This window comes from Melanotaenia boesemani, chromosome 20 (genome assembly GCF_017639745.1).
Source record: "Melanotaenia boesemani isolate fMelBoe1 chromosome 20, fMelBoe1.pri, whole genome shotgun sequence".
Taxonomy (NCBI): Eukaryota; Metazoa; Chordata; class Actinopteri; order Atheriniformes; family Melanotaeniidae; genus Melanotaenia; species Melanotaenia boesemani.
The window spans coordinates 2228345-2300433 of NC_055701.1; the positions used below are offsets into that span (position 1 = coordinate 2228345).

Consider the following 72089-nt stretch of genomic DNA (forward strand, 5'->3'; position numbering starts at 1 on the left):
TCATACCTTGTTTTTTTGGAGAAATTAGCAGAAGCTCTAAAGTGGACAGAGATGTTCTCATGGTTTTCTACATTCAAACATAACTTCTGGGGTTTGAACTGTTTGGTTTGGATGCCGATGCTTGGTGGAGTCTTTTAGCTGAGTTTCTCGCAGTCATGTCGCTGTGCTACATGTTAGCATTGCTGCTTCCTGCTAGTCATGTTGCTATGCTACATGTTAGCATTGCTGCTTCCTGCTAGTCATGTTGCTATGCTACATGTTAGCATTGCTGCTTCCTGCTAGTCATGTTGCTATGCTACATGTTAGCATTGCTGCTTCCTGCTAGTCATGTTGCTATGCTACATGTTAGCATTTCTGCTTCCTGCTAGTCATGTTGCTATGCTACATGTTAGCATTGCTGCTTCCTGCTAGTCATGTTGCTATGCTACATGTTAGCATTTCTGCTTCCTGCTAGTCATGTTGCTATGCTACACGTTAGCATTGCTGCTTTCTGCTAGTCATGTTGCTATGCTACACGTTAGCATAGCTGCTTCCTGCTAGTCATGTTGCTATGCTACACGTTAGCATAGCTGCTTCCTGCTAGTCATGTTGCTATGCTACATGTTAGCATTGCTGCTTCCTGCTAGTCATGTTGCTCTGCTGCATGTTAGCATTGCTGCTTCCTGCTAGTCATGTTGCTATGCTACATGTTAGCATTGCTGCTTCCTGCTAGTCATGTTGCTATGGTACATGTTAGCATTTCTGCTTCCTGCTAGTCATGTTGCTATGCTACACGTTAGCATTGCTGCTTTCTGCTAGTCATGTTGCTATGCTACACGTTAGCATAGCTGCTTCCTGCTAGTCATGTTGCTATGCTACATGTTAGCATTGCTGCTTCCTGCTAGTCATGTTGCTCTGCTGCATGTTAGCATTGCTGCTTCCTGCTAGTCATGTTGCTATGCTACATGTTAGCATTGCTGCTTCCTGCTCGTCATGTTGCTATGCTACATGTTAGCATTGCTGCTTCCTGCGGTCTGCTAACAGCTTCTGGACTGTATGGATCTCATGCTGCCTCCTTTACAGGGTCTGTGATGAAGAGGTTAAGAAAAGGTTGGTAGGTGTGTGTGCTTGTGCGCGTGTGTGTGCGCGTGTGTGTGTGTGTTTGATTGACTTTGCAAGGTTGTGGGTCAAATGTACTTCGACCCAAATGCTAATGCTCCTGCAAGTGTGTGTGTGAAAGAGATAATTGGTGGGACAGAGAACACACTTATTGATCCAGAGGTTGAGTGTTTCCTTTCATCCACCAGAGTGTGTGTGTGTGTTTGTTACAGCACACACACATACACACACAGAGGAAAACTCATTATTGAGGTTTGATTCTTGTCTTTAATGCATTCTGTAAAATTTTTCTTATAAATCTTTGTTTTATTAAACATATAAATAATTTCTCTTTTTCTTTTTCGTCCTTGGTCACAATATAATTATTTTCATGTAATATTTGTTTAAAAATATGACCTTTTTCCAAAACTTGTGTTATTGTTTACAACATTTCACAAAAAAGTAAAAATTGTTTTTCCAGTCCAGGATTTGTTGTTGCGTTCCATTTTTTTTTTATTTACAATCCAAAAGGTTTCAGGTTTAAACATTTTTAGATGATTACCTCCGATATCTCAACGACTTCTTGGCTCAAGTTCTTGCATCATCATCATCATGCTGCCGTGGGACCACATTACTTTCAAATATGTATATTAAGTCTAATATCTGCAGATCACGTGGATTATGACTGTGGTGAGTATGGATTTCCAAAGCCACTTGGTTTTGTGGGAGAAGAGGAAAGGTTTTGTTTGGTTTTTGACTGAAATAAATTTCATCACTCGGTAAATCTGAGCTTCTTTTCTGCTGGTTTTCTCATCATGTTTGTGATGAAAATGTTTTATCTGAGTGGAGGAATGTTTCTACTCCAGCTGTTGGTGGAGATGGGAACAAGAATCCAGCTTGAGCCTTTCAGAACGGTTTCATGAGGAGTAATAAAATAAAGATATGAGCACAGTTTCTTGCGTATTTGTGGTGCAGACGGTGTTTTTCTATGTTAATGATTGATGAGGGGAATAAAAACTGATGCTTGTGTGATGAATTTAAGATGAAGTTTTAGGAGCAAACACATATGGACTCGTAAATCTGATGAAAACGTCTGCAAACATTTCTGCTCGTGAGCAAACACACACAGTTTGAAACATCTGCATTTGTCAAGATTCACAGGATTTAATAACACACACACACATCTGGTTAAAAGACTGAAACCAGAACACGAGTCTGAAGACGGAGACAGATTTTTTTTTGTTTGTTTCTTATTTATTTAGTTTGGTTAAGTCAACTTTATTTCACCCATAATCCTGATTGGTCCTCTTAAAAGCAGGAAAGATGACATCTATCTATCTATCTATCTATCTATCTATCTATCTATCTATCTATCTATCTAGTCCAGTGACAACCCTATAGCTCAGAGTTTAGACCCTAATGTTGACAAAATAGGACTGAAATTGTGTTTTATGTTCATCATGTTGCTGAAGGTGATCAATACCGTGTCTGGACCTCATTCACCAGCTGTTCTCCCAATCAAATTTATTCCTGAACTTTTCACAAAAAGGAGTATTCATGAAAAACTTTGTATGCTTCTATCTATCTGTCTGTCTGTCTGTCTGTCTGTCGGACCTGTATGGGTCTTGTAACAATGGTGAAAAACATTTATCCTCCAAACATGCTTCATCTCTGAGGCCTGAGGTCTTCATCCTCCTCACCCTCCTCAGTTTGAGCAACAGACAGCTGCTCTGATAGTTGTCATGTCTCATTTCCTCTAAGAGTTTATTTGTTTATTGTTAGTCAGCCATGGTTTTTGTGCTGTGGCACAACAACACAGTACAAAGGTGCGTTTGACAAATGGTAAACAGCTGATGTCAAGTAGGGAAGCACAGCGTGAAAACATGGATCCATCCTGACTTGGATCAACGGATCTCCTTCCCCTTCAGGCTGAGTATTGTTGCTGACCATGTCCATCCCTTTATGACCACAGTGGAGCATCTTCTGATGCTACTTCCAGCAGGATAATGCACCATGTCACAAAGCTCAGATCATCTCCAGCTGCTTTCTAGAACATGACGATGAGTTCACTGGACTCCAACGGCCTCCACAGCCACCAGATCTCAGTCCAGTAGAGCAGCTTTGGGATGTGGTGGAACGGGAGATTCTCATCATGGATGCAGCCGACAAACCTGCAGCAACTGTGTGATGCTGTCATGTTAATATGGAGAAAACCTCTGAGGAAGGTTTCCACCACCTGCTTCATCTATCACACCAGGGTTAAAAAGGTCCAACCCAGTACTAGAAGGTGGACCTGATGAAGAGGATGATGGGTGTACAAACAGAAACCAAACAAACAGAAACCCGATGCTAACGGCTCCTCCTGGATGAGATCAGGAGGTCTGGGTCCACCAAGCACTCCTGAAGTCCTGGAGTAAAGGGAAACACTTCAGGGCTGAGCAGGACTCCTGTTTTATGCTAATCTTCTTCCTCCTGCTGCAGCATTTTAAGGATTATCAGCTTTACTCCACCTCAGTGAAAATCTGCCCCCACATGGTTTCTGTTTTACTGCCGCTGCAGCAGCAACAAGACGCCGTCTGTGAGCCAGAAGCCATCTTCACGCTGTTCACTTCCTCCGTCCTGTCTGCATGATGGATCTCAGGGGCTCTGAAATCTGGCTTCTGCTTCAAAGCTGAATGTGGTCCTGCGAGCTGACGGAGCTGTTTAATCACAGCTCGCTGTCAGACCTTTTCAGCTCTGACATGGTCCTTCCCATCATCAGAACTGAAGCAGTGTTTACGTCTCAGGTGAGTTATTTCTTTATTAACACAGAGGCTGATCCTCTGCTGAGGCTGTTTGCATTATCATTCATGTAAGTGTGCAGAGGACACGCACACACTTGTTTGTGACCTTTCTTCTGTTGGGAGGTGTGTGTTTACTCCATGAGTATCCCGTGAGGAGGCGCTTTGAATAATGATTTGTGCTGGCTGTCCTGCTGCTGAGTGGCGCTTTCAGCTGCTGTAACTTCAGCCGGCGAGGCCGAGTGGATGTCAGAAGCAACACAGCGGCAGACAGACGAGCTGTCTGGAGCCTGCGGTCACCGGCCTCATCGATCCAGACAGATGCTCTGCTGAGCTGAGGGACGCCCTGGAAAACAGAGGCTGAAATCCACAGAAGCCTCTGCAGCTCGCAGGGTGGCTCGTTTCTGTGGTCTCATCAGCTCTGCTGTCCCACTGATGGACTGGTGGAGGGGAAGGGGTGTGATGAGATATTTCTGTCAAAGCCTGTCCTCAGCTCAGACTTTCAGGGGTTTGAACTTGTAAATTGACTTTAAAGCTGCAGATCCTCAGAGTTCCTGCTCTGATCGGCTCCGTGTGATGATCTAAAGACGTTTTCTGACGATGTTGTGCATCTGAGTTGTGGGAGTTGTCCTTAACTGAACACAGACTGCTGTGATCCAAAAAGGAAAGTCCCACAACTTCAGTGTTGCTTTTCCTCTCTGTTCTTATTCTGTAATTGTATGTATGAGCCATTAAACCCAACAAAGAACACTTGTTGTTTCACACAAATGTGTTTTTAAAGAATGACAGTTATGTTTGTGTATTGCAGGGGTGCAGCCATGGTGGCACTGGCCACCTCTGAGATACGATTGGACACCCCAGGTGCCACGTCAGGTAATTGACAGGTCACTGGAGGGGGAGGACGGAAACATCTTTCCAGACATGCATGCATCATCAGTATTGCTACACCAGTTTGAATTAAATGTTAAAGTAGTTTCCAAATTAAAAAAATATTGACATGTGGCTGCACATTTCTTCCTGTGCCGGTAGTAATGTTATGTAAGGCTGCTCACTTCACTCTATTAAAGACACATGTAGATATTGGAAAAGAAAACGGGTAAAACAAATCCAGTGGAACCTGACTGAACTGCAGGCCTGTTAGCAATATGACAACATTACCAGCGAAGACGCTAGCACCAGCAAACAACTTGCACCAGCTTATCTCAGCATCCTCCGTCCATCTTTATATCCCACTGCTTTGCTCATAGCGCCTCCAAAGTTGGGCTGCATCCAGAGGGCCATGGTATGTTTTTAAAAGTGCAACCTTCACTGCACTATTAACCTGGTGTTAGCATGATGTTAGTAATGCTAATCTAGTTCTATGTAGGGTTGCCAACTGTCCCGTATTAGCCGGGGCATCCCGTTTATTTATCTAAATTAGACTGTTGCATACAGGATGTCTCTTGTCCCTTATTTTGAGTGCTGCTTGTCGTGTTTGTCCTCTGGCAGATGTTACGCTGCTGTTACATTTCTACCACTAGATGGAAGTCAGATATCATGCTTCAGGTGACTAACAGGTACCAATCCAATCACATCAACTAATGACATCAAATCGAGACTTAGGAGGCAAAAAAGCTGCAGGTAAATCCTGTCAGTGGTGAAGCTTTATGCCAGCCATGGAGGTGTATCCAAAATGTATCCATGGAAAGCGTAGACATGGTGAGTCATGATATATAATTCCTCTTTTGCATTTGCAATCTGCTTGTTAACTTCTAAACGTCCAAACGATAATTTATTTTGAGGTTTATTCATACATGAAGTTGCATAATAATATACTGCCTAGTATTAAGTGTTGAAATGTATACATGATTTTAATCATATTTGAAACCGTCTCACCAACACACTGTATCAATGTGTCCAGGGGAGCTGCATATTTAGATTAAAAAAGTCTGAGATTATACGCTTTTAATATTGGGTTTATTAGGGTTTTTGTATTAGTCTTTTTCAAAATGCAAAAAAAAAAGTCCCTTATTTGCTAGCACTGGAATAGTTTTAAGATAATGTGAGGAGATCATGTCATATTAGGATTCATTGGGTGTATTTAGCGACTACACATCAGCTCCATTTATCAAGATTTTCACATTGGAGCTGAAAATAAACTATAAATGATAATGAAGAAATCTGCAAAGACATCAGCTGGAAAGGATTATTGGAGACATCTTCAACAGAAACATTAAGTGTCTGCGGCTCATAAACTTGGTATTGAGCCTTTAAGCAGACGTCAGGGAGCCTGAGTGTTGGAGCAGAACTCATCACCGTGGCCTCTGATAATAAAATCTGAACAGTTCTGGGATCCCCCGAGAGGTGAAGATTACACCACTGTGAGCAGAGTCTTGTAACCACAGAGATACGAGGGCAGCGTCGGTGTCGGCTTATCTAATGTGGGCCACAGAGCGCGACAGATTCTCCACCAATCAGCTGATTTCAGAGTGAATGTGGAGCTTTCTCTGACCTGCAGAGAAATTGGCCAACATGTCTCACCTGTAAACAGGTTTGTTCATGTTTTAGAGGTTGATTTAATCATTTAACCTGCAGAAACGTCCAGCTTTTCATCAGTTTTCTATGCTCACTTTACAGGATTCAGGTTCGCAGGTCAACCAGAAAAAAGCATGAAGTGATGTTTGATAACTGTGTCTGAGAGAAGTTCTGCTCAGAGGGAGATGAAGACGAAGAAGTGGAAGTTTGAGGGAAAACTTTTGAGAACTCGTTCAGAATTATTACATACGTAAGGAGCAGAGAAAATATGAAGAGAAGAATTCAGAGTGGATAAGACAGAAAACATCAGTTTTTCAGATGTGATGCAGAACTGATGTTTCTTCTCTGACACGTCATGTCACCTGCTGACGGTGGACGGCTGCTGAGCTGGTTTTTATCTCCATCGTTACCACCAGATAGTTCACGCTGTTACTTTGAAAGGCTGCAGATCAAACTCTGACCCACAGATAAAGCATCAAACTGAAAACATCACTGCATGAATAGAGGGATGGAAGAGGTTTTGTTTTTTTTATGATAAATGAGGACATCTTTTTCACTGCAATAGTTATGACATATCACACAGTAATAAATGGTACACAAAAGCAAATTATATTTATAAATTTATCTTTACATTGTGTTAAACAGGTCAAATAAACACTTTAGATTAAAGAAAAAAAATCAGCCCATTACCTTTTGTGTCAGGCATTCAATTCAGTTCTATTCAATTCAACTTCATTTATACCTGGTTCCTCCATAAAAAAAAAGTTATAATAATAAAAACAATAACCTTTATTTATTTAGAATAATCAGGTCAAAATAGAGGAAAACAGCACACAGAAAAAGACTGGAATAAAATCAAATTAAGTACTAAATAAATTAATAAAATAAATAACCACAAATTAAAAAATAATCTTAAAGTGAATAAATTATTGTAAATAAATAAAATTTATTATTTAGAGATAAAAACAAAATAAAGACCAGAAGTGGTTTGTCACAAATGTGCATCATGGCATGAAATTGTGTATTTAATTACAAACTGATAAGAATAAGATAATAAGTCAGCAGTCAGATGGAATAAACATGGGACAAGAAGCTCTGTGAAAATAAAACATCTGTACTGCCGTCTGTGGGCTCGCTGGTTTCTGTACTGGGTGGAGATGATCAGCTGTGTTTCCTCTCGCATCACTTTTAACTTTACCATTAAAAATGTTCGTGTAAACATCAGCTGCTCATCTGGACCTGGAAGTGAAATCTGTCTGAAAACAGAAGGAATGGAAATCGTCCACCTGATGATTGAAGAGTCTGATGAGAGGAAATGATCCAGAATCTTCCCTCTGACCTGTGCTAGCATATTTTCCTCCGCTCAGCCCGGCTGCTATGGTTACCTTCACCATACTCTTCATCACTGTGAGCAAATCTAATCTGCACATGAAGAAAATGGCAGTTACAGTTATCTTCCCACAGCTGTGCAGCGACGCCTCAAACTCATTAAAGTCTCCTGCGCTAATAAAAGCTTGTTGAATTATTGTCTCCATCTCTAATAAAACAGGACGAACTTCCTCCCGCCTCGCCCTGCAGACGTTAGCAGCTGCATGTGTAGGTGGACATGGAAGCATCCAAACTGACACCTGGGCTCATGTGATGGAAGGTGACTCCAAGGTTCCCAGACCACCCGTGTAATCAGACTGCCACTTCTGATTAGTAAACCCACCAATCACAGAGCCCGGTTGGTGTACCTCTGTAGCTATGCAGGGCCACACCGACCAATCAGGTTCCCTTTGGGGCATTCAAAGACTTGTGAGCCCTAACCCAGACAGGAATAGTAAATCATACAACTAGGTTTACAATTAAACGTTTTATCAGATCCGAAGCAGAGTGGTTCTGTTTGGGACCACGGATCTGCAGCTGATGGATGGTTCTGCTCTGACTCAGGTGGGTGGTGCATCTGCATGGAGGTAGAAGCATTTACAGCTACTTTCTGTGTTGTGGAGGTTCCTGATGGGATTTCTTTCTTTGAAACAGCTCTATATCACCTCACGCCTTCGTTCTGAACAGAATTCTGATGGTTAGCTGACCTCTTGTCCCACAGGGGGGTCAACACACAGCAGTGTGAGACAAGCCCTGAGATGCTCAAACTCCTCCACTTATTACAGGATCTTGTTTCTGACCCAGAGGACACCACCCTTTTCCAGCTGAGGACCATGGACTCAGTTTGGAAAAAGGTGGATTTGTACAAATTGTTTTTGGTGCAAATGTGTTCATGCGTTGAAAGTGAAAGAATATATTCCGAAGATGAATCGCTCTGCATTGACACGGAAACTTTGAAAGCTTGACCCTATGAAAAAGTATCAACGATACCAGCACTTTACTTGGTATCAGATCGATACCAAACCTTACCATATCGCACACCTACATCTCGCTCCAGTGAGAGATGGAGATCACGGACCGATGAAGCAAACACAACCACAATCCTGAAGCTACCAGACCCGAGCCCCTCAACCCTCCGGCTGAGCATAGAAATTCTTTCCATAAAAGACATGAACAGATTGGTGACAAAGAGCAGCCTTGGTGGAGTCCGGGCTGTGAAGACTTGGAGCACTACCTACAGGAATCTGAACCCCTTCCCCAAATCCACAAAGCACAAGAAAAGAAAAGTGTATACCATTAGGAAACTAATGATATTTAAAACTTATTGTTGAATTTTGAGAGTAGAAAACTAAACTCAGATGACTCCAGATATGTTTATTTTGAGAAGAGTTCTTGTTCCCAAGATGCATTGTGCAAATTAAAGAAATGTAAAAAGTTAAAATGGAGAATTCCTTCACTGTCGGAACCAGACCAGCAACATCCCCCCAGAGTTTCTCACTTTATCACATTCATGTGTTCTTGGAACATTTGGCCGTATTTTTATGGACTTTTCTTGGAGCGTGTAGACGGGTTGGATGAACTCACGTGGACCCTCCTGCTGAGTGTAGAGCTGGTCCACTGTTCCACACTCAGGTCAAAAACCCCACCTGAATCTGAGGTCCAACTATCCAACAGACCCTTCCCCTCTCCAGGACCCCTGATTAGACCTTACTAGAGAGAGACCTTCTTCCAAACCATTGTCCATATGCATTAACAGCCAAAACTGTGATCAGATGGACAACGGTGTCTACAATAATTCCTGAGGGTTGAAGTTGTAGCACTGATCTGAGACCAGGTTAACAGTAAATACAATGTAAGAAGGAATGTGAGGAAGGTGATGTTGACATCACTTCAGCCTAAACATGGCTGAGCTGAGCTGCTGGTGGATGCGAAACATTCGGCCACTTTCTTATCACCGTGGTATGAGAGTGTAGTTAAAGCTCCTGCTGCACCTCACGCCACGCTCCCTCATCCCTGGCCCACATCCAGCCTCGTACACAAGTTATTTGATCCCAGCTCAGGCGTGATGGAAGCACCGCATGCTCCGAGGCCAAGACAGCAATCAGCTGGCTCCAAAACGTCCCACTGGAGTCCTCCATAACCTCTGAGGAAGACTTCTATCAGCCATAAAATCTTAATAGCTTCTAAAAATCATCAGTGTGACCTTCTCTTCCACTTCACATGGGCTCCTGTTTGTTCTGCCCACTTTCCCTGAAAGGAAAAAAGAAGGATTATCCTGATGTGAATCAGCTGTGGTTTTGGTTTAATCCTAAAAAAAAGTTCTGGTTGTGAGGATGTGCGTAGATGCCTGAGATAAGGTGTGGAGCTCAGCTGTTTGTGTTTGTTCATATTTCTGTCTGATCTGCTCCTGGAAGATAAATGTGGACACAGATGTGCTGCTTTGTGTCGGTGCGTCAGCAGGAAAGATTAACGCTGAAGATTAAAAAGAAGGGAGTGAAAGAAAATGGGACCAAAAGGCTGTTACGTTCGTAAATGTGGCCTTATTACTTCCAGGGGAAATTAGTGAGCTGTTTGATGGATGGCGTGACAGGAAGGTTTCTACGCAGACGAGGCATAAAGCGGAACGTCGCTGGTCTCAGTGGGTTTGACATGCAGCAGCATGGTCATCCTTCAGCCTGAGGAGCTGCAAACGCAGAACTTCTGCATGAGACCTTTCCAAAAATGCAACGCAGAAGAGGATAAACCCAAACGTGACCTCTGCATGGCTTCATTTCTCACTGCACATTATAGCATCAGATGAGGGCCACCTCTATCAAAAGGACATGAATTATTAATGGTGCCATATGGCTCTCCTTTCCCTTTTCAACCTTCTAATTATGTGAAAGTCAAGAAAAATCCAATTTGCTGTTCTACATTATTAAAGAACACAGAGCCAGCACCAACAGTCTACAATCAAGTTTAACTCTGCACCCCTTCTCAGACTGTATAATCCTGTCTGAATAAATATGTTTAAGTAGCATCAGCTGATCAGGAGTTTCCATCAACATGTTTCATCTGGTTCATTCTGACCTCAGTTTGCTGAAATCTAAAGAATCCTCATCCAGATGGAAAAAACACAACATCCATAGAAACTGAACAACAGTTCAGAGATCAGTTCTGAAAGGAGATTTTTCTCACCTTTTCTGTTGTTGGACCAATATCTGACAGCACTTTTCTCCCAAACACATAACCTCAGCCTTCTAGATCAAAGTGGAGATGTTTGGTCAGAATGCATCAAAAACCAAACACCTCATAGCAGCTGCCAGCACGGTGGTGGAGGGGTAATGATCTGGGCTTGTTCTGCAGTCATTGATGGACTATGAACTCCTCTGGATACCAAAGTCCATCTGGATATGAGTCCATCTGTCCAACAGCTAAGGCTTGACGGAAACTGTCTCATGCAGCAGGACAAAGATCCCAAACACTAGAACCAGGTATTGACCTGGTCCACTCAAAGTCTGGAACCATCTGGACCTCCAGCCTGGTTCTGGTTCAGTCTTGCTAGCTGCTTCTTCAACTGACTGCAGGATCCAGACAGACTGGAGGGGGACAAGGTCTCAGTGTGGTCCAATCAGAGTGTAGACCTCACCCTGACTGAGATGCAGTGGTGGGACCTTCAGACATCTGCAAACCTCACACACTGATTCTGACTTGATATTTTAAACTTTGGGACTAAACTCAGGAGGACTTTAATCTCCTCCTTGTGATGGTTCCTCCCAGCATCTGCTTCCTTGTGGTTCTGGTTCCCTCGTCAGCTGAGATAATTACCATCTCCCGACACAACATGCAGGATTTAACTTCCAGATCAAGTGAGCCTCGTCTCTTTGAGGCTGCAAATATTAATATGTACATTAAACATCTCGGCGGCCTCAACTGCAGATTAAACTTCCTCCATCAGATCTCATCATATTGATAAGATGTCGAATCTGTAAATTAAGGGTTGTTTAGCTGTGTGTTTCACTGAGGAAGATCCTGAATCAGTGTTTGTAAATCTGTCCAGCTGTCCTCTGCTTTGGTTATTCATGTCACTCCAATGAGGAACAGAAGGGGTTAAAAACAGCGGAAGAGGAAGGAAAAGACTGTGGTTTGAAGGAAAAGACTGTGGTTTGAAGGAAAAGACTGTGGTTTGAAGGAAAAGACTGTGGTTTGAAGGAAAAGACTGTGGTTTGAAGGAAAATGTCCTGATTCTTTCATGTTTTTTAAGATGTTGTTGCTTTTGTTTCCTGAGGGTTCATATTTAGACAGAAAAAAAGTTAGATTTGGGACAACATTTCTAACAACCTGATGTCACCTGATAACAAAAAAGGATGAATACTGACCTTTACAGGACCGGTTACCATGGTAACCCTGCAGCCAGTGGAGGAGAAGCCTGTTGTTTTAATACAAAACATTATTTTTACCTCAATCACTGTTTACCTGGAAAATCTGTGAAACTTAGCTTTTTTGTTTTCATGTCCTTTTTCCTCCCTGGTCACCTGACTGAACTCACTTACACCTGATTGTGCTCATCTTACCTGTAATCTGCTAATGCTAATGCTAGCAGCTTCAATTAAGGTACAGTAAGATAAGAGAAACATCATTAATCCCAGAAGAAATTTTTGACACTGGCTGCTAACACCATAAAAAAAACTTTTAAACTGATGAAAACTTCAATCCAGTTGCATCTTGTAAAAAAAAGGATGTTAATAAACTTCATCAGATTCACTTATTCAACTTTCTTATAGAACAAATACCCAACCAGCCAATCACATGGCAGCATGTAGTCATGTAGGCGTTGTGAAGACGACTTGCTGGAGATCAAACTGAGCATCAGAATGAGGAAGGAAGAGGATTTAGGAGACTTTGAACGTGGCATGGTTGTTGGTCTGAGTATTTACTGGGATTTTCACACACAACCATCTCCAGGGTTTCCAGAGATGGTCTGAAGAAGAGAAAATATCCAGAGCAGCAGTTTTCTGGACCAGGATGCAGCAGAAGACACACCGGGTGCCTCCTGCCAGCTAAGAACATCATGAAAACATGGATCCATCCTGCCTTGGATCAACGCTTCAGGCTGCTGCTGGTGTAATGGTGGGGGGAGATTTTCTTGGTCCACTTTGGGCTCCTTAGTACCAACGTGGCCTGGTTTAACCACCACAGCCTACCTGAGTATTGTTGCTGACCATGTCCATCCCTTTATGACCACAGTGGAGCATCTTCTGATGCTACTTCCAGCAGGATAATGCACCATGTCACAAAGCTCAGATCATCTCCACCTGCTTTCTAGAACATGACGATGAGTTCACTGGACTCCAACGGCCTCCACAGCCACCAGATCTCAGTCCAGTAGAGCAGCTTTGGGATGTGGTGGAACGGGAGATTCTCATCATGGATGCAGCCGACAAACCTGCAGCAACTGTGTGATGCTGTCATGTCAATATGGAGAAAACCTCTGAGGAAGGTTTCCACCACCTGCTTCATCTATCACACCAGGGTTAAGGCAGTTCTGGAGGAAGAAGAGGATTCAGACCAGTACAGCAAGATGGTTCTGATGAAGTGGGTGATAGGTGTGGATCATAGATATAAACAGAAGATGTTTATATGTTGATATTTCGATTATTCGCTGCTTTCTTTTAATATCGGTCCCTGTGTGTCTGAACTGTTTTTTTCTCCTGCCTCCTCCTCAGCTGGTCTGTTCTTCCTGTTGTGTTTTTTTGCTCTACTTTGGGTGGTTTTGGGCTTCCTGCCCTTCGAATCAGCTTTTTTCCTTCATCCTTCCTCTCTCCATGTTCCACTTCTTTAAGGGCACAACTGTAAAAAGTTAGAGAAGCTTCTTCCAACCTACTTCCCATGCAGAGTTTCATAAATAATTCACAGCATGTAGAGTTGGTTTACTCTGTACTCCAGGAAGGATTGTGTGGGGGTGTCAGCTGTAAATATCTGTGTAAACGAGACAGCAGTTAGTCAGTGTGGAGGCGCTACAGGTCGCAGCTCTGCAGACGTCCTAGTCTCCTGCAGCTTCATCAGCTTTGATTACTGCAAATTTTACCTCACCTCCTGAAAATATGAACATAATAACGACAAATTGCTGTGAGACCACAAAGCAATAAACAAAGATGCAGCGAAACACTTGTTCCCAATTGGAAAATAATGAGGAGGACGTACTGCTCCTCAGACATCGTGCCTCTGCACGCCTCTTGGAAGTTGCTGCCAAACATATTTCCAAGACCACAGCTATTACCTCTGCTCAGTGGCGTGCAATTTATACGGTGCTCCCCGGGGAAATTAACTGTGTGGTGACAACTCACAAGATCAACAATTCAGAGAGGAATTCAGCCCGTTCCTCTGCAGAAAGGAGGAGTGTAATTACAGGCCGTGAACTTCAGAACTGCACACTTTTCTCTCTCTGGACTATTTACATCGTTTTATTTGTACAAGTGTTTTTTCCCCTCATGAAAATTGATGGTGAGGATTTTGATTTACGTGTCAAATTGAAAGTTTTGACACCAGAATCTGGAAGTTTCACAGCTTTTTAAAGAGTTGTAAATTTTATGTTGTCCAGATGCAGCAGAGCCAGGATTTTGACATCTTTAGAAGGAAAATTTAGGAGACGACTGCACGCTGATCTTCTGATCCGATCGGGTCAAGCAGGAGGAAAAGCCAATCAGCTGCTCGCTGCTGCATGTTTATACGTGGTTTAATGACCCGTGTCACAGGTCATGTGAGCACTCTTTCAAGATGGATGGATGGATTGGTGGATGAATGGGTGGATGGATGAATGGGTCGATGAATGGGTGGATGGATTGGTGGATGGATGGGTGGATGGATGGATGGATGGGTGGATGGATTGGTGGATGGATGGGTGGATGGATGGATGAATGGATGGATGGGTGGATGGGTGGATGGATGGATGGATGGGTGGATGGGTGGATGGATGGGTGGATGGGTGGATGGATGGATGGATGAATGGATGGATGGATGAATAGATGGATGGGTGGATGGGTGGATGGATTGGTGGATGGATGGGTGGATGGATGGATGGGTGGATGGGTGGATGGATGGGTGAATGGATGGATGGATGGGTGGATGGATGGGTGGATGGGTGGATGGATGGATGGATGGATGGATGAATGGGTGGATGGATTGGTGGATGGATGGGTGGATGGATGGATTGGTGGATGGATGGGTGGATGGGTGGATGGATTGGTGGATGGATGGGTGGGTGGATGGATGGGTGGGTGGATGGGTGGATGGATGGATGAATGGGTGGATGGATTGGTGGATGGATGGGTGGATGGATGGATGGATGAATAGATGGATGGGTGGATGGATGGATGGATGGGTGGATGGGTGGATGGATGGATGAATGGGTGGATGGATGGATGGGTGGATGGGTGGGTGGATAGATGATGAATCAAATACTATCCTTACAAAACAGGACAGAACTTTTCTGTCTCTTCACATTAATAAATAAACTAGTCTAAAATAAATGGTTGTTAAATCCAGAATAGAATTTAAAATTCTTCTCCTCACATATAAAGACCTATCTAAGGAACCGGCTCCCAGTTTGCCCAGTTCCTTCCAGCCCCTTCACGTAGGGCTCTGCATCTTCACTGTTCTCACGATTTGATTCCATTCGATCAAATTATGATTTTCTTGTCAATTTGATTCGATTCAGCGATGCATCACTATGTGTTGCATCCTCAGTTTTCTGCACTGCACACTGCTACTCTCTTCATTAATGAATACAAGCAGATAATTATGAACTCCCTGTTTATTATCATTAGAAATCAGGCTGAATGTCCTGATATTGACAAACGTCATAAACATGTAAACAATGATCTAATTTTCTTATTGAACTTTATTTTCCTATGCCACAAAATCAAGAAACATTATTATACTGTGACCTTCTGGTTAACCAGCCCTCAAGTGACGAGATTTCAGTAAAGCAGAGTGTTTTGTCCCTTCAGCCTTTCTGTAGTCAGTTCACACAGAGTGTGTGTCTAACTGCGCACTGGAAGGTAGTGTGTAGCGTGCACTAAGCACTACCTTCTGTAGTCAGTGCTGACCCAGATGGAGCACTAACATGTTGAACTTACCAGTAGGGACGTTCCAGCACTTGACGGCAAATCTTCTGCCTGCTTTAATTTACAGAATGAATTTCCAGCTCTTGATTTTACTTTCTTTTGTTTACTTCTTACTTAACCCCACCTGTAAACTTTGTCGCATCCAACGCCAACTCAGGATCCTCCTCGGGCTGCACGATTTAGAACGTATGTTTATTTATTTTAAAGTATATGATCGCCTACATGCTGCCTGATCGCAGCGCCGCTCCGTTAATATACTTTTTTTAGGACAGTCCGCCCAAGTTCTTTTGAAATCCAAAATCCCGTTCAAATACATCATACTTTATGCTATTAAATGCCTTTTAAAAGGCCTCATTAGTGAAACAAAGAACCGTGGCCTCCACTGTATTAATCTATCTCAGCAGATAACAGAAACCATCAGCACACGTTCATGTATCTGCATGTCTCCCCCATACCTGTTAGTATAAAGTGCAATTTAAAACACTAGTAAAACCGCTTTTAAATATGCAAAGATATCTTTACTGAGTTAAAGTACTTTGCATCATATACATCTGTTTTCTTGGTGTTTACACTGATAAACAGCTCAAAGCTGGCAACAGGAAACCGAATATACTAGAAATCATAGTTTAAAATATGAAATGCAGTAATGAAGACGCTAAAACAGGGATGCAGGAAACTTTTTATTGAATTATTTCTCTCTTGCCGCCTCCTCTTCTCCACAGCAGTGTCCTAGCCTGCAGGTGGTAAATGCCTCTGTGCCACTGCTGGCTCGGTAGTTTGATGCCACAGTGACCTACGGTGAACACAGAATGGCAGGTTATATAAAAGCAAACATTATTTACGTCTGTATGTACTTTATGGGTACTCTGCAGACTCTTATCTAAAGTGATGTACAATCAGCTACGACTTAGTCAGCGGTACCATGGAAACGGGCCGGTTATCTAACCAGCGGTGTTTCCTAATCAGTTTTCAGATCAAGGACCATTTCGTTTACGCCAGAGACCCCGCAGTGCTTAATCTGGAGGTTCAACAATCATGAATAAACACACGGAACCTATAGCATTAATCATTTCTACCACTTACAGCATGTCTACATCCGCGAAACCGGCTAAAACATTTACGGTGCTAACTCTACTGCAGCCTCCAACAAATGATCAGATTCATAGCTGTTGTCAGGGATAGAAGAGATAAGAAGCATGCTGCAGTTTTATTAGAATTATGATTGAATAACTTCATACTTACATCTATACAGCAGCCTCCGCCTGCATTGGTGCAGCTGAGTCGGTGGCTGCCATTATTCAGCTCTGGAAAACTGGTTGAAAGTCCCTCCCCTTCTGCTACGTCAGTAAGATGGCGTCCGTTTAGTGCGTGTAGTGTCCATCGTTTCGCACTAGATTTTGGCCGAGTTTAGGGCAGCATCCGGGTACTTTCAGTGCACTGAGTTTTTACTGAAAGTTCTGTGTCAGCGCACTAAGCACTTAAATGTAGTGTTCGAAGTATAGAAGTGCGCGGTTTGGGACACACTCACAGAATATGAAAGTAAGGATGTTTTTTGTATTCTCTTTTATGTCCAGAAAACATTTTCCTGTAAATATTCTAGTCAGGTTGTAACTTAGCACAGAGAATATCGTTGAGGTAAACATTTGTTTATGGACAAAGTTGTTTTAATTCTTTTTGGCTGTTTGCGCATGCTAACTGCTAGCTTGCCAATTTTCCATAGACGTTTTAGCCTTAAGCTAATTTGTTGGTTTTTATACATTTCCATGTGTAATTGTTCATGATTTCCCTGAGACTACGATTGTATTTCTAGTGAGATGCTGGTGTATTTTCTGTATATTTGCTTAGTGTTCCAGTTTTCTTAAGCGGCGGTTTAACAGATTCAGCCTTGGATCTGCAGAGCTTTTGCAGCAGCTACATCATGCCACACACCCAAGCTTCAACAAAATATATACATTACGTTATTATAAATGATTATGTACTGTTTCTGCATCGATGCAGAATCGTCCACGTCTGCATCACAATGCATCATAGAAACCATTAAATTCAACAGTTACAAGAAGGGATTTCCTCTCCACTGCCCTCCACACATCAGTGTAGATCTTATAACGCATTTATAAAATCAGAAATAACTTCCTATTTCTTAAAATAAGTTGTCGGTTGTAAACCTGATTTCTGAAGTTCGAAGAACAGAAAGTGGATTATCACAACGCAGACGAGCAGCTGTCAGTGGAGGCTCCCGCTCCTCCATCACAGTTACATGATTAGCAGCTGACAGCTCGTCACCTGTCAGAACCAGGACCAGGACTCTGTCGCAGCTCTCGTCTTTCCTCATATCTGCCCTCCACCTGATGTAATGACCATCCATCTCAGAGGAGGAAGTCTGGCTGGAAGTCAGACAACAGACACAGATTGACAATTTAGCTGTAACACCTCCTGACACACCAAAACAAAGTGTGTAACTCAAACAAGGCACCTCGGCCTCAGCCGCTACTATAACTGGATTTCTCCTCACAGAGTGGCCAGTGTGATAAAGACCTGCGGTTGGCATGGAAACACAGCTGACTGACACTTCTTCATCTCTTCACCTGAGAACTCTGCAAGGTTTCTGTTCAAATATATTTGATTCATACATCTATGATGGAGGTGATTTACAGACTGTAATTAACCTCTGGGACAAAAAGAGTTTTTATCATGTCATTTCCAAACATTCCATCATCATATATATATATATATATATATATATATATACACAATCACCCTCTGCTAAGCCTTTTTTATTAGCTGCTGAACATGCCATTTGCCACACCGAGATGATGCAGTCAGCCACAGCTTTGATTTGCCCACCCACCCACGTAGGTCACACAGCACCTTTTCTCATAAATGTTTTCCAGCTGGTTTTTTTTACTGTAGGTTTTCTCTGCTACTCGTTCATTAGTTGGGAGTTCTGTATTCCATCTTTTTTCTATACTTGCTTACACTGATGCAGAGTTGCAGGAAGCTGGACTCTATCCCAGCAGCTTCCAGGTGAGAGGGAGGTACACCTGGACAGGTCACCAGTCCATTACAACCACTCACACCCACTCCTGGGGAGAACATTTATCCCCGGTGTACCGTAGAGAACCCAGACACACACACATGCAAACTCCACACAGGGGCGTTCTCTGAATCCCTGTTGAGAAAGGCTAGCTTATGAACAGGGAATGGGTCTGGATGTGGAAACGAGCTGACACGTTAAATATTTGCCACTTATTGCCTCACTGGAGCAGAGCCCCGAGCAAACAGGACAGAGGATGCCCACCACTTATCTGTTCCTGTCATCATCTGGATGGATGCGAGTAAATCCAGGTGTAACAGACATCATCCTGGAAGAAAAAGACACCTGTCCATCTGGAATGTTCCAGTAATCAGAAGGTGAACTCTTACAGGTAAAAGGTGATGACATTCTGTCCTTCATCTCAGGTCAGCTGATTTGGTTTTTCTGATCCAGGTTTAGGCTCTGCAGCATCTTTTAACAGCCAGACTCTGCTCGACAGACTGAGCTTCACTGTAAGTAAAAAAAACTTCTGAAAAGGGGAATTCTCATCACAGACAGCAACAGCGTCCATGTCTGTAAACTCTGAGGTGGAAACATTTCCTCAACCATTAATATGTTTTTAGCTCTTAGTTTCTAACCCTGAACTTTGAGAGAAAAAGTGGAAACCATTGTGTGAGATGGAGCTCAGATGAATCTTTCTCAGCTTCCTGATTAAGAGAGCTGAACATCAGAGGTCGACATGAGGGAGCAACCGGGTCGTTCTCTTCATCAGGTCCACCTTCTAGGACCGGGTCGTTCTCTTCATCAGGACCACCTTCTAGGACCGGGTCGTTCTCTTCATCAGGACCACCTTCTAGGACCGGGTCGTTCTCTTCATCAGGACCACCTTCTAGTACCAAGTCGTTCTCTTCATCAGGACCAACTTCTAGTACCGGGTTGTTCTCTTCATCAGGACCACCTTCTAGTACCAAGTCGTTCTCTTCATCAGGACCACCTTCTAGTACCAAGTCGTTCTCTTCATCAGGACCACCTTCTAGTACCGGGTTGTTCTCTTCATCAGGACCACCTTCTAGTACCAAGTCGTTCTCTTCATCAGGACCACCTTCTAGTACCAAGTCGTTCTCTTCATCAGGACCACCTTCTAGTACCGGGTTGTCCTCTTCATCAGGTCCACCTTCTAGTACCAAGTCGTTCTCTTCATCAGGACCACCTTCTAGTACCGAGTCGTCCTCTTCATCAGGTCCACCTTCTAGTACCAAGTCGTTCTCTTCATCAGGACCGCCTTCTAGTACCGGGGTGTCCTCTTCATCAGGTCCACCTTCTAGTACCAAGTCGTTCTCTTCATCAGGACCGCCTTCTAGTACCGGGGTGTCCTCTTCATCAGGTCCACCTTCTAGTACCAAGTCGTTCTCTTCATCAGGACCACCTTCCAGTACCAAGTCGTTCTCTTCATCAGGACCACCTTCTAGTACCAAGTCGTTCTCTTCATCAGGTCCACCTTCTAGTACCGGGTTGTTCATCAGGTCCACCTTCTAGTACCAAGTCGTTTTCTTCATCAGGACCACCTTCTAGTACCAAGTCGTTCTCTTCATCAGGTCCACCTTCTAGTACCGGGTTGTCCTCTTCATCAGGACCACCTTCTAGTACCAAGTCGTTCTCTTCATCAGGACCACCTTCTAGTACCAAGTCGTTCTCTTCATCAGGTCCACCTTCTAGTACCAAGTCGTTCTCTTCATCAGGTCCACCTTCTAGTACCGGGTTGTCCTCTTCATCAGGACCACCTTCTAGTACCAAGTCGTTCTCTTCATCAGGACCACCTTCTAGTACCAAGTCGTTCTCTTCATCAGGTCCACCTTCTAGTACCAAGTCGTTCTCTTCATCAGGTCCACCTTCTAGTACCGGGTTGTCCTCTTCATCAGGACCACCTTCTAGTACCAAGTCGTTCTCTTCATCAGGACCACCTTCTAGTACCGGGTCGTCCTCTTCATCAGGTCCACCTTCTAGTACCGGGTTGGACCTTTTTAATCATGGTGTGATAAATGAAGCAGGTGGTGGAAACCTTCCTCAGAGGTTTTCTCCATATTAACATGACAGCATCACACAGTTGCTGCAGGTTTGTCGGCTGCATCCATGATGAGAATCTCCCGTTCCACCACATCCCAAAGCTGCTCTACTGGACTGAGATCTGGTGGCTGTGGAGGCCGTTGGAGTCCAGTGAACTCATCGTCATGTTCTAGAAAGCAGGTGGAGATGATCTGAGCTTTGTGACATGGTGCATTATCCTGCTTGAAGTAGCATCAGAAGATGCTCCACTGTGGTCATAAAGGGATGGACATGGTCAGCAACAATACTCAGCCTGAAGGGGAAGGAGATCCGTTGATCCAAGGCAGGATGGATCCATGTTTTCATGATGTTTCCAGCAGATTCTGAGCCGAGCATCTGAATGTGGAGCTGAAATGGAGACTCATCAGACCAGCAACGTTTCTCCATCTTCTATTGTCCAGTGTTGGTGAGTGTGTGTGAATTGTAGCCTCAGTTTCCTGTTCTTAGCTGGCAGGAGGCACCTGGTGTGTTTTCTGCTGCATCCTGGTCCAGACAACTGCTGCCCTGGATGTTTTCTCTTCTTCAGACCATCTCTGGAAACCCTGGAGATGGTTGTGGGTGAAAATCCCAGTAAATTCAACAATCATGCCATGTTCAAAGTCTCTTAAGTCCCCTTTCTTCCTCATTCTTCAGCAAGTGGTCTTCACCATGTCTACATGACTACATGCTGCCCTGTGATTGGCTGGTTAGAGATAAGGATTGAACAGGTGGGGATGATAATGTGGATAGTTAGTGTATTCATACAGTTTTTTAAATCTTTGGTGTAAAACTAAAACATTCTGCACAGAATAAAAAAAATAATCAATTTTAATATATTTTTTTTAACCCAAGGTATATATCTGAATAAAACTTATTTGTTTCCCGAGTTTGAAGGTGGAGTTTTGGGTTACCTGTTTGTGACGTTTAGATTAAACAGTCAAGTGATTTTTTTATTCATTTACTTTCAAACTTTGATCTGAGGGTTTCCTGTAAATCATCTGCAGGTTGACATGAAGAGAAATTAGTTTTTATTCATTGTTTAGAGGAAAATGGATAACGCGTGTAAATCATTCAGGTGAGTTCAGTCTAACCACACACCTGCTGGTTCTGACTGGGTTCTGTTCCAAAGGCTGTAAAGATTCTGGAAGTTCTTGTGTTCCTGCAGGATGAAAAGGTGCCGTGAGAACAGACAGAGGACACAGATGGGATTTATCAGATGGCAGGAAGTTGTACTAAAGCAGAGCTGCACAACGTTGATCTTCTTCTGAATGCACTGGAAAATGGATCAGATGTGGTGTTGCTGCAGGAACCCTCCACCCTCAGCTGGAATCAAAGCTCGGCATCAGGGCGACATCGTGATACATCTGCAGGTTAAGCTTCCCCCTCGAGGCTGGAGAAACAGCGAAGGTCATGGCAGCGCTCGCACAGCTCTTCTGAACGCAGAGGACGCCATGCATGTATGCATGTGCAGGGATTTCAGCAGGAGGAAGCGAAGCTGCTCGATGCTGAGCCGAGCCACAGGAGCTTGTATGACATGATAATCACAGTGTTCGCTGGGTTTTTATTCCCACTTTGATGTGGAGCTCCCTGTTATCATGAGACCTCGGCAGAGCTGCTAAATATTTAAACAAATCCATAATTTGTTGACTTTTTCCTCTAATCATCTGGTAAAAAAGAAATGAAGAGACCTTCTCATATTTCAGATCAGCTGCTTCTAGAACATCATTTTTCTCAGATCTTTTCCCCCAGTTTTTCATTAGATAATGTTTTATTGATCTCTCACAGTTTGGAGATTTGATTCCATTCAGGAGCTCAGAGCTGGAGCAGAACAAAGAAGATCCAACAGAAACCCTGATGTCCATGTTTGTAATGAAATATTTCTCATATTCAGCAAACACTGACAAGGTTAAAGAGCTTCTGAGGAAATAACACCGAATGTTTCTCCAACCAGCGTTCTTCATGTTCAGTCTGAAGCAACAACACGAGGCTGCAGAGGGACGAGCTGCAAACACAGGTCATAGTTTCTTTCTTTTCTTCTGGTTGGATCACCATGGTAACTGAACCTGCCCGCTCTGGAACAGCTTGAGTTTCATTTGAATATAATTAGTACAAATTTTCATCATTTCCCTGATTCTGGTTTTGATGAGAGTTACGGCGCTGTTTAAATGAATCCTGGTCCACTTTCACGGATAGTCCCGTCCGTTTGGAGCACCGTAAACATGCATTCACACTCTGGTGGAGGCCCATTCTCTCTCTGCACCTGATGGATAGAGTCAAATTTAGATTTATTAACGAAATACTTTTATTCATACTTTTATTCATCACGGGCACATTGGTCATGTTGATATAATCAATAATCACAGTGAAGGCCTTTCTAAGCATTTTCATCCTGAAAGAAGAGCCCAGGGATGGATCCTGATCGGACTCATAAGCCAACCAACTTCAGCAAGTCAGAAAGGGCAGAGATTCATTTAAATGATGGCTATTGGTTGAGGCTTTCCATCTTCAAACTGTCCAGAGGAATTAAACTTGGGGGAGGGTGCCTACAATACATAACAGGCCATTGAGCCTGCAGAGGAAGAGGAGGGTGGTGGAACACCAGCACCTCTGAAAGGTAAGCCGAAGCTCTGGATGCCTGAAGCGATACCACGGCTCTCAGGGATGTCAGCAGCTGGGAGAAGCTCACCAGGCTTTGATGTGATGTGAGGCTTTGAGACTTCGTACATCCAATAATCAGACTGCAGCACTGACGCGTGCACTCGAATCAGAAGGCATCAGTGCAAAGTCAACTCAGTTCATTTTTGGAATTAATTAATTAGTTGAATCAACACACAATGATGACAAATTAATGCCTTCCTTTAGTTTAAGAAACATTATGGATAACCTGAAAGTGAACGTAGAGCTCCCCGTAGTGTTTCCGGTGAGTTCCGGGGGGTTGAGCTCCCATTAGCTCATCCATAACTACAAACATGTCTGCAAACAACTTGTTGAATGACCAGAAAGTCAGATCATTTATTTTCATCTTCCAGAAAAACAGAAATGTGTAAAAAAAAAAAGATGAAGTGCCCTTTCTTTTTCAGGACAAGATTAATTTCATTTTCTGCTCCATGCTGCATAAAATTTGATTATTTTCTGTTTTTATGAAGTTTTAATGTTTCATCGGTGGGCTGAATGCTCCTCGTGCTCAGTTTAACTGATTTAATACTGCAAACATGGAGCAGAAACCTCAGTTACATAATGGAGAAGCAGAACACGTTCTAATGTCTTCACAGAGTATTGATTGAATCTAAATGACTTTCCTTATGATTCTGCCCTGAAAAGGTTTTCCATTAGGTGTCCCAGCAGTGATGAATGACATGCAGGCAACAGCGACTGGATGGAGGAGGTGGAGAAGGAGGAGGGATGACGGTCAGGTCATTACCAAGCAGCAGATTTGAACGAACATCAGCTCTCTGCAAATGTTCGGAGATGAATCTCATTCTGGGAGAGATGGGAAAATAGGGAGCAGCAATGGAGGAGATGCGCCGTTTTCCTGTTCCCTCTCAGCCCTGCAGACTTTTTATTTCTGCAACTATTTCATTCAACGATCAAAACCATTATTTGTTATGTTTCCAGCTCCACACCATGGGTGATCAGGCCTTTTCCTCTGCAGCTCCGCCAAACCGGATACCCTCAACACCTCGGTTGGTCCTAGAAATTCTGTCCATAAAAGCTCTGAACAGAATTGGTGACAAAGGAAGCCTTGCAATTCAATTTAACCAAACTCATCACATGATCCACATTGGTCCAGTTTCTAATAACGGTGTTCATATACGCATAAAATAGTGACCAAGTTAAGGAAACCAGCAGATTCAATCCTCCATCCTGAGCTGCAAAGGGAGACAGTGGAGAGGAAAACTTCCATCAGGACCAGAACCAGGAAGGAAAACCTCCATTAGGACCAGAACCAGGAAGGAAAACTTCCATTAGGACCAGAACCAGGAAGAAAAACCTCCATTAGGACCAGAACCAGGAAGGAAAACTTCCATCAGGACCAGAACCAGGAAGAAAAACCTCCATCAGGACCAGAACCAGGAAGGAAAACCTCCATCAGGACCAGAACCAGGAAGAAAAACCTCCATCAGGACCAGAACCAGGAAGAAAAACCTCTATTAGGACCAGAACCAGGAAGAAAAACCTCCATCAGGACCAGAACCAGGAAGAAAAACCTCCATCAGGACCAGAACCAGGAAGAAAAACCTCCATCAGGACCAGAACCAGGAAGGAAAACCCTCCATCAGGACCAGAACCAGGAAGGAAAACCTCCATCTGGACCCGAACCAGGAAGGAAAACCTCCTTCAGGACCATAATCAGGAAGAAAAATCTCTATCAGGACTAAGAAGGAAAACCTCCATCAGGACCAGAACCTCTATCAGGACCAGAACCAGGAAGGAAATCCTGCATCAGGACCAAGAAGGAAAACCTCCATCAGAACCAGGAAGGAAAACCTCGATCAGGATCAGAACCAGAAAGGGGGAGGAGCTTAGTTCTTCCCTCCACCATCTAACAACAAACTTTGGTGTAAATCTTCTGTTGAGAAACGTCTTCATCGCTGATTTCAATCAAGAAAACATAAAAAAGTTGTTTTTTTCTGTCTCCATCTTTCTCCATGTTTTCTCTTTTCTCTCCTCTTTGATGAGGATGATTCTTGTTTGTAGCTCAGTTTTTCAAACATGTTTCATCGAACTTTGAACAAAACATCCAGAAGCAGTCATAAGTTTGGACACACTGTCATGGGTTGGTTGAGTTGGTAAGCGTTTTGGAACTGCACCTATTCAGATTAACTGCTTTCAGCTGCAGGAGGTGCATGGGCCCGTTTGGATCTTTCTACCACACCTGCCTCAGATCTCCTAATCAAGAGGCTGGGCTTATCAAGCCGCAAGCTGCAGCAGTTCCGCGCCAGATCGTCTGCTCTACTCGGCCCGAGAACTGCTTCAGCCTGATCTCAGCAGTTCCCACCAGCTCTCCCTGCCTTTGTCTTCCTGGCCTGCCTGCCCTCCTGCCCAGTGGAAGAGTATTTTACCTGCCCTCACGTCCCCGTGTTCAACCGGAAGTCATGAGTGTAATTGTTCTTATCCTTGCTGGTGTACTACACCTGTTGCCAGTGGATTTCACCGGGGGGGCATTAGAGAACTCAGACCAGATGGAGTTGCTGAATTTGTAGGGTGGAAACAAAAGATGATCATGGAGAGAAAAGTGGAAGTTTGGTGTCATTTTTGAGATCACAGTAAAAAGAATAAACAAATAAAAAGGGCAGCAGTGGTATCATAGATGGGATGCAAGGACCCTAAGCCTGTCACGCTGAGTATAGTCTCTAAAAACCTGGAAGTGAAGGTATAGGGCTGGTTCAGAATTAGAAGCAGGCAGTAAACAAGCTGCTGCAGCGATCAGTGAAGTTATTGATGGATGGCGACTGTGGAGAGCCCACAGCTGTCAATAGGCTAAATTGTTGGGATGTCTTTAGGGAGTGTGTGTGTGTGTGTCTTTAGGAGGCAAGTAAGAGGGGGGTTCAGGAGGGGGGTGAATGCTTCTCACTCGTCTAATGAATCAGAAACTATGCAGTTCTTCCACAGAACCATCTGAACCGTCTGTCCGCTGCAGGAGAATCGATGAGCGCTCACACAGCACCTCCTCTGTGGATTCAGTGGGAAGTTTTCAGGTTGACATTCTGGTCAGGTTTTCATGAGTGGAGGGTTTAAGATTAGAGTCAGGATGGAGGATTCCAGACCACTTTCTGACTGATCCAACCCCATTCCTTCAAACCCTGATCCATCCCCGTACTGCCACAGAACCCTGATCCGACCCCATACCCTCACAGAACCCTGATCATACCCAATTCCATCACAGAACCCTGATCCGACCCCATACCATCACAGAACCCTGATCCATCCCCGTACCATCACAGAACCCTGATCATACCCCATTCCATCACAGAACCCTGATCCATCCCCGTACCATCACAGAACCCTGATCCATCCCCGTACCATCACAGAACCCTGATCATACCCCATTCCATCACAGAACCCTGATCCAACCCCGTACCATCACAGAACCCTGATCCAATCCCATTTCATCAAACCCTGATCCGACCCCATACCCTCATAGAACCCTGATCATACCCCATACCATCACTTTTGGACTGGTTTGACATTTGGGACATGTTGCAAGTCTGAAATGTAAAAATGGATGTCTGTGCTTTATTGTGTTTATATTTGCATATAAAAGTCAAAGTGAGTGTAGAAATGATAGAGCGTGTTCTATATTTCAGTTCCACATGTTTCTGATTGTTTTTCTGTTATGATTCATGCATATTTATTGAACGGGTTATCTATATGCATTAACTCAAACACTGTTTTGGGATGATGCTGCTGAAATAAATAATTAATGGGTAATGTTTCTGCAGAGCAAATGAAGGCTTATCTACAATGCTGTTATAGCACAAACATTTTCTCCACCCCTGATGAAACGTCTGCCCCATGGGTTGCAGTGTGGGACTGAAACACCACTGAATGACCCTCCACTCTTCAATCCATTAATCATTTACTGCATAAATTATTCCTTTATATCTTTGCTCCAACACTTAATCAATGCAAGAAGATACAGGGACGAGTTGGGACAACATTTTTCCACTGATTTCCCTGTGCACGCATTTTCACCTCCCTGGCAGAGCTGTGCAGAGAGGCAGTCTATCTCAGGTGAAGTGTCATTAAGTTTGGAGCCCATTTTTCATAATCCACTGGAGCTCCACAGATCAATACTTAGGTGTGTGCTGAGGTGTGCAGTAACGTTTGTGTTTGTGTGAGGAAGGAGAAGAGGCTGTTAGCAGCTCTCTAACGCAATTTAATGCAAGCTGACCACAGTAATGACCAGCAGGAATGGAAACCAAACATTCCTGGGAATCACAGGGCTTTAATGCTTCCACCACAATGTGAAGCGGAAGAGACACTTTATTTAGTTCGTGAGCACTTCAGTTGGTTTAAAACCACAAAAATATAAAGTGCTCCGGCTGAATCTATCTCTGGAAGAGTGGATCAATTTAACTGAAACACCTGCTGTCTCTAACCTGAGTACCTGGTTTTAAATAAAACCTTTAACTCCTCGAACACACAAAGAGCTGATTGTGAATTATTTGAAATGTTTTCTCTCTCCAATAAAAACCTGAATGATTGTGGAGGCTTTATCTGCATCTCAACACATCATGATCTTTAAGATGAGTCAAGATGTAAAGTTGAGAAGTTTGTGTTCATTTAATTGCTTATTAAACTGCTTTTACCAGAAATGCAGTTTTAGAAATGATTATTTTAAGTAAAGAACCATCAGCTAGATTTCCATCCCTCAAATATCATGCAGCAAAGGTTTCTATTTTTCTTTTTTCTTAATGAAACAGGAACTGAACCAGAGCTTTTTGACAGAATGCGACAAGGTGCTGCTGAAATCTAGAAAAAAGATGAAAATAAGGTGTTTGTTTTTTTCTTAAAACAAAGATGTTTTTATTTTATTCTATAAAATGCCTGCTGCTGATCTGTTCTCCTAGCAGCCCCATCCTCCAAACCTCCACCATCCTCTGAACCTCCACCATCCTCCAAACCTCCACCATCCCCTGAACCTCCACCATCCTCCAAACCTCCACCATCCTCCAAACCTCCACCATCCCCTGAACCTCCACCATCCCTCGCACCTCAAAAAACTTCCAGTCATCTTAACCAATTCAGGACGTGCGCATAAGTTCATTATTATTACTGTTATTATTTATTTTGTAAAGAAATTACTGTTATTATACGTTCACCTGGTTCTGTGTGTCGGCTCCGTGGGTCCAGAAAATCTTTGTTCAACTTTTATAAATCTGTAGCAGGAAAAAGAGAAAGTTTAACCTCCTTCAGCTTGTTTACCTTTTTAAACTGTAGAAAATGTACTTTTTAGATCAATACTGTAATATAATAAAAGGAAGGAAAAGAAGAGAGAAGGAAAAAAAAGAGGAAGAGCGTCAAGAAATGCAAGAATGCAGAAGTAGAAGAGGAGGGTGAGGGAGAAAATGCTGAGAAAAAAATGAGAAAAAAAAAAAAACCATGAAGAAGTTAAACGAAAGAAAAAAGTCAAAAGAAAAACAAGGAAAAGAGAAGAATGTGAGGAGGATGATGAAGAAGAGGGGGAAAAGGAAAGAACGAGGAAGAAGAAGAATTTGTGAGGAAGATGAGGAAGAAGACTGCTAACAGGCGGATGTCTGGCTGTGAGACAGTTTCCACAGAAACTTGTGGAAGTTCTGGTGTCGACTTCCCTGAACAGAAACCTGAGCCCGTGTCGTCGGCCAGATGAAATCTTGTCCAGCACGTTTAATAAAAGTCTGAGAAATCGTATCCTTTTGTCCTGGAGAACCGGGATCAGGTCTCCGAGGATTCATCATTTACTCCTTTTTTCAGACAGGAAGAGAAGAAGCAGAAAAACCTCCAATCTATCTGAACTTCATTCAGGTTTTTCAGAGAAGAAAAGATTAAAGTTTAACTGAAGCTGTGACGAGGAGGGAAGATGAATTCTGAACTTAAAGCAGATTAACCGAGCAGAACATCCTCAGAAAAAGTCTTTAAAGGCGTCATTTTCTTAAACTTCATCAACTAAAACCCATTTCTGAGGGTTAGAAACTAAAACCAGCGTCTGCATCTGATGGGCAGCTGGAGAAGAAACATTTATTTTCTCATTTTCACTATTAGAAGTTCAGACTAAATCTCCCTCATGTGAGATGTCATTCAAAAAGACTAAAAGCTTTTATTTTTCTCTGTAAGCATAAGGAGTGTAAACTAAGAATGAAATGATCAGATTAAACTAAAAACTCACATCATTTAATCAGTTCATTTTCTCTGTTTCATTTGTCAGGGTTGCCATGGTTACAGAAGTTAAAGTGAGTCCACGTTAACTCAGTTTTCATCCCATCAGCTGCAGACTGGACCAGGAGGAAAAACCAGGAAGAAAAACCAGAAAAAAAAAGACCAGGAAGAAAAACCAGAAAAAAAAGACCAGGAAGAAAAACCAGGAGGAAAAACCAGATAAAAAAGACCAGGAGGAAAAACCAGGAGGAAGAACTCCTCAAACAAGCTGCTGCTTTACAGGATGCATCACAGGGAGGTTTAACATGGAAAAATTTGTGTTTTTATTCGTGACTCATGTGTGAACCCCATCATGGTTTCATCCACTTTCTTTTGGATTGCGTTTCAAGCTAAAATAATCCGACATCTCCATTTAAACTGGGAAAAAACTAAAATTATAACAAGTTCTTGTTACTGAATCAGCTGATGGACCTGGAAACAGGAAAGACTGAAGGTTCTGAGCATTAGAGGTCAGAAATGCTAACGTACCAGCCATAGGAGCATCTTCTGCACCCACATTACCTTCCTTATGCCTGAAATATGGCTCTCAGTGTTGGTCCACAAAAAATGCTCAGAAAGGAACAAATAAATCCAAAAAACATAAAAGCAGTCGAACTGATGTTAGTTGAGGGACTGGACCAGTATAATAACAGCATGATAACCCATTTTATGTTGTAGCACAATGAATACTTTAAGATGTTTACATTCAATGAATTATTCTTTCACCAAACGAATACCCTGAAATTTCGTGAGAAAAATAAATTTAACAATATTTTGACTCAGTTGCACATTTAATGTGCATGATGACTTACAAATGATCTAAAAAGGCAGAAAACATTTGATCCCAGGTGGAACGGAAAAATCCAGCATTTAAGGTCAGAGTAACTTGTTTTCATTAAATTCAGCTCATCTTACAAGCTGAGGTGAGAATATTAAACATATCAGATTATCTCTCTGCCTTGTAAAGGAATTCAATTCAATATTTCTGGATCACTTCAGTTTAGACCAAACAGGACAAACAGTCATTTCCCTCAAAGCTGCTATAAAAGCATCACAGATTAATCATTTTCCCGCTTTTTCCTTAAATCACTCACCAAAAAGCCAAATATCTCATTATTATATATGATTTTAACTCTTTAACTGACAGTTTGATCACATGATTTTTGCATTTTTATGAAATATATATATACATATATATATATATATATATATATATATATATATATATATATATATATATATATACCTTAAAGTAAATTTTGGGGTGACTGGGAATTTATTTAAAGATGAGTCTCAAGTTTACCAAAAGTTTCTAACAAAACTAATTTTGATGCATTTTGATTTATTTTTAGTGTCATAATTTTCTTCCTCATTAGGGGACAAAAATCTCTCCGAAACGGCTATAAAAACATTGCAGATGAAGTCATTACATTAAAAATTCTGATTATCCCAGATTATTGAAATTATTTTAACCTTTTAAATGCCAGTTTAAGAACATAATGTAGCTGTTTTTACAACAACAAAATATAAAATAAAAAAACATAAAATTTGTTATTTTACAAAAAAAGGTTTCAATTTGTCTTAAATTAGTCTTATTTGGTATTTTTCATTAGCAGTGAAGTTGACTGATTTAAAGAGGAGAAAGCAGAAAATAAATAAGCGTGTAATGTGTGTGTGGGTTTTTTTTTTTGCAGTTTTGGGGGGAGGACTGTTTTGTCCTCTAAAATCCTGAAAGGGTGATAATTTTGTCTCTATTCTGTTGAATTCCAAACTTCTTCAAGAGAAAAACTTGTTTCCCTTATGAGGAAATGCAACCAGAATGGAGGCTTGAAATGACCTGAGAGGACATAAAAGTCTCTACACGGGTTGCACATAATTATGACCAAAAGTTATTTTTATATAAAAAACCTCTGCTGGGCCAGTTTTAGTAGTTTTTGCAGTTTCTAACCAACATAGCAAAATTCCTACATTTTAAAGACTGTAAACACAACCTTCCTGTTTTCCTTTGCAAGCTGTGACACTAATGTACCAACGTGATGCTATGAGGAGGAAGAAGGTGGTGCGTTCAAGGTCTGTTCAGAGTCTTTTTCCTTATTTAAAGCTCTGATGAATAAAAACTGACCTGTCTAACAGGTTTAATACGGAAACATGGAGCTGTCACCAAATTAAAAAAAAAAAGGGAGCTCATCACATCATAAGGTCCCAATTTTCTTTTTATTTGGATGACAGCTCCATGCTCCCGTAGTTTAAAGATGGTCAAACTGCAACATCATGGACATCTCCGGCCCCCACCCCCCACCGGGCTCAAGTCTTAGACAGACTCACTTCACAGATATATTTTAATTAAATGTGTCATGAGGTAAATAAATAAACAAATGAGCAAAATGTTTACTCAACAGCAATTCAATGAAACTTATGTACAGTTCTACATATTGTGCAAAAACATAGATTTCAGAAACATTTTTATAAGCTGATAACTTCAAGGCACATTTAACATCATGGATGCCGAACCAAAGAGCGAGTTGGATCCTAACGGGTTAAACGTACAGCTGATGTGCTTTTTATTCTGCTCCTTGTGGGACTCCCACCATCAAACTCGACCCCTCGGCTGTGATAACGTATTAATGTTGAGAAGCAGGTGGAGGCTCTGCAGCCTGCCACTTTCTGCCTGTTTAATGAGACTGACCTTTACATTTCTGTGTGAAGCTGAGGAAACGGTTTGCATATGTTCCAGCAGGAATCTAACAGCAAACATCTCTGCAGCTGCAGCTGAGCTGTGGCTGAGAGGAAACTGCTCCCTCTAGTGGTGGAACTGTCTTTCACAATCCTGATTTTATGTGTGTCTGAGCTGAACTGAAACAACACAACTTCAGAAGGCAATAACTTATAAAACCATGTGGTTTTATAAAAGATCTCTTCCAGTCAGCTGTATAAATCACGTCAGTTGAAGACAAATCGTATTAACACTGTACACAGTTCAGTAAAGTGTGGGTAAAAATGCTCCTGATGCTCTGGAAAACCATCACGAATGACAGAAGTCTGCATCCTGAACGTTGTTCTTGCAGTACACTGTGCTGTTGTTCCCAGGGGGGCAGTCTCTGAAGCCGACACCCCCATTAGGGGTGTAAATAGGCTGAATCCGGAACTCTCCCTTGAGGAGCTGCTCGTTGTTGAGCGAGGCTATCTGGAAGCCCGTTTCAGTCATTTCCAGGAGGGAGTTGTCTTTCTTGGTGCCTGCCTCGCAGTAGTCGTCTTTCCTACGCCCCCGGTTGTATTTCCACTTGGAGCGGCTCTTTTTGTGCATGTGCCAGCAGAAGATCCCGAGCAGGACCACCAGCACCACGATCACGGCTCCACCGATCAGCCCGGCCAGCAGAAAGGGCGAGCCGCTTTCTCTCTGCGAGGCCTGCTCGGGTCCTGAACGCCGGCGGTTGTTGTTGTCGGGGCTGAAAAAGGCTGCTGTGGTCACGGCCTCGGTGCACACCGTGTCGTCCTTGGGTCGGTAGTTATTGAATTCATCCAAGGGTATGACACAGATCCGATAGGTGGACTTTGGTTCAAGATTAGACAGCCGGATCCCCCGGTGATCCCCACCCACTATCCTCTCCCTGACCGTGTCTCCTGTCAGACTGGGGCCCATCCTGGCCCAGGTCACCTTGTAGGCAGTGACCGGAAAGGCAGCCATCCAGCTCACGTGGATGGCCGACCCATTTAGTGTGGTGAACTTGACCTGCAGAGGCTGCTTAGTCCTCATTCCCTCCTCCCTTGTTGTGTAGATGGGATAGAGGGTGGGAAGTGTAGGGATGGGGCGTCTGCGGGTGGAGGAGGAGGAGAAGGCATGTTGAGTGGCTGAAGGGGAGTCCGTGGAAGCAGACACTGAAGGTTTTGGAGCAGTGTTGGCTCGTGAAGTGGACTGTGGGCACGGAACCAAGTCAGCGCTCAGCTCCCGGATCACCATTCCCCGAAACTTTTCCGGTTTATGGCACATGAATCCGCGTGCATTCAGGGAGGTGGGAAGAGATCTCAGCCAGGACACCACCCATGTCATGGTGCAGTCACAGAGCCACGGATTGTTCCGGACGAAGAGCTGTCTGAGGCTCGCCAGGCCGTCGAACACGCCCTGCGGCAGCGACTGCAGCTGGTTGTTGGAGATGTCCAACCTCTCCAGCTTACGTAACCCGGAGAACGCTCCCTCAGGAATCTGACTCATCTGGTTTTCCTGGAAGCTTAATTTGACGAGCACCTCCCTGGGAAGGGACAGGGGAGGGTAGGTGAGGGAGTTCCGAGCCAGAGACAGCTCCCTCAAAGTGACCAAGTCCTGGAAGGTCCCAGGTGAGATCCCTTCATCTGTCAGCAGGTTTCCATCCAACAGGAGGCGCTCCAGCCGGGTGACGTTCTGAAACGCCTCCTCTGCGATGACTGCGATCCGATTCTCATCCAGCCTCAACTCCTTCAGATCATCTGGGAGGCCAATAGGCACGCTGCTCAGGTGGTTTTTGGTGAGGAAGAGCATCTTCAGGCTCACAGCTTCCCGGAAAGCTCCCTCCTCCACCCCCACGGTAGAAATTGAGTTATCGTCCAGATGCAACTCCTCCAGCCACAGAAGCTGAGCCAGAGCCGCTCTGGAGATGGTCTGAATGTTGTTCTCCTGCAGATGGAGAACTTTTACGTTTTTGGGCAGGTTTATTGGGAACTCATCCAGCTGGTTGCCATAGAGATACACAGTCTCCACAGAAGCCACGTGGTGGAGCTCTGCTGGGAATCCAGCGTTATTGATCTGATTGTTGTGGAGGTAGAGGGTCTTATAACCCTCGCCGATTCCCATAGGCACTGAGGTCAGGCTCCGCTCGTTGCAATAAACGAAGGTCCGATCGCAGCGGCATTCCTCGGGACAGTTAGAGGCCCGAGAGAACTGGAGATGAAGGCCCAGCAGGATGGGAATCCACGGCCTTACGAAGGAGGTCCAGTCTTTACTCCATAAGCGCCACTGTACCTCCATTTCCAACAGATCAGACGATGTCCAGAAAACAAATCAGAGAAAAAAGCACAAAAATATGATCAGAAACAGGAAATCCGGCCTGTGGTTGCACATGGTCCTCAGTAATCCCTTAGAGATTCCCAACACAGCAGGAAAGAGTTCATTAATATAATTCCTTCAACAGCCACCACCCAACGCTGTGCTGGTTACAATGGAGTCCATCACATCGTGTCCACCTTGCCTGTAGAGCTCTACGCATGGCGCTAAGCCCTGAAGGAGCTACGTACACGCTGGAGGGTCATCCTCCGATGATCCCATAGAAGAAAACGTCTCCCTGGCCTCTCATGTGGACCCGGGAACCTGCTGCAAAAGGAAGAATGAGAAAATCAAACTTCATTCCTTCCAAATGCATGTAAACAGCTAATGATTTATTTTCCTGCATCCCACAAATGCAACAGAGGGCTTTTTAATTTGGAGAAGCAGAGCAGAGTGCATACAAAAGGCTTACAGACTACTCATTCCTCACACACAGAGGAGGAATTTAAATAGATACTTAGGCCAAAAGGTGTGAGACAGAAACAAGTTTGAGGAGTTTGTTCAGAGATGTGAGGACTAATCTCACCCTGAAACCCAAGAACCACGTTTTTTTTAATCAAACACACACACACACACACACACACACACACACAAACTAACAAACAAACTTACAGGAACATTCAGGATAAATCTGCAGCAGGTTTATTCTGTCAGATAATGTGCAAGATGATTCCAGACAAGCAAGTCCAAAGTCAGATTCCTGCTCAGCATTATTGTTAACTGAGACTTTGCATTCTTCTCTGCTCCTGATTCATTAAGTTTGGCTGAGCTGGAGAAGACTGCAGGAAGGTTGATGAACGCTGCCTGTCAGCACAGATAAGATGAGACAAATTCCTCGTACAGGGACACAACTAAGATCGATGTGGGCCTCTCACACAGAGGAAAGGTGCTGCTGCTCCTACAAGGTCACATCATTTAAATAAAGAGGAGAGCACCTTCATCACTGCATCCATACAGAGGAAGAAAAAAAAGTCCCTTCATCCAGCCAGAATCAAGAAAGCATCAATAAAAGCTGATCCTGCAGCAGTGATGAGCTGACAGTGGCAGGTAGAGGCTCCAGGGGAGGTGATGATGATGATGATGAAAGATCAGTAATTGTTATTATTGATAAACGGCGCAGCCTGTTGACTGAGTGCATTGATTTGCGGCCAAGGCGGCTCAGCCTTATGTAACGTCCTGGTGACCCGGCATCAGCACGGGTCCTGTCAGAGGCTCCTGGCATCAGTCCTGCAACACCCCGCAAAGCGCAACAAACAGCGGCAGCGTCACCGTTTGCGCCTTTTAAACAGAATCTGCACCAGAATCTGCACAGTTCATTTCAGTCTGAAACGAGCTTAAGTCTTCATACGAGCAGAAACCCACCAGTTCCCCCGTTTTCCCCTGCAGGTTAAGTTTATTTGTTTCATATAAACACAGAAAAAAATAATTTCATCATTTCTTAAAACTACTTCGGCCACTACGGGCTGGAATTAACATCCGTTTTCTCACCGTCATGGGAGCAGAAAGTCTCGCCGCTTCACGCCCCGCAGGTCCGCTGGTCTCCCCGCAAACAGCTGCTCTCACACCGGGCTCAGAGTTCCCGTCCTTTCCGCCGCTGGAGCTCAGTTCGTCTGGCTGGTTCCGAACCAACAAACCCGGATCTGGAGGAAGCTCAGGTCAGCAACGGTCTGCCACGCATCTTCCTGGCGCCTCCTCCACACACCGCGGTGGCCTGCGCCTGCGGCCGTATCGCGCCTGCCGCGCCGCGCCGCGCCGCGCCGCGCCGCTCCGGAGCAGTCGACGGAAACTTCAGAGGACCTGAGTGCGCGCGGCGGGGAGCGGGGAAGAGGTCCAGGCCGCCCCGCCAGCGGCTTCCCTGGATGGAAAGCCCATGTTGCGATGAAAGTCTTCCAGGATACCTGGTCCCTGCTGGAGCTACGAGACTCAACGTGTCCGTGCTCCTGCGCGCGCTCTCTGCTTCTGTTTGTATGAGTCTCTCTCTCTCTCTCTCTCTCTCTCTCTCTCTCTCTCTCTCTTATTTCATCCGCCAACCCCGTGTATTTAACGATTAAAATCGTAACTTTTTTGGATAATTTAAAAACCAATTACAGAAATTTAGAAAGAACTGAAAGAAAGAAATAAAGAAAGAAAGAAAGAAAGAAAGAATGAAGGAAAGAAAGAAATGGATATAAAAAGTGTTGATGTGGCACTTTAAAACTATAACCTGGTTTAAAAGAAGGGAGAATGTGATCTAGATGTTGAAATAAATAATGTAATAAAATGTGTCGCCGGGCCAGCAGGGGGCGCTACAACTCACTACTCAGTCAGAAAAAGCAGAAGATTGACTTATTTGAGATAAATAGAAATAACTAATGTGTTCCTACGCCACAGTTGGTCTTCAATTTTTCTGAGTGTTGGAAAAATGATTCTTGTTTTTATAAAATAGAGATGATAAATGAGAAGAGACTGTGACATGTTAAAGTCAGCCGCTAGCTTCCTGTTGTCTCCTGTACCAGTCCACTGAATAGCCAGAGTGAGTGCTCTCACCGGCTAAAATAAAGAGACCATGTAAGTGTCCAACGGGACACACCAAAAATACCAGCTAAGGATGTTCATCAGGGGTTCTCACATTTTATTAAAAGCAGGGACCAGAAAATCAGAAATTTGCCAAGGACCCGCATTCCTGCCACATATATCGCGTTAACAGCGCTAATTTATGCAATTAATTGTGTTAAAATTTTTAACACATTAAACGCATGCGCTGCATCCAACTTTGATGACGGCGAGGTGTCTACAGGCAACATGGAACAAGCTGGTTAGCTCTATGGATGGATTTAAGAGCGTCACACCCGTGGGGGGTGAGGGTGCTTTAACACCCACACTTTTCCTGCATTATGAAAAATAATTTTTAAAAAAACTTTTCACGTAGTTTGCACAAACGTCACTGTTCTGGTCGTCTCTGTGTCTGCTGTAACGCACGGCAGCAGCATCCTCCCCCCTCCCTCTCCTGTTGTGATCCGGCTGTGATCAGCTGATCGGCTTTTCTTGCTTGTTGTGTTTGTTTATTGTTCAGCTGAGGAGGAGGAAACTAGCAGTTTGCGGTTCATAACGTCACATATTTACCCAAAAGTATTGTTTTTGGACGTGCTAGCCATATTAAACTAAATTAGCAAGTTACATGTCAGTCAGATCCACGTCACCGTCACCTGAAGCTGAAGAATGAAACATGTTGATAACAGCAGCCTGTTCCAGTTAGATGTTGTTTGCTTTTATTTCCTATAACTTTGACTTATTAATGAGGTTTTCAAGTGACAGAGCTGTAAAATCTACCGGTCATCAGATAAACAGCTTAAGGAAACAAGGAGACGTTGTCTCCACATCGTTGCTGCTGTGCAGCTGTTGGAGACACAGGTCTGATCATTTAGTGGCCTGAATGTGGAGAGAAACTTTGAACAGGTTCTGAGATACAAATCAGGGGAACTCTCCTTTTTAACGGAGTAGCTGACCGGTGGCAGAAAGATTTATACTTCAGATATGCAGGGGCGGGTCTAGAAAAGTTTAGATGGGGGGGGCAGCTGGAAGAACTGACCTGGAAAAGGGGGGCACAAATGAGATATATTTGGTAGATTTTATGAAATACTGAATTGATTATTACAACTAAAGTGATCATATAATGTAAAAAAGCAAAGAAAAAACCTAAGTGAGTTTTAGCTTTTTCTGTTGATACAATACAGTAAAAATAGACAGATTTCAGGCATAGTCGCGGATGTGATTAATCATGATTAATTTATATATATATATATATATATATATATATGTGTGTGTGTGTGTGTGTGTGTGTGTGTGTGTGCAGACTGGGTGGGTGGTTGTTCATCTCCAGCTCGGGTCCTTTACCAGAGTCCTGGGAGCTTGAGGGTCCTCCAGTATCTTAGCTGTTCCTAGGACTGCTCTCTTCTGGATGGAGATGTCTGATGGTTCTCCAGGTATCTGTTGGAGCCACTTGTCCAGTGTGGAGGACAAGGCCCCCAGTGCTCCGATGACCACTGGTACTACTGTTGTCTTGACCTTCCAGGCTTACTGGCTTTTTCAGGATGAACAGCTGGATGGTGAAGCTGGTAGGGCACCTGTCTCCCATATGGAAGAACTGAGTTCAAATCCCACAATGGTGCAAAAATGAACACTTTGGGTCCTTGAGGACACTCAGTAAGAGGGAAAAGAATGGAGTCTGCTGGAACCCAGAGGCAAGCAGTAGATGTCACCAGGGGTGGCGTGGCTCAGTGGGTAGAGTGGTTGTCTTGTAGTCTAAGGGTTGCCGGTTTGAGGGCCTTCGCCTGGCCTGGGCATTCCCTGCTCTAGCCCCAAACGTGTCAAAGCCAAATGTTTTTTCACCCCAGAAGCAAAGAAGATGGTAGATTTGTAACTGGCATCTGTGAATGCAACACAGGTACAATATGACCAATCATAGAGAAATTTTATGAAAGTGGGGAATCCTCTGTGTTTTATTGGCTGACAGCCCGGCGTTTTATCTCTAATCTGAACTCTGGTGTTATTTCGAGATCATTATTAGCGGTCAAAAATGGACATCCAGTGGTTTTTATTTAAAGAAGAGAGAAACTCTTCAGTTGTGGTCGCTGCCGATGGGCAGCAAGACTCTGGCCAACACACAAAACAGGTAAACCACAAATAATTTAAACTCTGTATGTCTTAAAATTAAATGAACATCAGGCGGATCATTCATGACAGTACTTGATACTTCGAAGGTTAAATTAGCTGTACTAAACCGTTAGCCCTGCCCTTTTCTGTTCTACACATTTACATTAAATCCAGTGGTGAAGTCTACGTAATTCGCTGGTTTACCCGCTGGTGTGAGTGTGTGTGTGGATAGTGTTGGATGTTTGGTTTCTAGATTCTGCTTTAGTTCAAATACAGATAGAAAAAGAACAACTTTATTATGTTATTTACTGATGTTTTTGTTTACCTCCAGGTCACTGGCTGGTCAGTAGGTAAATAGTTTTAAAGAGTTTTACATTTTATGTTCCTTACTATACATTTCATGGTCTCACCTTTGTGTGTGTGTTTACTTTATGTATTAATGAGGTTGGTGGTTCTTGTATGTGTGTGTTGCTCCAGGACAGGCGTGTTTGAGACTGGGAAGGAAAATTCAGAGTTTACCACTGAGAAAGTAGTAATGGTAAAGATAGAAAACAGTGAGTGAAAGAAGGAAAGAAGGGAAATGATGAAAGGAAAACCAGTGATGAAGCCTGTAGGGAAAGAAGGAAGAGACAGATGAGATGATAGAGACAGTAAATACTACAGCATGATCTTTATTCTGAAAATTACAAGTGACTGCAAACAGTTCACGTTCATCCTTTTGTTGCAGAAGATGTGCACTAAAGAGCAGGTGGTGGAGGTAAACAGCAGATGTCTGGAAAAATGTTGTTTACATGGTCACGTTTAAGCTTGAAAATAAATACACACTGAAGCACATATTACAGTATTTGGCTTTAAACAAGGTGACACAATGCTCAAGAAAGCTTAAATAAAAAGCCGTTTTTACTGCGTTGGTTCACCGAGATTCCACTATGAGGGTGTGGGCTCAGCCCCCAATGTTCCCAGGTAGAAACTTTATGGGTTTCTTTATGGTGAACCTGCAAGCAAGGAGGTTCCCGCCACAGAGTTAGTTACCATGGTAACAGACTCAGTGTAAGGCTTACTTCGCTTTCTAGAACAGCAACCCCGGAGTTTCCCACAGCTCAAGATACTCAGTTTGAGCATAATCCGCCTTCTGGAACAGGACCCTGCTCAACCCAGAAACCAAGTTGTCTTCATCGTGTAATTATTACATCATGTAATTATTTTACATTTGTTTCATCACTTACTTCAGTTTGTATTCTGGGGTCTTGGTTTCTTGTCTCTCAGCAGCTGCAGCTCTCCATTCATCTCATCTGCTCCTCATCCCCAATTAGCTCACCTGCATCCACTCATCTCATCTCCATCACACTAGCCTATATATTCTCCTTTAAGGTCTGTCAGACCTGTTTGCTGGGCACCGCAAATGGATGTTTTAATTTTGTGCTGCTTTTCATGCATTTTCAGTCTCGTTGTAAAGCCACTTAAGTCTGATTTATAATTCATTTATGCAGAAATAAAGCTTCCCGTCTCAAAGGATGAGCTAGAGTTGTGTCGACACATAAGACAACTTAGTAAAGAAGCAGTTTAAAATGGATCTTTAGGCTCTTTGTCACAAAAACACATCCGTTCCCATTTCTTTAGTTTCATCTTTGAAAACCAGCAAAGATCAGACAGTCTAACAGACAGAAAACAGGATTTCAGCAGCAACAAGGTGATTCCCAAACAGCTGCTAGCTGGAAACCTGGCTTATCTCCGCGTGGAGGCAGAAACTGGACACATGGAGGACAGAAGAAGAATCGGGACTGAAAACTATCTGCAGCAGATGAAAGTCAAACCAAATACTGATTTTCAACATTGTGTGAAAACGTGCATTTTATTTAACAGATGTCTGAGCGTCCAGCACTGATGTCTGCGTGTGAGTCAGCAGGTTTCAGGTTTGTGGTGTTTGTTTCCAGTCAGGCTGCAGGAACATTTAGTGGATTTCATTTAATGAACGGCTCCTGCTTCAAGGCAAATTCCTTCCAGTGAACATTTGGCTTCCACGATGATGGAAAGCTGCATTATTGACCAGGTGAGAAGCAGGTACCCACACACATTAAAAGTGTCCCCATGAGAACTTTCTGCAGGCTCCAACACGCTGCTGTTTAATCTGTGACTGATTCGGATCATCTGTTCTCGCTCTCTGGATCTCCATTCTCTGTCAAACATGACATCTGCTGCTGCTTCAATCTATGAAATTAGAATTGGGACTAAATCTGCTGCAGCTCAGGAAGTCCAACATGACCGTGGTGGTTCTGGCTCACTTGTTTCTGCCATGTCAAGGTAATCTGTGTGAACCCACGGCGACCTGGACAGCTGCTCAGAGGAAGGGATTAACAGAGCAGAGGAATGGATTACCTGGATATGTGACCAGATTACAGACCCACTCATTACAAAACAAGAAGCTGAATAAAAACAGTCTTTAAAAAAATAAAATAAATATAAAAAGATGATCATAAAAAAGTTGCAGACATGGACCCTCAGAGCTGCTGTAGGCTGGTCTGTGATGACGCAATGTGTGCAGCAGTTATGTAAATATCTCTACATTCACCCTGCAGGTCGTAGCGCTCAGATTCCACCTATCTGAAAATCCAGTTATTTTTATTTTTATTTAGCGTGGTTGTTCACTTTATTTAAATGCGACCTCATCACACTTCAGCGTGACCCGGCCCTGGCGTGACGTCGCGCAGCGCGCTGTGTTTGCAGAGGTAAACACGAATGTTACACGTTAGCATGTGTGTCATTTTTATAAGTTGTTGTGCAATCACAGCCGAAAAACCTGAGATAAGATCGTTTATTCGATCTTACGTGTCCCACCTCCTCCAGCACAGATTTCTAACGTCTGTCTCACTCCAATGATGTAAAAGTCGGATGAAATGTGACATGACTGAGGTCAGATGTGGATCAGCTGAGTACCATGTGAAAGTGGACTGGGTTGAATTAAAACAAATTGGATTTGTGCCGTTCAGACTAAGAAAAAGATCAGATATGGATCAGATGTGGGCAAAAAGTCTGATTTGAGTCACTTTCACCTGCAGAGTGAACGGAGCCTCAAGGTGTCCCTCAAGGTTTTTGGCCCTGATGTGGGTCAGAATTTGGTCTTTGAACGTCTGCCGTCTTCATTTGATTTTATTCTGTCTCAAAAGTCCCAGTTTTAGACTGTAAATAGGATTTTATCTGCTAAAATCTTCTTTCTATTTTGTATTTATCTTTTACATTTACTGGCACTGAATGCAGAGAAAACAAAGACCAAAACAAAAAGATGCTAGCTGCTTCCTTTCTATAAAATCTGTACGAGAAACATGGATTTGTGGTTTCCTTATAAATATGTGGATGTTGGGATGGAAGATCTTTCTTTTAATATCTTATTGAACACCTTAAAAAAACTGGAATGATTCTTCCAGAATAACTCCGGTTAACTTTAACTACCAGATGCATTTGTTTCTATTGTTAGTTTTATCAGTTTGCAATAATTTGTTTGTTGCACCTGTGGAATTTTTTATTTATATTTCTTTAATAGTAACGTCAGTGCTGAAATGTTCTGTCTAATGTTGGAAACGTAATCTCAATTCCTTTGTATGTCTTGTACATGTAAAGAAATTGATAATAAAACTGACTTTGTCAACAGTTTACCCTCCAAAGTTCATTTACCTTATTTAAGATCAATATTACTAACAACTAAAAAGAAGTTATATCCACTAGATATGTTCTGTTAAAGCCAGAGTTACATGGTACAGTGCGGTCCACCTGAACACGTCTGCCAGCTCACTACAGATGTTAAACGATGATGGAGCGCTGAGTTTCACAACAGACTGTAAACGCCTCACTCACCTTTGCACATGGTCTTCTCTGGTCCCCTCTACTTATCCGCAGACTGTTGCACTGCCACAACCTCGTTTAGAGATCTGCTGCCATCATATTTGTCCTCCTCAGTGCTGCTTAGACAAACACACTCCCTGGATGTTACTGCTCTCAGTGTTGCCTCACTTCACGCCGAGCTTGGCAACAAGGGTGCTCTCTAACTCAGGAACAGGATACATCTGGATCTCAAGCCGCCCACTTTGATCCCATTATTGGAATTTCACGTTAATCTGAGGAAAGTGGAGAAAGCATCCTTGTTTGTTTTTAGTGTCTAGCCTGCTATAAATCTTTTTATGTAAACTCTTTGTGCTGTTAGGACAGTATGCAGCTGTAAATAAATGTTTTTTGTTTTGGGTTTTTTTTGCTCTTGTAAATATGACTGCAGGTCTCAGTGGGACTATTTGTGGAAAGATTTATTTAAAAAAAGAAAAAGACCCGACTTTGTTGTAAAACTCGGGAGCTGAGATTTAAAGGTCCATTATAGGTTTTAACAGGCTGTTTCTCTGGTTCTCAGCCACAACAGTCCACAAAGCTTCTTCGTCCGAACCCCATCTGTTTCTGTTCAACATGACAAAACTGGCCTGGTTCTGGCCCAGTTTGCCTCCGGCTCCTGGTTCAGGTTATTGTCTCTGTCCTTTAAAAGAAAGCCTACGACTTTTTAAAGAAAATGAAGTAAATTTTGGTTTACAAACATCAGGGTCTCCAACCTGCAACTCTGGACCTTCCACTATGTCTTTAATTACGTGGCTAAAATGTTTTTTTTTAATCTATCTTTCTTGTCATTAGGTTGGAAACCAGGGACTTTTTTTTTCTTTTACATAATTTTCCACAAATATCTACATCCCTTAGAAGAAAGTCTGTTTATCCTCTTTTTATAAAGGTTTTATGTTTTTCTTTATTTTAAAACCTAAAAACAGAAATAAAAATGTGGTTCTTCAGAAATAACAAACATCCTATGGTGGCTCTTCATTAAAAATATATATTAAGTTTCCTTTTTGAAAAGTCTGTAAGTAAGTAAGTAAGTAAGTAAATGTTTATTTATATAGCACCTTTCAAGATAAAATCACAAAGTGCTTAACAACAAGATAAAACACCGAATAACAGTAATACAGAGATAATAAAAACAAATAAAACTAAGTAAAAGCAAGTTTAAAAAGATGTGTTTTTAGCTGCTTTTTAAAAGAGGTCATGGAGTCCACAGATCTCAGGCCTAGAGGAAGGGAGTTCCAGAGGACAGGGGCCACTGCTGCAAAGGCTCTGTCACCCTTAGTTCTCAGCTGTGTTGGTTTAACAACCAGCAGATGTGGGTGACTCGATCTCAGGGACCTGCTGGGCACGTAGAGCTGTAGGAGATCCCTGATGTATTCAGGTGCCTGGTCATGTAGGGCTTGATAGGTAAACACCAGAATTTTAAAATGCACCCTGTAATAGATGGGCAGCCAGTGCAGCTGGATTAGTAGAGGAGTGACATGGGTGAATTTGGGGGATTTAGTTATCAGCCTTGCAGCAGCGTTCTGAACCAACTGGAGACGGTCAAGCGATTTTTTTGTTTAAACATGTGAAGAGGGAAAAGTCTGGTAACATCTGCGTCTCTGAAGTAGTTTTATTTAGCTGGCTGAGGGAAAAATGGCTCTTTGGATTGGAAAGGCTGCAGACCCCTGCACTAAACACATAAACAGGTTTAGCAGCAGTTTTCTCTTTAAACAGTTAAAATATTTCTTCATATATAAAACCACATATTTATGAGAAAGAAGGATGAAATGTTCAGGATTTACTAACTAAAAGGTAAAAAGTCAGCAGGATGAATTTAAAGCTGTGAAGCTGCTTCCTTCTAAACACAGAAGGAACAATATGTGATGAATATCAGCATCAGGTGAACAGACAGAAAGCAGGATGAGAATCTCACAGCTTCTAGATGGTGAGGAGAGAGAAATATTCACAATATGCACAATAACTTCCATCCATGCAGCTTCACTGCTTCATTATCCACATTTCTGGATATAAATTCTCTAAACTTTCATTCTTAGCTTGACTGTTTAGCTTCACCTCTGCACCTGCAGCCTCCGCTACCAGGAGTTAAGGGTTAACATCTGGTTTCCGGGTGTAGCGTCAGGTCTGTAGATGTAACTATAAACATGTGTGGTATCCACAGAAAGTCCAGAATCTCAGCTACCAGCTCAGTAAAACCACTTCTATCACCAACAAACACAGTTAAGACAACAATAATTAAAAGACCAGGTACACAAAGTCTGAAATCACATGTAAACACAGATGATGTTTCCCCATGAACACGAACAAACGGCTCCTCTACTGAAAGCTCACATCTCACAGATTCCACAGCTGGAAGTTTCATCTTAATATGACCAAGATTCACCGAACCAGAGGCAGAAGAAGACCCGAGTTATGCTTCACGCTTGTAAAAGTCAGAAAACATGGATTACCTTTGCTGTCTGGCATAAATTAAAGCCGCATTTATTTATAATGAATAACTAAGTAAATGAAAAGTTTCTCATTGTCTTTTGGGAGCAGTTTCCCGTCCAAAAATCACGATGTTCTGCCATCTGCATGTTTAGACAAAGAGAAACGACGGTTCTTCTTCTTCTTTCTTAAGTTCCAGACAGAAAACGTCTCTTCATTTTAATAAATCCGCTCTCTGTTTCTGTGGTCAAAGCAGCAGCCAGAAAAAAATAAAAAATAAAAAACAACAACGCGTGATTAAAGAAATTAACAGCGTTAATTAAACGATGAGTTAACGCCTGATTAAAACGTTAACATGCACAGCACTAATTATTATACAATATGATTTAGTCAAATCCTCTCTACTCCTTGACCCTTCCGCCACACACACACACACACACACACACACACACACACACACACACACACACACACACACACTCCCCCTCAGTGTTGCCAACTTCGCGACTTTGTCACTATATTAAACGAGTTTTCAGACCCCTCTAGCGACTTTTCTTTTTTACAAAAGCGACTAGCGACAAATCTAGCAACCTTTTCTGGTAGGAGACTTTGGAGACCGAGGTGAACGACTTTTCAACGTGGAGTCAGTGCTGCACAGACCCCTCCCCCATCCCAAAGCACTCATACGAGGCTTGGTCCTAGCAGCACCACACAGCTCTCAGCTGCACCCACTTGTTGATACTGTGTGTGGCTGGCTAACTTACATTAGCTTCTTAGCATGTAGCGACCATAGCCATTGTTGATAGAATTGTGTGTGAAGTTGCAAATTTAATTAAAGCAGAGTATGAGTATCAGAGTATGAGCTAATCTGGACACCTGGACAACATGGATGCAAACTAAAAACTAAAGTGTACTAAAACAAATCATCTAGATAAAATAAAATAATATGCCACACTTAATTAAAACAACTTTAGCCTTCATTTTCATATATGAAATAGCCTAAATGTGAGTAAAGTAAAGTAAAGTAAGTAAAATTGTGTTTTGAATGTCTGGCGTCACCAGAGTTTTGTGAAAACTAAAGCAGGCTGGGAACCACGGCTCTAGAAGTTTGCATCCCAAAGTATTTATTTAGTGACAAAATGCTGTTCTGTTTGTTTTCAGGTCACCATCACAAGGACAAAAATGTATTTAACAACGTGCTGAGTGTTGGAAAAATCTTGTGGTGTTTTACATATTTCTGTGAGATTAGTTTGGATGATGCTAGTTTGAAATGTTTTTTGCTAAATTGTTAGTCAGGGACGTAAAGCTGATTTTTGTAGATCAGTTTAACACCTTCTATATTATAAATTTTAAAAATCTAGTTTGAATATACAGTATCTTACAAAAGTGAGTCCACCTTTCACATTTCAGCAACAATTTAAATCTCTTCAAAGTACCTTTAGGTATTATTAGAGCTGTACTCACCTGTGTTGCCAGCTATTTATACAAAAATGGCTGTGTTGAGTAAATCTACACTTCTATACAAGTTCTACACTGATGGTTCTAAATTATATTCTAGTTTAAGTACAGAGTAAATATTATAATAGAAAATGTACAATTGCATTTGACACTTTAAATAAAAAAACAAAACTGGAAATTATTCTAATAATGCTGTGTGTATAAATACATAATATAAAACAAGGTTTGTCCAACATATCAGCTAAACAGCCTTACTATACTGTACCTGTGGTGGATCTGGATCTACCACTTCTATTCTTTTTAGCCTGAAGCTCATACAAGATTATGACATTGTCATGATCTTAGGGTTTTGGTTTCCTGTCTTATTTTGTAGCTTCATTCCTCTTGTTTATTGTGTTCTGTTTTGCTTCCTGTTCATTAGCTCACCTGGTTTGATGTTCACTTCACCTCTTTCTTATTATTCCCTCAGTGTATTTATACCCCTTTGGTTTTCAGTTTCCTTTGTCAGATCCTTGTGGTATTTCCCTGTCGTGTGGTTCCTGAGTTTCTTGGTTCTTAAATTAAAACTTTTGGGCTTTGGGTCCTCACCTCTTCTGCATCGTGACGGACATGCTTCTTGATGATAAATGCCCAAACTGTATCACTGATTGTACAATGATCAGCGTTCCACTTACATGAGAAAAGACTTTTAACAGATGTAAAACCTTTTGTTTGGTCTGCTTTTAAATACTACTCCATGAATAAACTATTCATGTGAAAAACTGAAATTTGTGAAAACTTTTTTAAATGAAAAACTTCACATCACCAACTTCATCATACTGAAAACTGCTGTTGTATATTATTTTAAATTACACACACACACACACACACACACACACACACACATATATATATATAGATATAAAGTGTTTTAGCTTCTTTTTCTATTTCTATTTTATAATTTAATTAGGACCTGATGTTGATGAGGTGTGGCCCTGTTTTTAAATTTCTAATAAAAATGCCCTTGTTTTAAAACATCTAGCCATAATGACCTGCAGTCCACATGATTAAGACACTTCCCTCAAGCAGGCAAGAAAAACTCCCAAACGGTCCTTTTAACAGGAGGGCCTGGAAGAAACCTCGGGAAGGATCACACAAGAGGGAGCTCCCTGCCAGAGACATTCCAGTGTCTAGTGGGCTGCATAACAAGAATATCTATGTATTCCCTAAACTACACTGGGCATTTTGTGTGTGTGTGTGTGTGTGTGTGTGTGTGTTTTACCACCTGTGCAGGTTGTAAACCTGCTACACTGATACCATCTTCCACATCCTCTTCATGAAGTTCTGGTCCTTTCAGCCCTCCACACTGGGCGCAGCTGCTTCCTGTCCTACCCCGATTTTTTCTTCTTTCTCTTCCAACAGCTGCCTGAACTGAAAAACAAAAGTTAGGATTCCATCAGTAACGTTTATTCATATACAAGCATTTTAAATAACTAACCCTTACCTGCTTCCACACGGAGCATCTGTCAAATCATCCAACGTTCTCTTCCTCTGAGGTTTAACTGTAACCTCAGATGATGCAGCTTCACATCGATCCCGTTGGGACACACCAAGAAAGCCAGTCTTTCTTCTCTTCCTCTCTGGAGAGCGATGGCCTGAACTAGACAAATTACAAGTTGTTAGTATTGCATCATTTCTGCCTGTACAAGCATGTGAAAAAACTTCCACCGACCTGCTTTCAAACTGTGGAAGTGTAAAAGTTTCTCATGTTCTTTTCCTCCGAGGTTTAAGTGTAACCTCAGAGGATGCAGCTTCACATCGATCCTGCTGAGATACCTGAAGAGGACCCATTTTCCTTCCTTTCCTCTCTGAAGAGCTGGCGTCTGGACTCCTGTGTAGAGAACATATTGTTGGGTTTGTCTAAATTCAACAGAACAAAAGCCAGTGAAATAATACCAACCTGTTTTCAAACTGGGCCTTTGTCTTTTCTTCTGAGGTTTGATTTTGACCTCAGGGCCTGATGTTTGGGAAACCTCAGGTATCATCATTCTCAACCTCTTTCTTGGCGAGGAACTGGTCTCTGGACTGCTGCATAAATCAACAAAACACAGTGTTGGTACAAGCGATCTAATGATCATCCTCACATGAACTAAAACCAGCTGATATCTACCTGCTTCCTGTAAATGTTTCTCTGGTCCTTTTCCTCTGAGGCCTGTCTTCCTTTGTGTTGGATGAAGCCACACTTTGAGCCTCTTTGGGAGAATCTGAACATAAAGACAGGAACAGCAAGTTTTCAATAGCATTAATCAATTTAAAACAAGATTCATCCCAATGAATGTGTGTTTCTGAATGCAGGCATAGCTGCAGTACTGGTATCTTCTTCTTCTCTGGCATGGACTCTTTTTGTCTTTTATGAAGTCAAATATAAAATATAGCTCGAGTTTTTAGTTTTATCAACATATATAAAAGTAATATAACTAGGAATTAGTAAAAAATAATACAACAATACTTACTTTTAAGATCGCAGCAAGAGTTCAAAAGAGCACCTCGATCTTTTCCTCACAGATTTCCCATCATCTCTGTGGGAAACTTCTTCACTGGTGGTTGACTGGGAATCTGACAAGAACTGTTCCATATCAGAGCAGCTCAGATTCCACTGTTAGGGTGCTTCATTGTTTTCAGCAAAGGAGAGGCTGCTGGAGAAGGAAGATGCCGTCTCCTCAATGAGAGGATGCTCCCACTGACTCTGCCACGCAGGAGCTTCATCCTGAGGGTGGTGTGCAGTACCTGGCCCCGACAAACCTCCATCGCTTCACAGCAAGATTTAAAACTGAGAGAGAATCAAACCTTGTTAAAAAACTACACTGACCAGTCAACGCCAGAGAAAGTCAGCACAGTGCGCTGAAAGGTGTTCTTACTAGAAGCTGTTGGGATAGTTGTTTTGTTGGTGCTTCATGGTCATGAAAGGATCCTGAAGAAGCTGTCTCGGGGTTATCCGCTTGTTTGCATCCACGTGAAGCATTCGCTTTAAAAGTTCCACAAAGTCTTCCCGGTCCTCAAGTTCGGCCTCGTCTTCGTCCGTCAGATGGCAGGGTGGTTTAATCTGAATGAGAATCACATGTCAGTAATTATGTCTTCATCTTTAATGTCATAGTAAAATTTCTGGATTAAATGCAATTTCTCACCATCAGAAGATGATCCAGACTTATGGAATTGACGTCTGTTTCTATGTCACCTCCGTACTCGTCCGACGTCTGAAGAGAAAACACATACAGTTAGTATCACAAGATAAAACATGAATAAACAGAGTAAAAGTTGTCTCAGCTTAAAGACAATGTCCGTACCTTCAGTACTCGCTGACATCTGCAGCCTTTTCTTCTGGCTCTCTTTTGGCAGGAAAAAGTCTTTGTATTTAAGGCATCCTTCAGAAGTTTTTGTGGTATCTGTCCCTGTGTTTGGATTATATGTTGAAGCTGTACATGAAGTCACAAGATCAGTTATACTACTTATACAGAAGATGTCAGCAGGGTTATCTCAGCTGGGTCTGTATTCCTGGATGAACGCTCCCACGCAGAAGGTTGAGGAGCTGATTTTGATCTGATTATCTTTAAAGGTGATGATAATTACATTATAATTTTAGATGAAGATAAGTGTTATTGGAACCTGTGGGAGATGAAGCTGTGAAATCTTTTTTTATTTCTGTTTTTTTGTCTACCTGTCTCAGCCTCGCCACCCAAAGACCCATCAATAAATCTCCTTAACAAGCTAAAGCAAGCTGACTGCTTCATGAGTCCTTTGAACGAAATGCCCCGGCCAGACCGGTGGGCCGCTGTTCTGATCCTGAGTGGTCGATAACACATCCACTGCTGTACTCACTGAAAACGGATTGATGCTCCTTCTCAACATGTTTCATGCAGAAATGATGGCAGAACATGTCCTAATCCTTCTTTTATTTTTATGTCTTCACAACATTATTATAAAAAAATAAACATTGAACCTAAAACTGTGGAATCTGGTCAAATAAGCCAGAGAACAAATGAAAGATTTCAGACCTGATTTAGCTGAGCTGAGGTTTGGATCAGACTTCAGGGTTTCTTGGAGTTAGTTCCAGATTTTAGGAGTTGAAAAAAAAAGTTGAAGATACATTACAGAACTTTTGCAGATTTTCTCAGTGATGCACCCCATCAACAGTTCATCCATTCTCATCTATTCTACAGTCATTTAGCAGATGCTTTTCTCCAGCGAGCGGTGGTTAGGTAGAAGAGTTTAAGGTCTTACCTAAAGGCGGATTTATGGTTGTGTGGCGTTTGATCTGTGTAAGCGCTGTAGGCTCGATGTAGCTCTGCAGGGACTCGACGCGCACGTCTTCCAGACCTGACGTGCGCCCCTGCTTTGCAGACGGTTATGTGGTGGTACTCCCTTGTGATTGATCAGTTTAGGATCATGTGTTGCTGGATATCTGGATCTTTGTGCTGAAGTTGTGTGGTAACCACCGTTTTTAAAACCATAACCAGTGGATCAAGTTGATTTCTTCATTTTCTTCCACAAGCTAATAAAGACACTGAACCATACTGGACGCCATCGTTGTTTTAAAACAGACAAGACCTACCGAACTGAAGTGAACCATCAAAAGAACTCTGACCTGGTGAGTTTACCGTCCAATACCACCCCTGCTGCCACCTTCTGATTATGAGGAGAAACTGCAACACGACACCAAAACGAAGCTTTCCTCCTACGCTCAAGTGCGAAAGCAGACTCAGCAGCGTCAGCTACGCCGTAAACAACCACAAGCAGACGTCGCGCAAGCATAAATCCGGCTTAAGACCCCACTGGAGGCTATTAATAATCGTCCTGGGATTCCAGCTCGGGTCCCACATGAGAAACGGATGCTCCAGTGTGTGCAAGAGTCTTTGCTCAGTCAGCCATGGTGTGTGCTCAACGTGGCCGGTGTATTGATATCCATTTGCTAGTGTGTGACACAGTGCGTGAAGTGAAACTCAGCTGCAAGTCACATGGCGTCCTGGAAGAAAAAGTTGAATATTTTGGTTTCTGAGTCTCAGTATGCTGCCGGGTAGCGACAGCTCCAGAAATGCACATGATAAAAGTTGCTGTTCCATCAAATGAGGAAGGTTTTAAGGGCTGAAAGTTATGTTAACTTTTGGGAAGGAAAGCAAACTTGACCCAGATGACTTGTGAGGTCTCAGTGGCTCATATGGCATAATCAGATATATAATTTGGACCACAACCATTCAGATCCTTGTACACCAGCAGCAACATTTTTAAAATGAATTCTTTCACTCACAGGAAAACAGTGTAAAGATATGAGAAAAGCAGTGATGCGCCACTTTTTCTGGTCTTTGAGGACAAGAGTAGCAGCATTCTGGATTAGATGCAGTTGTTTTGGTAAAGTTTTTAAAAAGACCTGTAAAAGTCCATTACAGTAGTCAAGACTACTGTAAACACAAACTAGGAGCACGCAGACGCTAAACACGGGACAAATATGGAACCCTAAGAAGCTTCATATGTCATCTTTGAGTAGATCTATAGTTACTAATTGAAAAAACAAATGCATAAGTTTTTCTAAATCGTACCGAGCCATTAGGTCCTGTATTCTAGATCTTCTGGTTCCAGCTTTAGTATCAATGTTAAAATTTAGCTTGGAGTCCAAAATGACACCAAGGTTTCTGGATTGATCCATTGGTTTTAGCATTGATGACCGAAGCTGGACACTAATCTTTGATTCTAAACTAAACAGATTTATCTATTTTCAGCTGAAGAAACTTCTGGAACATCCAAGTATGACTGGACCGAGACATGAACCGAAGCTTCGTCTGGGACCAGAGTCCCCTGGTGAGACAGTAATATAGAGTCGATATTTATGGTCTGATATTTGGTTTGTTTTCATGAGATGAAATAGAGGATGTAGATCCTAACCAAAGAGGGCCCAACACTGAGCCTGGGGGAACTCCACATGTCATCTTTGTCTTGTAGATTTTAAGTTACTAACTGACACAAATTATTTCCTGTCTTTCAATTAGGATTCAAACTGATTCAGAGCTGACCTGGGATGGGATGTTACAAATCCGGGTAAACTCAGATGTTTACCTGCTGACAGATAAATTAAAGGGATCACAGTGAGCCTCATTTCACAAAAGTAAAGATTTTTGTGGAGAGATATAACATTTGTTCACTTCCTTCAATCCACAAAGTTGCTGAGACTGATGGACCAACAACTTCTGCAAGTGATGAAATTCAGATCTTTATCCCATTAATTATTTACATCCAAACATATTTTCATCCAACTGCCTCCAGAAAAGCTTTAGTCTTATTTGCACAGCTGGCTGTCAGGGAATTTACTCCTGAACTGGATAATTAAGTTTGTCTTTATCATCACTAATAATTCTCAGATGTCTGACCAACACTCTTCCCTTCTCTCCTCTGTTCACCCCTCCCTGCTGCTGCTCCTCCGGTTCAGCAATTAGAAGTAATTCGGCAATAAATAAATACACAATTAAATGAATGAATGTTCATTTGTTAATAAATATTTATTTTTATTTAATTATTTTGATCTATTTACTATAAGAAAATGTATTCATAAAAAACTCTATTAAATTTTATAAATTTAAAATAATTAATTAATTCATTTGACTGAGATTGAAGTGGAGCCTCAGATCCAACAGGCTCCTCTTGGTAAAGCTCAGCCTGGCAGCCAGACCGTCATTCTGCTGTCATGATGCTGGACTGGACAAGTTTATGAAAAGTGATCCAACAGCTTTGATCTAGACTGAACATTTGGATCAATCGTGGATCCAGCAGACATCAGATGTTCTTCAGAAAAAAACATCTTTTTCCTTTTAACAGCCCAAATGTCAGATTGTAATCTGACGAGAAAAATGCGGGCATGTTATCGTAAAGGCTCCTGCTAAGTCAATCACTTGATCCTGAATCCGATCCAAGTCAGACTGGAGCTGAATTTGTGATATTAGCAATATCGACATGTGTTTCCATTTCTGAGCTTCATCTTATCTGAATCTAAAGAAGTCTTTACCCGCAGCGCTAGCGTCGGACACCTTTGGCAGAAGTTTTGTGAACTGTTTCATGGACAGCCAGGAGCAGGTCAGCTTTGTAGCACACAGATGGAGGGCTGTGACTCTTCTTCACCATCATAAAACCCAAACCTGACCCTCACCAGGACACAAAGATGAAGATGGAGGATGATGGATGGCATGATGGAGGTTTTACTTCCTGGTTCTGGTTCTGATGGAGGTTTTCCTTCCTGTTTATATAAACTGGACTGATGTGAATTAGAGATTGAGTTAGTTTTAACTGGGTTATAATGAGCTGGACTGTAAAGGTGCTTTAAGGTGACTGAATTGGCGCTAAATAAAGTAAATAAATAAATAAAGCTGAGTTTAACTGAATGCTGAATTCTGCTGCCACACAGATATAACATTGTGTTTCTGTACTTAGTAACCAAAGAACCGCACAACAAAACATACACAACCTAATCTTAGAGCTCTCACTAGCATACACTGTCTATACCAACATAAACAGCTGGTTCTGATCCATCTTTAGGGGAGTTAAGTGTTGAACAGGTCACCACAGAAACAACAAGTTAGCGGGTGGTAGTCGAGTCAAAAGTCCTCCTTCACACATCAGCTTCATGAATCCTGGACTTCACTGTGGTTAATGTTAAAAACCTTTTCATTGTATGGACAAGGAGGAGGTTGAAGATATGAAACACTGGATATGTACTGATGGAGCATTTTCACTCCTTCTGAGGTTCTTTAGAGCTGCTGATGACAGTTTGTTATAAACAAATGTTTTCAGTCTCAGGTTGCATTCAGAAAGCTTTTACCAGCTTTTACCTGCAGGGTGTTTTCCATCTTAAAACTGTTTCTCAGTCATTTTTTAGCAGTGTACTTCCTAATGATTAAGTTTTCAGCCAAGTCCCCTGTAACCAGTACAGATTTCTTTTTTCTGGTTGGAAATTAAAACTCTGTTGGCAAACATTCTGACAGAGGCTCAGATTGGAGTGTTTCCTCTGCACTTCCGTTCAGCATCGTGTCTGCCAGCACCTGAGCCACAAGCAAAAACACCACAAAAGAAGCCTGCAGGGCTTTTGATGATGTGGTCGAGGGTTTTCACGTTTTCTTGTGATCCATGTTTGCAAATTCCTTCCTAGAAAGCTGAGGTGTCTTGAATCCACTGTGTCACGTTTTTACTGTGATGAATGATTGACAGGTCAAACTGCTGGTATTGGGGTGACCTGGGTTCTGTGACAAGGAATTAAATCCATCCATCTCCTTCCGTATATCCGGGGTTGGATCCCAGGGGCAGCAGCCTAAGCCGGAAAACCCAGACTTGTCTCTCCCTGGCCGCTTCTTCCAGCTTGTCCGGAGGGATCCTGAGGTTTTCCTAATCTAGAGACATCACCAGGGAGGCATCCAGGAGGCTCCTGACCAGATGCCTGAGCCACCTTGTCTGGATTTTGAGGAGCAGCAGTTTAACTCTGATGTCCTGGATGATCAAACTTCTCTCCCTGTCTCTGAGAGAGTCCAGACATCCTGAGGAGGAATTTATGATCTCATTCTTTCAGTCATTTCCCACAGCTGGTGACCATAGTTGAGGGTAGAAACATTGATCGACCGGTAATCAGAGCTTCTCCTGTCAGCTCAGCCCCTTCTTCTCCAGGACAGACCGATGCAGAGTCCTCATCACTGCAGACGCTGCACCGATCCTCCCGTAGATCTCCCGCTCCATCCTTCCCCCACTCCTGAAGAAGACCCTTAAACACTGGAGCTCCTCAACTTGGGGCAGGATCTCATTCCCGACCCATAAATGTTAGTTTATAAATCTACATTTATAGTCTATTAAATAGTTTATTTCACAAGTATCTTAAATTTTACATGAATGCTAATTTTGTTTGTTTAATCTCTCAGCTGGGGTTGGTTACCCCTATTTGAGCATAAATGTCTTAAGCTGTAAACTCTGTTGCTTATTTCAGTGTTGCATCCAAAGGAAATTCCTCAGATCTGTGGACAGAAGCTCTAAAACCCCAGAAATCATATTAATCATTTCATCTTTTTTTGATTTGTTTTCCATGTAAACGATCATCCCTGTTTTTCAGTATCTGTTCTCGGTAAGTGTGAAGCTCCATCGTTCCGCTCATCACTCCTCTGTGAACATTTCTTTCTCTTTTAGATTAAATTGCATCATTTCTAAGATTTGATTTTAACTTCTTTGCAAGATCTCCTCTTCATCAGCTCCCAGGCTGCTGATTGTTTGCATCATGTATCCATCCACAGCCGACATCAAAGCGGCCTCATGCAGAGATGTTAGATTTACGCTGAAGGTTGTTCTCACTTAAAGTTTCCATCAACCATGCATGACTTTTTATTTACTTATTTTCAACTTTAGTTTGAGGTGAAAACAGCCTTTTGATAATTTTATTCTTCATCATCAGGCTGTGCTGAGTGCAGGTGCATCATGCAGTCAGCTCACACTGCTGTGGGTTGACACTTAGCAAAGCGTGGAGGCATTAGCGTGTGAATCAGAGCGGGCAGAGTGAAGCAAGGCTGCAGGGATTTTACTCTGAAGCTGCTCCAAACTGAGAAACACATGACTGATCTCGATCAGCAGGGTCAACACACAAACCCTTAGCATCCCTGTTGCAGGTAGAACTGCTGTTAAACCAGTTCTTGTGTTGGTTGAATATGATCTCAGAATAAATTCCAGCTACTTTAAAGAGAAGAACAAAGAGTCATGTTTCAAATCTTCATCATATTCCAGGTTTTTTCGTAGCCTGTCAGTATCTGTCGGCTGCCTCTGGGTTCTGACAAGCTAACCAAGCCGACCTTCAGCCTGATGGCTCCCTTCATCCCAGTCCTCCATCTCTGGATTCTCGAGTTGCTGCCATGAGCAGGACTTACCACTTTACAGCCAGGCTGCCTCAGTAGCTGGAAATCAGTGTCCCATGCCAGCCTGCCAGAGATGATGGGAGTTGAAGATCTGTTGGTGACTTTTGGTTTCCTGGTGCCTGGAGCTCATGAACAGCCCTGTGCTCAATGATGGGTTTCAGGAGTGAAGGTTCAAAGTTTCAGAAGTGAAGGTTCAAAGTTTCAGAAGTGAAGGTTCAAAGTTCCAGGAGTGAAGGTTCAAAGTTTCAGAAGTGAAGGTTCAAAGTTTCAGGAGTGAAGGTTCAAAGTTTCAGAAGTGAAGGTTCAAAGTTTCAGGAGTGAAGGTTCAAAGTTTCAGGAGTGAAGGTTCAAAGTTTCAGGAGTGAAGGTTCAAAGTTTCAGAAGTGAAGGTTCAAAGTTTCAGGAGTGAAGGTTCAGAGTTTCAGGAGTGAAGGTTCAAAGTTTCAGGAGTGAAGGTTCAAAGTTTCAGGAGTGAAGGTTCAGAGTTTCAGGAGTGAAGGTTCAAAGTTTCAGGAGTGAAGGTTCAAAGTTTCAGGAGTGAAGGTTCAAAGTTTCAGAAGTGAAGGTTCAGAGTTTCAGGAGTGAAGGTTAAAAGTTTCAGGAGTGAAGGTTCAGAGTTTCAGGAGTGAAGGTTCAAAGTTTCAGGAGTGAAGGTTCAAAGTTTCAGGAGTGAAGGTTCAAAGTTTCAGGAGTGAAGGTTCAGAGTTTCAGGAGTGAAGGTTCAAAGTTTCAGAAGTGAAGGTTCAAAGTTTCAGAAGTGAAGGTTCAAAGTTTCAGAAGTGAAGGTTCAAAGTTTCAGAAGTGAAGGTTCAAAGTTTCAGGAGTGAAGGTTCAGAGTTTCAGGAGTGAAGGTTCAAAGTTTCAGGAGTGAAGGTTCAAAGTTTCAGGAGTGAAGGTTCAGAGTTTCAGGAGTGAAGGTTCAAAGTTTCAGGAGTGAAGGTTCAAAGTTTCAGGAGTGAAGGTTCAGAGTTTCAGGAGTGAAGGTTAAAAGTTTCAGGAGTGAAGGTTCAAAGTTTCAGGAGTGAAGGTTCAAAGTTTCAGGAGTGAAGGTTCAGAGTTTCAGGAGTGAAGGTTCAAAGTTTCAGGAGTGAAGGTTCAGAGTTTCAGGAGTGAAGGTTCAAAGTTTCAGGAGTGAAGGTTCAAAGTTTCAGGAGTGAAGGTTCAAAGTTTCAGGAGTGAAGGTTCAGAGTTTCAGGAGTGAAGGTTCAGAGTTTCAGGAGTGAAGGTTCAAAGTTTCAGGAGTGAAGGTTCAAAGTTTCAGGAGTGAAGGTTCAAAGTTTCAGAAGTGAAGGTTCAAAGTTTCAGAAGTGAAGGTTCAAAGTTTCAGGAGTGAAGGTTCAGAGTTTCAGGAGTGAAGGTTCAAAGTTTCAGGAGTGAAGGTTCAAAGTTTCAGGAGTGAAGGTTCAGAGTTTCAGGAGTGAAGGTTCAAAGTTTCAGGAGTGAAGGTTCAAAGTTTCAGGAGTGAAGGTTCAGAGTTTCAGGAGTGAAGGTTAAAAGTTTCAGGAGTGAAGGTTCAAAGTTTCAGGAGTGAAGGTTCAAAGTTTCAGGAGTGAAGATTCAGAGTTTCAGGAGTGAAGGTTCAAAGTTTCAGGAGTGAAGGTTCAGAGTTTCAGGAGTGAAGGTTCAAAGTTTCAGGAGTGAAGGTTCAAAGTTTCAGGAGTGAAGGTTCAAAGTTTCAGGAGTGAAGGTTCAGAGTTTCAGGAGTGAAGGTTCAGAGTTTCAGGAGTGAAGGTTCAAAGTTTCAGGAGTGAAGGTTCAAAGTTTCAGGAGTGAAGGTTCAGAGTTTCAGGAGTGAAGGTTCAGAGTTTCAGGAGTGAAGGTTCAAAGTTTCAGGAGTGAAGGTTCAAAGTTTCAGAAGTGAAGGTTCAAAGTTTCAGGAGTGAAGGTTCAAAGTTTCAGGAGTGAAGGTTCAGAGGTAAGTTCTGATCCTTGGAAAACAACCTAGACTACGGCTGTGACAGAAAGCCTTGACTGGATTAAAACCCTGAAATTCAGAAGAATGCCTGTTTGTTTGTTTGTTTGTTTGTTTGTTTGTTTGTTTGTTTGTTTGTTTGTGTGTGTGTGTGTGTGTGTTTTTAGGGGGATATGCAGAAGGTACACCTGTTTAACTCCGATGGGACACAGCAGCTGCGAACCTTAATGAGCAGGAACAGACGAACACTGGGGAATAAATTGTTGAAGGAACTGTAGCTGAATCATGTTTATTAAAGTAAAAATAGAAACAGGAAGTGTTGTGGTTTTATGTGCTCAGAGCTGACTTATTTATTTATTATTAACTTAACAAATATATGATGAAATCAAATCAAATAATAAAGAAAGTTCTTGACAAAATGAATTGTTTTTCATTTTTAACAGATTCATTTTACTGGTTCAGGTGCAACCCTGCAGATGTTTACTGTGTATTTTGCTTTAAATGATTAAATATGTATTTACTTCTACCTATTGTCCAGTTCATCAGCTCCACCCAGCTTCACCAGCTTCATGTTATCACAAATCATAGGCGTCACTGGAGGGGGGGTTTGATGTTTAATGGTTCAGTGCATTTTGCTGGAGACACAGCGTTCTGACTTGCCTGTCGGCATTTCTTGTAAGGCTGTTGAAAGGCTTCTGCATCTCTGAAGAGCCACCATGAAAGTATGGGACATACATTTGCCATGGAGGCATCACATCAGTAAGCCACAAGTGCAGAACTGTTTGAGAAACAGCAGCAGAGACTCAGACCTGCAACCTGGTACTACTGCTGAACCAGAGCCCTGGAGCAAGAAAAAACTCATTGATGCCTTCGCCCTCAACCATTAGGGAGAATTGTTTTATTATGACAACATCAGAAGGTATGAGTGTGTTCTTGTGGCAGCAGTGTAAATTAAATGTATTTGGAGATTGAGGCACCTATTTAGATTTTTTTTTTATCTATTTATGCTCAGGTTTAAATGAAAGAGGCCTTTGTTGATTTTGAAGCGGAAGTTTTGTTAATGAGCAGAATCTGGTGGATTTTTCTAACTGAGGCCGTAGTGTTTATGCTTAAAATGCAGTGCTTTAATGGCGCTGTTACAGGCCCACTTGTTCCTTATTTATCATTGAGAGTGTTGTATTAAGGTTAGATTCTACCTGGGTTTTCAGGTGAATGTTGAATTTTAACTTTCCTTTAAGTGAACGGGTGTTAAATGCAAACGTGTGTGTTTGCATATGGCAAGAGGTGCGTCATGGGTCTTTGGTGTGACATTAAGTCATGAATTTAAGAGCCCCATCAATGATTTGGTTAGCAACCCTGTGCGTGTATTTCTATAGCACGTTTACCCAAATTGCTTTACACACTGATGGAAGAAGCTGCCATGCAAGACACTCAACCACGACCCATCAGGAGCAATTTGGGGTTTGGTGTCTTGCTCAGGGACACCTCGACGTGAGCTCGACAGGCCGAGCATCGAACCGGCAACCCTCAGGCTACAAGATGACCACTCTACCCACTGAGCCATGCTGCCCTAATCATGACATCATGACAGCAGGACGATGGTCTGGTTGCCGTGATGTTCCAAACAAATTTGCTTTATGGAGATAACATACACAGTAATGCTGGACCTGACAGAGAAAACGAGAGACGAAGTTATAAAAGAAAACAAACACAAATGGAAATAAAAATGGGACACCCAGCTCCTACACCTGTAATGAAACAGAAAACACTGCAGACAATCATCAGGAGCACCTGCAGAAAAGCAAGCATTTCAACAAATTTAATCATCTAGACAGGATCATGATGACTTGTTGAAGTTCAAACTGAGCATCAGAATGAGGAAGAAAGGGTTTTAACTGACTGGTTGGAGAGGATAGAAAGGCATCAGGAAGTCCAATAAGCACTGGTTCCAACCAAAGTCTGCAGGACAGCATCTCTGAACACACAACACGTCCAACCTTGAAGCAGATGGGCTCCAGCAGCAGAAGGTGGACCTGATAACGTAGACAGTGAGTGTCTATGGGGGACGGTCTGAGACAGTTAACATTTAATCGACACAGTTCATCCATTCTGAATTAAATAAAAAAAGAAAGTTTTTTTTCTTTCAGCTTCCTTTTAACTGATATTTAATAATAGATCAAAGAATCTGTGTTTTTGTTGGTAGTTCTAGATAAATAATCCGATAGTTCCTTTGAAATGAAATGAATCTGAGTCAGTGAATGTAACACAGAGCGAACCTGGCTGAACTCCATCAGACTGAGTCAGCAGGTTGTTGCAGGAGATGATCTCTATTTAACAGAAAACATTGTTCTGTAGAAGCACAAAGGGAAAAGAAAAGTTTTCTGACACATTTTCAGATTTTTTATTCCCCTCCAGCTCGTCAGAAGCTCCTGTTGCCTGGCTGTCTTCCTCTCTCCTCTTCCTCACACTGAGCCTCTACACTAAGTAGGTCAGTGACTGATGCTAATACAAGCTGTATTAACAGCGAAGAATCACTTTCTGCTCTAATTATTTACCAGTGGGCTAGACCAGATGAGATAATTCTTCATCAGGTGGCTCTGGGCTGAGATTAATGGATGCTCTTCTCCCTGAGATGAATCACAGTGTCTCTGTCAGCTAGTCCTGCTGTGACAGGCAGAACGAGGACGAGCCGGGATGTTGGAAAATGTTGCTTCACGCTGGCTGGGGAGAAATTTGGTTGAGACTAAACTCTGCTCATATGACTAAAAGATGATAGAAAATCTGTGTAAAATTGTGGGTTGAACCTGAGGAGCAGCAGAGGTGGGATTCCTCCTGCAGAACACACAGATGTTGCATCTGAAAACTGACAGGAGGAAAACTTCTAACTGTAAAACAAAATATTCAATAAAGTTTAAACATCCATGAAAAACAGCAGCTGCATGCACAGAATAAACTTACTGTCTTACTGTATTTACACTACCGTTCAAAAGTTTGGGGTCACTTTGCCATGGGATTCAATAGGGAAGTGACCCCAAACTTTTGAACGGTAGTGTATATATGTATCCACAGAAGTGGGACTTCCAGATATAGACCAACAAAATGGTGGTGGCCAACCAACTGGACATTGTGATCATGGATAAGCAGCAAAGGAAAGCCGTAGTGATGGATGTAGCATCCCCAGCCATGGAAATATCAGGAAAAAGGAACATGAGAAACTGGAGAAATTCCAACGACTCCAGGAAGAGCTGGAGAAAGCCTGGAAGGTGAAGGCAACAGTAGTACCAGTGGTCATCGGAGCACTGGGCGCCGTGTCCCCCACCCTGGTGAAGTGGCTCCAACAGAAACCTGGAGAACCATCAGACACCTCCATCCAGAACCATCTCAATGGTTGCACCTCTGGGCTCTTGGGGCCCTGGAACTCCTGATGATTGTCAGCTTAGTTTACCTGTAACAGCTGTAGGAAATTCTCTGTTGTGTTTCTGTACAGGTGTAGCAGCTGGTTGTCTGGTGTTACGTTGGATTGAAGCTCCGTTGCTTCAATCTACTGGATCTTTGTTTCTTCTTCCTTTTTTCTACTTTCCTTTTTACTTCTCTCCATTATTCTCCTTTTTTTATTCTGTCCCCTCCGGTCAGGTCCAGCAGGATTACATAAAACCCATAATTAAAAATAATAATAATAATAAAAAAAAATCTGATTATTAAGAGGAACCTTAGTTCTTTAAGGGTTAAAAAGAATTAGATGAGCTGAAACTCACACAGTTTGCTTGGTGGTGGATCAGGCAGAGTTGCTGGTCTCTGTTCGGGTCTGGTCCAGAGTTGCTGCATGAATGGCCTCTTTCTTTTCCAGCACTGGCAGACAGAAGAGGAATCAGAGTGGAAAGCTGCTGTGGGGACGGAGCTTTGGCTCAGAGAGATGCCAAACTCCTGTTAGTGGTATTTTTCTTCTTCTTGCTCCCACAGGATCCTGCTCTGCACTCCTCATCCAGTCTGGGGGATGAAGGAGTGAGTATGGATGAAGAGGACTGTGTGTGGAGGCCAGATGGGGGAAGGAGGTCAGAGGTAAAAACAACAGAGAGGTATTTCCCACCACAGGCTGCTGGCAGCAGAGCTGCAGCGCCGCCTCCTCCTGCAGAAACCACTGATGGAGCGTTTCTATGTGACAGCCAGCAGATATAAACAGCTGCCATCTCACCCAACATGTCCTTCTTCTGGTTCTCATTTCAGACACAAGCTCAGAGAAAATGTCTTTATTGACTTTCAGTTTTTCTGAGAGCAAGACAGCAGACCCGGTGTTCTGTCAAAATCTGCTGCCTTGTAGAAACATCCTACCGCAGGCTGAATTGATGTGTGCTCCCCCACCAGGAAAGAATACGGCACAATTTAAAATAAAATAAATAAATAAATCACAATTTTTGTGCTTTAAAAAGATCATTATTTTGTATCATCTGTGCAACAACCTGGGGGACTCGGGACTGAACGGCCTGTGCACGTTAACATGCATATATAATGTAAATATGGAAGATTACAAAGCTAATTTTCATCCTTTGTCCCTGCAGGCCAACAAAAAAATAACAATAAGAAGAATAAGAAGGAGATGAGAACAAAATAAGAATATTATTGAGACTAAAGGGAGAATCCCATCAAGCAGGATCTAGGCTGAGATGTTGAAGTGCAGAATGCTGAATTACGTTTCATTTCCTAGTTAACAAAGACTGACCAGGTAAAGGACCTGGTTATCACCCAGTCTCACCGGGTTTCTATCTGTTCATGGATCAACATCAGATCATCTGCAAAACAGTTTTCCTTCATCATGGTGTCATCCTGGGTCAGACTCAGCTCTTCTTATTTTCTGGGATTCCTCTGGAAACCTCCCAATAAGGATATTTCTTTTCCTCTTTTAAATTTTTTTACACAAGAACAAATTTTTTAATAATTCAAAAATGAACAAAACAATGATAAATGTAAAAATAATGAAGATAAAACAGGGGGAAAAATGATTGTCTCTCTCCTGAGTGCTAGTAATAAGTCAGGTCCTCAGTTGAAGTTTTTCCTTCTTGGAGCTCCGACACGCGACCGTGTTGTTAAGCGGACTGAACTCAATCCCCCTGCTGTCTGAATCGGGACACCTCTCTGGATTTGCAGACAGTTTGATGGATTTCTTCACTGCTTTTCCTCTCAGCAGCCAGAACCCGACCTCCTCCTGCAGCTGTGGATGTAAACTTACGCCAACAGGACGTCTGACAGAACGAGCTGCAGCTTCTCTTTGAGTTCACGTTGTTATTGTGGACCTGGGGAAGACTTCCGAGCAGGTTCTCCAGAGAGAGGTTCAGTGGGGAGGTGCTTGAACTAGAGTGGCTGTTTAGAGCTTTTTCCTCTGCATCTGCATCCTCACCACAGTTTGGTTTGTGCAGGTCTCTGTCACCACCCCTGTTTCTGGTCTTTATGGATCTCAAGGTGAAATGAGGGAAGGGGGGGTCTGGTTTGGGAAACTCAGGATTTCATCTCTGCTTTTAGTAGCTGACGATGTTCTGTTGGCCATGATCTTCAACTCAAACTGGTAATGATGGGCAGATGGAACAAGCAAACAAGCACGGACCAACAGCACACACACCAGCAACTGGTGAGGAGCGTGGACCAGAGCGTTGGAGGCGATGACTGAGTGGTTCATTGTGGGATATGTCAGGCTGGACAGCTGTCAGAAACTTGGATTTTGGTGAATCCCATCCCTTCACCTATCCATTTTCTTTAGTCCAGTTCAGGGTGGCAGGGAAGGAGTTTATCCCTAGCAGACTACACCCTAGAATGGTCACCAATCCATCGTAGGACCAACACAGAGACAAACACGTCCATTCTGTGGGAGAATGTGGAGTGATCCATTTACCTGACGTGCATCCTCCGGCAGGAGGAAGCTGGAGTAGCCAGAGAGAGCCCACGGATAGACGGGGAGAATAACAAACTCCACACAGAAAGGCCCCTGTCCTGTTTGTCTGCTTTTAGGTTTTTGTGTCCAAGTATTTATTATGTTAATATTATTTCAATGAAAAATAATTTATACAGTAAATGAATAGAACATTAAATACTATTGAATTCCAAGTTTGATATATCAGGACAAAATAAAGAATCTGACCTTTACCAGAACTTAAAACGAAGTAAATACAACAAGACTCAGATCGGTGGTGTCTCCAGTGACCTCATAACATAAATCTGATGTCAAAAACCAAGAAAATGAGGCATTAACTGAAGTTTCATTAACAATAACGTCATTCTAGATGTGGATAAAGTTCCATCGTACACAGAGCTGCTGTAAATATTTCATAGTTCTGTATTATTGTGTGTTTGAATATAAATTCTTGATGCAGTAAAAGGAGTCAGAACGTGCTGATAAACCTTTACTGCAGCTTTCTGCCAGAGACCAACACAGAATAAATCACACACACACACACACACAGAGTTTCTACAGCTTCATGCTGAGCTGAACATAAAATGATCCCACACATGCAGCAGCAGTGCTTCAGGAGATTGGCCGGCTTCTGATTTATTGGGGTAAATTGAAAGATTCCAAGAAGTGAGTCAGATTGTGTTGGCAGGTTCTGCTGCAGCCTGCAGCCCAAACTCACTTCCACATATTAACCAGAGAGGCCGGTGCACGTCCAACAAAGCACATACAGCATGAAAACAATATGCATTAAAACAAGTGATGGCAGCTGCTCTGACCGCAGCGCTGAGCCATCATGTGACTCCGGCCTGCACAGGAAGCCCAACCATCATTCCATATCTCCAGTTTCTGATCAACCTGCTGCCATGGATCAGTGAGCTTCAGTGGGACTGAAATTTGAACAAAAACCGCATATCTGCTGAAGTCAGCAGATAGAAATCTACCTGGGTAAATTTTATCTGACTTATAGAGGAATCATTTACAAAGAGAACACATGAAGTTCACATGGAGCCATGTGACAAACATATAAACCCCATGTGGAAGGCGTATGTAAGACATGTGAAACACATGTCAACTATATGTGAAACATAAGTCACATGTAAACCATACTTGAAAAACATATGTAATTCACATGTGATTCACATGCTATTTACATGTGGATCAAATCAAAATGTTTCAAAACCATGTTTGCACATGTTTATCACACGTGGATCACATGTAAACCACATGGGGCAGCCACTTCACATGGCTGTTCACATGCAAACCACATGAACAATATGTTAAACACTTGTGTCTCCTCTAGGGCCACATCCAATCAAAATGTTCCAAATCCACGTTTGCAAATGTGGACATGACTGCTACATGTTTGTGGTTAAGATGTCATTCCTCAGAACCTGCTGCAGATATTTATTTATTTATTTGTCTGCGATCATCTTCCCTGTTCCTGCCAGCGTTCTGCAGCTCAGATCACTTCCTGATCCTCTAGATCCTGGTGGTCAGTTTAATGTTTTCTCAGCTTCTTTTCTTTGTGTGACTGGTTGGAACACAAGTACAAAGCATGATAAGTCCACCCCCGTGCTGAACAGTCAGAGGTGTCAGCAGCATTTCTATCCTCCGGGTTCAGAAGTTGTTCTACAAACTTTGAAGGCTGAATTTTGAGGCTGTGAGCATGAAGGAAATGTTTCCTTAAGAAGATTATCTCCTAACTCATCCCATCTTGGGGTAAAATGAACAGGTTATACATTTTGGTGTGTGAAGACTTGTGTTTTTAATATGCAAAATAGATTTTATCATGTCAAGGTACTTTTTGTATGACAAGTTCTTTATACATAATACATTTATTTGTCCTGGTGCTTGCTTGACCACCACAGCTTATAGTGCCTTATCAGCTGGTTGAAATGTAGATGGTGTTTTAACAAACAGACATTACTTCAAATGAGCAGATTCTACAGATGGTGATGGACGGTAAACCTGAGCTGATGCTGGACAAACTCAGCAAATCAGAAATATCCATTTCTGGAAGCCCCGCCCCCAGGAGGACTATCTGCCATTGTTAGTTCCTGGTTCTAGAGAGGGTCGACAAATTGGCACTCTACAGTGAAAATGCAGCTTAACGGGAAAAACCAAACCTGTAAATATTTTTAATGCTGCAGGTGTGTGTATATGTGTGTGTGTCTTATCTGAACCACTTCTTCGGGTGAGCTGGATCAGCTGGTGCGACTCAGGCCTGTTGGACTGAAGCGCGGGAGACTCGCACACATGCACCCGTGTTTGTGCTGCATGGATCCATGTTGAAACTTTTCCAGATCCGACACCACTGACCCACAGAACCGGGTCGTCCTCCAGCTCTTCAGCAGCAGCTGCTGATTGAAACTTTTCTCCAGGTCTTTAACCTGATGAGTCAGTTCTGATGCTGAGAAAACGCTCCCCACCTGATCATCACATGATCAATCAGCTGTTTCTGCTTCCACATAATAAACTATGTATTTATAGTGAATTTAATCCAACATAATCCAGATTTCTTTTTTCTGGGTCTCCATCTGCTTTTCGTCCTTTCTCTGATTTCATCTGATTTTCAGATCTTATCTCAGTCATTGATAGTTATTGATCCTATCAGTCAGTTTTTTATGTTTGTTCCAGCACCTTCCTGTCCTCCACATGGAGGTGTCTACACAGACATCTGTGTCATTTAAACTCTGCAAATAGTCTGACGTGTTTCTGGACAGAGGTCTGATGGGCTGGAGGAGGATGAAGATGATGACAGTGAACCTTAATATTTCCTTTCATGGTCCATGAAGAGACTTAACCCTTTAAAGTTGTGTTGTGTTTTATTGTGAAACACTTTGTGATTTTTATCTTGAAAGGTGCTATATAAATAAACATTTACTTGCTGACTAAAGCCTGACTAATATATAATATGCTGAAAATTTGATCTTTTAAAAAAATCTGAAGGCTTCATTGGGACACAAGAATATGTATGTATAAAAAATAAAAAAAATAAAAGTAAATATATAAATAAACAAAAAAAAAACAAAACAAATTACATATGTTTACGTATGTGATGTCAGAATTGTTGTAATGCAAAATATGTCCACCAGGGGGCAGAAGGCAATTATGAGATTTTGTAGAGTTTGACTGAAGTTTTCACCATAAAATGATGCAAAAGGTCTCAGAAATTGTATGTATCAGGTATGACACATACAGCATTAAATTTACTCATAATTAGCTTCTAAATAACTGATTCATGACCAGAAAGTTGTTTTCTTGGCCCAGATCCATCCATCTCCTCCCTCCCTTGTGACTGACCTGTGATCGGATGAATCAGCTCTCAGAGCCTGATGAGATGTTTTTCTCATTAAGACCATCGCTGCTCATCTCAGCTGCGGTTGTCAAGGGAAACCTGAAGGTTCCAGGTGTATTAATCCTCTGTTTATGGACAGGATCACTGCTCAGCTTTCTGAGACCAAAAACAAAACAACCTCTGAAGAACTTCCTTCTCCTTCTGGGGACGTCATCAGACAAACAGAAAGAGGACAGAGCTCCTGCAGGGAGATCCAGCCCAGCGATGCCGCTCAGCTTTGACATCCTCTGTGTTTACGAGACGTTGCATCATTTTGTTCCTTTCACACATGAGCGGTGACGTTTTGGCATCTCTATCAGAGGCAGACGCAACTCTGGGCCTGTTAATAAAGGCAGAATTATTCAGCTGGCGCTGGCTGTGCTGATGGAGACGGCAGCTTTAATTAAAGATTTCAGTTGTTGGCAGTTGCCGCTGCTTCCTGTCAGCAGTCCAACTCGTCCAGGAGAAACAACGGCAGTCACATGACCACTTCCACTCATCTCCTTCCAGATCAGTCTGCAGCCACCCTGAATGTTCTCAGTGACACGCAAACTGCTGAGGGTCTTGTTTCTGGGAGGTAAGAGAACCTCCAGCAGCATAAAGTGAAGATCTGAGCTGAAGTCCTGTCAGTCCTCCTTCTCTCCACCGTGCAGACCTGGAACAGGATGAGTCTGGAGGATTAATTAATAATCTGCATGACTCAGTGTGTGGGAGGAAGAAAAACTGAACGGAGCAGATTTGTGATTTTTATTTCTTAAATGTGTGTGTTTGCTGTGTCTCACTGATTTCATTAGTAAAAGCTTGAAGTCTGGACACAGTTAAAACAACAGATCTTCCTATACATTCAGGAAAACAGAAAACATGAATATAATTAAATATTAAAGGCACAAAACAGAGTTTGTACAATTCTAACAAGGCTGAACATAAATATTTGTCCAGTTTCTGCACCATGCTGAGACATGCCAAGTTTTCAGCTAACTGTGTCATGAAAATCAAACTTTAAATAGGTCTTATTTGCAACCAACATCCCAATAAAAAGCAGCGATGCTGCTGCACGCTATCACACTAAGTAAGTCTCATCTCTGCTCGTTTTTTGAGCCTTCATTTTCAATAAAATAAAATACAATGAAATATTAAATAAATTAATAACAATTAAAAAATAAAGATAAATGGTAGATAATAAAATAAATACATAAATAAAAGTGAATAAAAGCATATAAATGAATAAAATGAATTAATAGATATAAATGCTTGGTATAAGTGGTTTGTTGTGGATTTGTGACGCCCGGCGAGAAGAGGTTAAATAAATCTGGGTTCCTGCGTCCGCCTGCCTTGTAGGCCTTCCTCCTCGTCTCTGACCGTGGAGGCAAAAATCCAGCTTTTCTGTCTGATCTTTGCTGGTTTCAAACATGAAACTAAAGCATCTAAAGATCCAGTTTAAACCGGTTCTTTGCTAAGTTGTCTGTCAACACAACTCTGGTTCATCCTGCGAGTTAGGAGCCTTTTTTCTGAGTTAAGAGACTTAACAAATAAAAACCAAAAAAGCTTTGAAAGACCTTCAGAAAGCTGGAGAACTACCGATCAGCCTTAGAAGATGAAAAGTCAGAGTTGAAGAAAAAAAGGGGTTTTGATATCACAGAAATCAGAACTTTTTCTACCAAACAACTCTGAAGTTATCTATGGGAATACCCACACTAAACTGTACTGAAGCTCCGATGTCTGGCTGTATCTGCATCCTTCAGGTTCTGAGAGATTCCATCTTTTCAAGTTGTCATGGTAACCATCTCCTGGGAGTTGCAGGCTTTTACTGGACGTGGCTCCAGCTCTGTGTCGGTCGTAGACCTCTGATCTCTGATGCTGATTAGGGGAAAAGATCAGCTTGGTGTTCAGGTGGAAAACGATCGTGTGCTATAATTTATCTCTATATTTTTACAATTTTGTCTTTTTTTTTCATTTGTTTGTTTTCCTCATTGATCTTTTGATTATTTGACAGATTTGTTTTTTCTCAACATGAGATCAGAATATCTCCTCATCTTCCACCACTGAGACCCAACAATTGAAACCCTCAAGCTTTAATTCAAACTGCTATAAAAACAAAGAGTCTAGTTATAACTTTTTGTTCGGGTTCATCCTGATCTGGATCTCTTGGTTCCTCTGAGTGAAGTCTGAGACCAGCAGCAGGTGGAGGAACAAACACAGTTTTCTCTGCAGCTAATTTTCAGCATCCAGCAGGAAAAGTTCCAGCTTAGCCTCAATACGTCTCCCCTCATTTATATAAGAGGAACCTCAGAAAGGTCCCGAGCTCCCTCTCCGCTTCGTTCTCCTACATCGTGTTCATCCTGCATATTTCAGCTCTGCCCTGGGGCCAGAACCCACTTTAAACGGACTCCCCAGTCAGGACGAGCTGATCTGCTCACATTTTCATCTCGTGCTCATTAGACCCCTCCGGACTGTCAGAGATGGAGCAGTGACGGAGGAGACATGGCCAATGAAGAGGGGGGTTGATGGAACAGCAGATGCTCCACTGACAGGCTCCACCATGCAAGGAAGCCTGTGGAGGTTCTGGACGAGTACAAGTACCTGGTACAGTTTTTGACGGCTCTCTCAGGTTTTCCTCTAATGCAGAAATTTAGCACAGACAGGAAACTGAGATCTCTTGGGGTGATAAAAGCCTTTTAATGCATCTGCCACATCACAAAGGTCTGCTGGACAGCGAGAGAGCTCTGTCTGTCTTGAGTGAGCATCAAACCACCTGCACTGCTTGCAGGATCTTACAGGACCCCCCACACATCCTACCTGGAGTGTTTGAGGGTCTCCCCTTGCTAGGTTGCAGGACACAAAGGAGGAAGACCTCTTTGTCTCCACAGCTGTCCGGCTCTTAAACTCAAGCCCTCTTTGCTCCAGCATCATACTGATGCTTCGTCCATGAGCAGATGTCCATCTTCTTCTAGCCGACTGCACATTGATCTTTGCCTTTCAGACAGACCTCCAGTGTATTGACGTGTATCAATTGTCCTTTTTGCACATTTTGTCATGATCTGCAGGTTTTAGCTTCTATTACAGTCTCTTATTTTCTAGACTTTCTTTGTTGTTGTTGTTATTTTTTAGTTCAGCATATGTCCTGTTTTATTTTGTAGAGATTTTCATCTTGTGTATTTACCTTCAGTCTCTGTTTCTGGACATTACTTGATAAACCCCGGAAGGAAGCAGCGCTCAAGGACATCACTTAACAACCAGTCTCTGGTGCCCCGCCTGAGTTTCCGATGCCCTGTCTGAGTTATTTATTTTATTTTATTTTACTGGGACAGTCCATCTTCATGACCATCAGTACCAAAGTATGCAGTAAACATGCTGACTTGCAGCAAAGAATCCTAATTATGATCCGTGTCCTAAAGCAGGTGAGAAGACAGAATAAAAAGAAGACCATACAAAAACTGAGAAAACAATAAAACACAAATAAACATGTAACAGAAACATTTAGACAACACAATGCAGCGTCTTCATGGGACAAATAAAGAGAGAACAGCTCAGTTGGTTTTATTCAGACACTGTTACCATGTTATGTCACTTTATACGTGACAGGAAGGACAAACATCTCCATCCTGTAACGTTTCTGTTCACCAGACAGATGTTTGGAGGCAGATGTGGAGAAGTCTGAGCTGAAGGAGGAATGGGATGATAAGA

General features: G+C 42.4%; 1 protein-coding gene and 2 long non-coding RNA genes across 7 annotated transcripts; all 3 read right to left on the minus strand.

Moving 5' to 3' along the window:
- Nucleotides 1–32183: 32183 nt before the first annotated feature.
- si:dkey-87k14.1 (leucine-rich repeat transmembrane protein FLRT2) lies at nt 32184–40878 on the minus strand. Of its 5 annotated transcripts, XR_006008566.1 has the most exons (3): nt 36421–36508; nt 35073–35199; nt 34757–34845 (listed from the first exon to the last, which is right to left on the minus strand). XR_006008566.1 is itself a non-coding variant. In XM_041971050.1 (2 exons), the coding sequence occupies exon 2, from the start codon at nt 34855–34857 to the stop codon at nt 32881–32883; it is 1977 nt and encodes a 658-aa protein (XP_041826984.1). In that variant the 5' UTR covers nt 34858–35199; nt 40791–40878; the 3' UTR covers nt 32184–32880. The 5 variants fall into 5 exon arrangements, 4 of the variants coding, with proteins under 4 accessions (XP_041826984.1, XP_041826983.1, XP_041826981.1 ...); XM_041971050.1 differs by lacking the exon at nt 36421–36508 and adding an exon at nt 40791–40878 and having other exon boundaries at nt 32184–35199; XM_041971049.1 differs by lacking the exon at nt 36421–36508 and adding an exon at nt 40626–40703 and having other exon boundaries at nt 32184–35199.
- A 7750-nt stretch (nt 40879–48628) lies between these two features.
- LOC121630649 lies at nt 48629–48892 on the minus strand. Its single transcript, XR_006008568.1, has 2 exons — nt 48803–48892; nt 48629–48729 (listed from the first exon to the last, which is right to left on the minus strand). It is a non-coding gene; the product is annotated as an uncharacterized LOC121630649 (long non-coding RNA).
- Nucleotides 48893–49158: 266 nt separating this feature from the next.
- LOC121630648 lies at nt 49159–49565 on the minus strand. The gene is made up of 3 exons (XR_006008567.1): nt 49469–49565; nt 49308–49386; nt 49159–49189 (listed from the first exon to the last, which is right to left on the minus strand). It is a non-coding gene; the product is annotated as an uncharacterized LOC121630648 (long non-coding RNA).
- Nucleotides 49566–72089: the final 22524 nt, after the last annotated feature.

Coding starts and splice junctions, on each gene's coding strand:
- si:dkey-87k14.1 (XM_041971050.1), bottom strand. CDS start 34,857: ATGGAGGTACAGTGGCGCTTATGGAGTAAAGACTGGACCTCCTTCGTA.